Below are 72,089 nucleotides of genomic sequence, written 5' to 3' on the forward strand. Positions count from 1 at the left end.
GGGGGTGGGTGTAGCTCAGTGATACAGTGCATGCTTAGCATGCATGGGATCCTGGGTTCAAACCACAGCACCTTCACTAAAATAAATAAATTAACCTCCTCCCAAGAAAACCCAAAACAAAAGCATAAATTGGACATCACCCATCCCATCAAAACTCACTAAAAGGGTCACCATTCCATTAGGAGCCAAAGTCGTCCCAAAGTCTTCCAGGACCCGGCCTGCTCTGCCTCTCCGCCCACACTCTCCCCATCACTCTGGGGGCCTCTGGCTCCGGCTCTTCCTTCTTCCTCCGGATCTATTCTGCTTCAAGTTCATTACTCCGTGAGATCTGCCAGGATTGCCTTATTCCCTCCTGCCTGCCTCCCACCCCACCACCATCACCTGAGTTTGCTCATATCACTCTTATTTTTCCCCAAGCTCTTGCTACCCCCATCATGTTGCCTGTTTTCTCTGCTAAAACTCTGAGCCCCCAGTGATGGGGAGTCGTGTCTATTTTGTTGACTAATAAAGCCCAAGAGCCTTGGGAACGGGTATAGTTACTAGATTCCCATAAGTAGTAGGAGCTTATACAGATTTGCTGAATGAATGCAGAGGTCCTGGTCCAATTCGATGGAGCACTTCTGTGTCCTGCTCAAAGATTAACTCTCCTTTCCTCCTGAGAGAGGGTGACCACTTCCTTGGTGATCAAAGCAAGATCTATTTTCTTTATGCTGTTAACCTTAGGCGGGGAGACTGGGGGATCTTCATTTATATTTTAAAATTTGATTCACTCTGCAGTTTGTCTCCTGTCTATGTATCCTTTTGAGAAACCGTTTATGAGTGATCATTCTTCCATCAGATTGAACAGGATCCAGGGGGAAGCACCAAGCCTGTCCCATCGGCCATCCTGTGTGTCATGTCCTGTGACCCAGTGGATGCTCAGCATGTATGTGAACCAAAAGGAGTGAGTGAAGAGATGGGAACATCTCATTATTGTGGTGGCTGCACTCTGTCCGATGCCTTGAGATATGGGGAAGGGTTTACAACTGCGGAGGCGAGATGTCAGGTCCTCTGTGCTCTTCCTGAGTGCCCTGGCCTTACCCATTCCCCCAGCCCCCTCTGGGCAGCCAAGCCCAGGAGCTGGGCCACCGGCAAATGTGCTGATCAATAATCCACCTCACCCAAAGTCCGGGGGTAAGAGCGGCCAGCACAACTGGTTGTAGACTCTGAAGTCAGGTCCTTGGAGGAATTCCTCACTGAACAATGTTTTGGACCTTTTATTTTTCTCTATAGCCTCCAGCTGAAGAAACAGATTGCCTTAGGTACATGAAAGTGAGGACACCTACTATCCCCATGGAGCCCAGTTGGGCCTGGGAGTCTGCTGTTTGTACAGCCGGTGGGCTCGTGTTGCTTTGGGCATCCCTGTGCCTGAATTCCTGCAGTACACTCGGTGGTAAGAACGGGGGTGCCTGGCAGGGAGGGAAGCGGGTCGGGAGACTACACAGCTGGGGAGACGTTAACCTGGGGTGAGCGGGAGCCGGCTGATGCATGGAATCTCGGTGCAAGGAACTCTCCAAACTCAGAGAGGTTCCCACTCCCGCAGGGTCCCTTTGATCAGGGTGCTAGGCTGTCAGCACTGCAGGATCCCTGTGAGGATCACGGTGCCTTCAGGCAGTGGGAATTAAGGGGTCCAGTGGCAATTAAATTGACTGTGCACCCAAAGCCAACCCCTGTCTGTTTCAGCCTGTTTCCTAATCTGCAAAACTGGAATGATGTTAACCATCCCGCAGGTTTGTTGATGGGCTGGGACACACTAGACAGCCAGGAGCTGGAATTCCTCTGTGCCCTGATTGTTATCCTTCCTTCACACTATTTACTCTCACAAGTTCAGTCTCTCTGTCTCTCTCTCATTCACTTGTAACTTTCTCTACTGCTCTGATTTCATTTGATTCCCACCCTCCTCCCAATCCCCAGATGAGTGAAATTAATTTCTGTGTGTCAGTTCCAAATTCCTGGGAAAGATGCTCTGTCCTCTCTGGATTGGTTGTCCAACCCATCAGTTGCAGTCAGAGGAGTGAGTCCCTCTGTGACCAGAGGAGGGGCTCTGCCCAGCCCCCCAGCCACCACTGTGGGAGCACATAGCTCTCCGAGGAGGAGGTACTGGCTGTGACTTGGTGTCACTAAGTGTGAATTTATCTCTCCTCTTGCCCCACCTTCATCCTCCTAAACAAAGATGAAAATTATACACTCCCGAGATTTGTGTCATGGAACACTCAGGGTGGGGGCTAAGAGGGCTGGATTCCCTGCTGAATGTAAGGGGCTACAGTGATTCCCCAACGAGAGCTTGTAAAGGAAACAGCACCAGCCCCACTGGACACTTAGGGTGCTGAGTCTGCGTGACATTGAGCCAGGCTTCTGACCACAGCTCAGGGGACTGGTCCGACCGGTTAGTCTTTGAAACCAACCAGCTTTGGATTCCTCAATCCCTCCCTGAGGTTTTACCTGAACCACGAGCTTCTGTATCTCTGAAGACAGATGATGAGGACCCTTCACGTAAGGCATTTGCACAGCCCTGTGCGGGAATTTGTGCTGCACGGTCTGCCCGGCGAGCTGACCAAAGTTCGTATTTTACTGATCTTAGAAATAGTCTGGTTTCCTGATGCACTGTTTCACTGAACAAGCAACAGAAGCCACCTCTGGCTGATAAAAATCAAAAAGGGACTTAATGAAAAGATACTGGGAGGGTGCATGGAGTGGCCCAGACCAGAGCCGACCCTGGGGCCGTAGGAGATGTTGGGGAGCCCCAGGCACCAGGCTGCGCAGGGTGCTACCGGGCCCCCTGCTGCCCCAGCAGGGACCCCCCCTCCTCCTGACACTCCACCTCACTGCAGGTTCATGTCCCGGCAGGGCCAGGTCACACTGAAGCCACCAGCACACACCTCAATGGGGGAGTTGGCCCCTTCTCAGCTGAGGGCGTGCCTGGTGTAGGGAGAGGCCCAGTTAGAGGAAGACGGTTCCCCTACTGTTCCGAGTTAATGCGCAAGTCAGTGCCCATCACTCAGGAGAGCCGGGCTGGCCTGACCTCATTGTGGTGACTAGGCCGTCTGAGTTCACGTATTACTTTTTAGGTTGGAAGGCCCAAGAGGGAGAAAAAGTGGAGGTTCTAGTACTTATTTTATATTTCCCATGTACCAGGTGCGGTATGCAAGCCACTTCAGACAAGGCCCATAACAACCACATTAATAGGCCACGGAGAAAGTCGTGCATTCAGGCCTCTGCAGCCCCGAAACGCGTGTCCTCATCAGTTCCGTAGTTACCAGTGGAAGTTGTAGGGATTTATGGGACTGTGTGCTCCTGTGGGGCTGGGATGTGTGTGTTTAAATCCACATCTTCAGAAACTCGGCCAGAACCACAGCCACTGATTGTCTGCATGGAGGCAGAGGAGGGGAGGCTTCCAGCCTCTGGTCCAGCTCGTGTGGAGCTCAGAAATTGCTCCTTCTGTCCTGAAAACAACACCAGAGCTGAGGGAGCTGAAAACCCACTGCTGTTCTTAGACCCACAAGAAAACTGAGGGGGAAAGCTGCTCCCAACCCAGAGAGGCAGCCGGGCAGGCTTGGAGAGTCACAGCTCCCAGGGCAGAACCCGCTATTGTAAGAAACTAGGGGGCAGGCAGATTTAACAGGTCCCTGAGGCCAGCTGGAAACAGCGTGGGGAAGTCTGAGTGTGACAACTTCAGGGGGCCAGTCAGAGGGGCCCCCTGCTCTTTTTCATGCATTTTACTTCGAGGACAGTACCCTGTTCTCAGAGTGAAAATCATAGGAAAACTCCTCATGCTTCCTGCCAGGAAAGGATAAAATAACTCTAATGAAATACACCCAGAACATTCTCTTCCATTGTGGGGGGTTGTGTTTTTTTTTTAAATGAGAAATTATTTTACCAGAGCCTAACCAGCCTGGGGGAAGGGAAATCCCTTCTGTCTCACCCAAATTGGGGTGAAGGGAAAGAGACACACTTGTGGAGGTCACAGCTCAGGGCACAGGCTAAATGAGAACTAATCACAGGAGTATAGATGCCCTGCTCTGTTCCACTACCCCAACACCTTACCTCCATGTCAGTAGGGCCTCTGTGTAATAACAGGAATAAAATTAAAAGAAGTTAATGTCTCAGGAGTGTCTAGGGAAAACCCAAAGACAGCGGGCGGATGAAAACAAGGACACACAGGCAGCTTTAGCCTCTCACACCAAAGGCTGTAGCAAACTACACACAGCCCTTCCCAGTAGATAAACAGAAAACCTCACAGAAAAAACTATTTATTTTGGTTCTCTTACCCAGTGCATTCCATGGTGCATCCTCACCTAGAATTGAGTGGAAGCAAGTCCATTTCAGAAGGGACATAACTGAAGAGGAATGGCTTTCCAGACTCTGAAGGGCAGAGAAACACCAGCCTGGGTTAGAGAAAGGTGAGGGGTGGGGTAAGGGGTGGGCTGCCTTCCCCAAATAAGGAACCTTCCTGAGGCCAGCACAGTGGGAGGGAGGGCCATGGGGTGGAAGCAGATAGACTTCTTCCTGAGAACTGATGGGATGCCTCAAAGGGACCATTCAGGTGCCCATTCAGGTGTCTTGACGGTGGGAGCCAGTTGGTCTGCCTCAGAGCCCAGGACTGAGTTGGGTGCATAGCAGGCAGGTCTTACTTAGCCGGATCCATTTCACTTCTCCGAAGCCCTGTGTAAAACATGAAGCGTGAACGGCCTGGTGAGCACAGCTCTGCCCTCAAGACCGGTTTCTACTCCTCTCTTCCCAGAGAACAGCATCTCTGAGCCCGTCCTGGGTGACCTCACAGAGATCACCCTAGTGGCCCAGGCTAGTGACCGGGAACATGTACCTTCCTGCAGCCAACCCCAGACGTCCACTGATGCATCATATACTGGCAAATATGTGAGTTCATGTGCATTGGTCTAACAGCAGAGACTCTGCCACAGGCCCAAGAGGTGGTGTGTGGGACATACAGGGGTGCAGGACTGTAAGCAGTGCAAAGGTGTAAGTGGTGGCAGGGGTGCAGGGGCTGTGGAGGGTGAAGGCAGTTCAGGGGTTGTGGGGGTGCAGGCAGTGCAGGGAGTGTCAGGGGTGCAGAGGTACAGGGAGTGTAGGGGTGCAGGGAGGTGCTCAGGCAAGTGCACATCCTCGCAGTCAGCCTGACCACGGGAGGCTAGTGCAATGGTTTGGGGCGGCGGAAGCGGAGGCGGCGGCGGGTGGGAGGCTGCCCGGGCAAGCCGGTCGATTTCTTCTTTTCCCTGCAGCCTGGCCTGGGGGTGCTTTGGCCGCCGGAGATTCGCCAGATGTTGGACTCCAAGTAAGCTTGCTCCTGGGAGGTGGGGCGGTTAGGTCAGCAGGCGGCGGCAGCGGTAGGGGGGCGGAGCGGGGCTGCCCCTGGCGAACTGGTGGAATAGCTGCCTTCTCCCGGCTGCCGGGCCTGGGAGCAGCCTCTGCTGCCCCAGGTCGCCGGACACACCTGTCCCACTCAGCTTGCTGAGTGGGGAGTGGAGGCGGTGCCGTTAATGTGCGGGGACCACGGGGGTAGGGGGGCTGCCGCGGGGGAGCCGGTCAATTCTCTCCGCACTCCCCCGCGGCGGAGCCTGGGGGCGGCCTCCGCTGCCCTAGAGGCGGGACGCCGGTCTCCAGGTGAGCTTGGTCCTGGGAGGTGGGAGCAGCGGCGCCAGGGGGAGGGGGTCCTTTCCAGGGAGCTGCTCCATTACTTCTCTCCCCCGCGGCCTGGCCTGTGGGCGACCTCTGCCGCCGGAGATTTCCCTGAGTCCGACTCCAGGTAAGCTTGCTCCTGGGAGATGGGTGCGGTGCGGTCAGGGAGCTGGTAAGGTGGTGGCTGCGGGGATAGGGTGGCTGCCCCGGGGTAGCTTGTGTATTAGCTCCATGTCTGCACCGCATGGCCTGCAAACGGCCTCTTCTGCCCCAGGTCCCGGGACACCCCTGTCCCACTTAGCTAACTGGGGGCGGGAGGCAGGGTAGACATGGTGCAGGGGTGGCGGGGTTCGGGGGCCTGCAGCTGGGAAGCTGGCCCATTTGCTCCCATCTTCCCCGCGGCTTGTCCTGGGGGCGGTCTCTGTTGCCCTGGGTTACGGGACACGTGTATCCTAGTCGGCCTGACCCCGGGAGGCTGGCGTGGTACGTTGGGGGTGGTGGCAGCAGCGGTGGGTTTTCCCATGAAGCTGGTCCATTTGCTCCCATTTCCCCTCATGGTTTGCTCTGGGGGCGGTCACTGTTGCCCCAAGTTCACCGGACGTCCATCTCCAGGTCAGCCTGCTCCCTAGAGGCGGCCACCGAGAGGTCAGGGGGCAGGAGCGGTGGCTGATGCGGGGGGATGGGGATGCCTTGGGGAGTTGGTGGATTGGCTTCTGTCTCCCTGATGGCCTGGTGTGGGAGCCGTCTCTCCTGCCCTAGATCACCAGACACACCTGTCCCATTCAGCCTGCTGGGAAGGGTCGCCCTGGGCGGTGCCTTTAAGGTGCGAGGGTGGCAAAGGCGGAGGTAGAGGACCTGCAGCGCGGAGCTTGTCAATTTGCTCCCCTCTTCCCCGCGGCCAATCCTGGGGGTGTCCTCTGCTGCCCAAGAAGCTGGATGCCCGTCTCCAGGTCAGCTTGCTCCTGGGAGGCGGACGCGATGAGGTCGAGGGGCAGGGGCAGCCGGCCGTCGCAGCTTCCTAATGGGGCCACTTCTCCTTTCCCCTGACCTGGCCTGGGGACGGCCTCTCCCGCCCAAGATTCGTCTGACACACCACACCAGGTCAGGTTGCTCCTGGGAGGTGGGCGCGGTGTGATCAGGGGGTGGGGAGGAGAGGGGTGCTGCCTATTGTGAGCTGGAGGATAACCTCCCATCTCTCTGGAGGCCTGACATGGGGGCGGCCTCTGCCGCCCCTCGTTCCCAGGTCACACTTCTCAGGGTCATATTGCCCCGGGGATGAGTTAAGGTGCGGGGGTGGCGGGGTGATGTCGAAGGTATGGAGCCTGCCGCTTGGGAGCTGGTGGTTTAGCTCCCATCTTCCCAGCAGCTTGGCCTGGGGGTAGCCTCTGTTGCCCCAGGTTGCAAAGCACAGTTTCCCTGACAGCTTAGCCACCTGAGGTGGGCAGGATGTGCTGAGGGGGCAGAGGCAGCTGCCAAGGCAGTGACGGAGGGGGCTGTCCCAGGCCAGCTGGTCTATTTGTTCCCATCTCTACCTTTGCTGCCCTAGTTTCGCAGGACGTCCTTCTCCAGTATTTCCTTCTCCTGGGAGGTGGGCGAAGTGCATGCAGCCCAAGGTCTGGGCTCTCCCCTGGGGAGGGGCAGAACTCTATTGTTCTCATTTGTCTTTATTCTTCAGCGAAGGGGTTACTGGACCCAATTCTTAATTCTGAGAATGTGTAGCCTATGTTAAGGAAGAGCTGCTGGACAGTGTGGTTTCTAGGTGGGTTTTCACATCAGCTGATGCCCAAGGCAGGCAGGAAAGCTATTACTCAGAGCTCCTTAGTGTGGAGTTGGGGGGTGGCCCTGCTGTCCTCACCATACTTTTTAAAAATGTGTCACTCCCCTTTTTTTCCTAGGTGACATTTTAGGTTATTGGGTCACAGATTCCTGGCACAATCATCCCTGTTCTCAAACATCTTTTAAACTTGGATGAAGTGATAAGTAGGGGAAGAAGATGATTTGCTGAAAGGTAAGAATACTTAAATTTGCATTAAAGCTACATTCTGTCAATCTTTCTCAAATGATTTTTCTCGGATTCAAAATCCACGACCTAATGAATGTTGTACTCCTGTGTAAATCATTGATCTTCAGATCACATTTGTTAAATGGTCAATGAGATTTGTTAAGTAGATTATTCCTGAAAGGAAAAGCTCAGGCTTTTGAGAATTCCTTGTCTGATGTCACCCAGGCAGTCACAGTAGAAGACAGAACTGATATAAAAATCCCTCAGCTGCCTGAACTGCAAAGCTTCTGGGATTACTGATCCCTGAAATGCAGGTGACTCTTGATGATATTCTGGGGCTTGGTTTACATGATCAGATTCTTCCAGTCCTGTAAATGGGTTCCGTGGCCCCAGCCCCGGGAGAGCTGGTCATAAGGTCCATATCGTGAGGGGTGGGATGGGAAGGCAAGGTCTAAGAGCTGGAATCACTGAGATTCCACACTCGCTAAACACAGACTCCAGAGCCTAATTATTGTCAGGTTCTGTTCTGGATTTGAGAGTGTGTTCAGACATGATTCTTGCCCTTCAGGGGTCACTGCCTGGGTGGAAGTAACCTTTACACAAATCTGGGAAGGATGGCAATTAAGTAGATGGGCTGTTATGGTCCTCAGTATGCCCAGGCTCACTCTTCCAGGCACTCTTGGGACTAACGAGAGTCATGTTATTCACTCATTCACTGATTTATTACCCTTGAATTGATCATTTGTCCCATAGTAAGTGAAACAAGGGATCAGGAACATGAATTTTGTCCCCTCTCCCATCACTGATTGTATCTGTCAGTCGGGCGCCCTGTGTATGCATTGTGAAATGGTGGTATTTTTTGCCCAATGGGGCAGCACTGACAGTTCTGAGAATCAGGGGAGTCTCGTGGGTAGGACAGAACCGTGACACACAAGGCAACACGCCACCATGTGAGACAGCATTGTCGATGCTCAGGTGACCCGATGTAGACCGCGGTGCTAAACCTGAGCGTGTTCAGTGATCTTGGCTGCTCTAAAAATACAGACTACAGGTCCCAAACTCTGGAGACGCTGAGGGTCTGCACCTCAGAATTCTGCATTTTAAGAAGCACTTTAACTAATTCTGATGAAGATGATCTGAGTGTCCCAATGAGAAACACTGGGGTGCGATTCAGCAATACTGAGGATTCTCAGGGAACGATGTCTTTTCAGGTTGGTTCAAGGTCCCTCACTTGAGACTTTTGCCTTGGGTTTAATTGTATGTGTTCAGAAGTGATGTCTCTCATTTCCAGTGCTTGTCAGCATGCTCTGTGCAGGGACTTGCACTCAGTAGATGGCAAAAACTATGATTCTTCAGGTCACCGAGCTAGAGTGTGAGTGATCTTTTATTTTGGTTTTCTTTATAGCAATGCAGAGTCTCCCGAGAAGAGATTCAGTCTGAACAGCTTTGTGTCAGACTTTGGAAGACCGCTGGTGCCCAAGGTGTTCTCTGGCAGGGCAATGACGAATCTAGGTCCCTCTTTCACTGCTACATCAATCATGTGGGCCACTTGGACAAGGCCAAATTTGCTATCCCAACCATAGCCCTTGACAGAGATATTCAGCTCCAGGAAGCCATCAGATGCAGCAGGTGGCCAGAGGAGGAGGCGAACGGGCTCATAAAATGTGACATCCCCAACTTCATCAATACGGACCAGAACTCTTCCTTTGGGGAAGATGATCTCCTGATTTTGGAACCACCAATTGTTCTAGAAGATAAGCCAGTTGCTCAGACCTCACACATAGACTTGAATTGAGAAACGTGCTTTGTCAAGTGTCTTTCTGAAGATGTGAAGTTTGTCTTTGTATGGCAGGAATTCCCCTTTCACAAAATTGTATGTGTTTGTGTCTGAGAGAGAGAAATGGAGACAGACAGAAAGACGGAGACAGAAGAGCACCCCCTCAGAAGAGAGCTAGTTAAGGTGAGTTTTGTGCCTTTAAAAACATTTGGGGTTTTGGTGGGAACAAAGTATTTACATTGTCTCATTCTCCTAGTTGGAAACCTTGGCCCCATACTCAGTGTTAGCGGCCTTGAATGGGGATTGGCACGGTGCATTTCATCTGGCGCTGCCACATCCATGCTCTGCCTTTAGCACGTTGCTTTGCCTCTCAGGGCTGCCACCCTTTTAACTGTAAGGAGAGGAGTCTGGAGTAGGTGATCCATCCCAGCTCTGCTGTTTTGCAAATTTCTGATTTCGTATTCGGATGAGGCTGGGATACACCCAGAGCAGTATAAACCAGGCCCTACCTCCTGTCTCTTGCTGGGGCATCCCTTAGGCCTGTGCTTCTACCCAACCCTTTACTGAGCCCAGCTTTTGTCAGGAGCCCAAGAGCCTACCGAGATGGCAGGGGACGTCTCTCGTGGTCACGGTGGCCATCATTTCTATTGGTTGTGCTGAAACAGCTCTTCTGAGATCCTCCGGCCACCCTTGCTCCAACCTGAGGACAGCCCTACCGTTTCTTTCCTAGGAGGAGGATCAATCCATGGTGCATTTTATGACAATCCTGTCCCCAGGAATGCACGGAAGGTTATCAGCTGAGTGAGGTGAGGTGCCTCTGTTTCTCTGCGTCCCTGTATCTCTGTCTGCTCACAGTGCCCTGCCTCCGGCTACTGAGCAAGAAAAGTGCTATTCACCATGATGGGTGTTTTGCAGATGTGTAGGTGATGGTCGTGTAGCTCATGTGTGGGCTTTGAGCTGGGATGGTGAAGAGCTTATAAATACCTCATCAACATTTATTCGAGGTGGCCTGGTGCCACACAGACTTGATTAATGAAGGCATCAAGCCTACACACTGGTTTGGAAACAACTTGGTTTTGATCAGTCACACTGCATGCATGACTCGCTGCTAATCTCTGGGTGGTTTTTTCATTTTAGATTTATTCACCCAGTGTCTTGCTTAAGCTGAAAAATACTTTTATTTCACCAGAATATTCTCTGATTCTTTGTTTTCACTCATCCAGTTTTTTAATTCCTTTAAAAATGTTGTGTTTATAATGCCTCCTTATTTCTATCATCTCTAGGTTCCCAGTGGCCTGAGCCATGCAGCAGACTTTATGTAGGAACTGTACCACCAAAAGAAATCCCCTCGCCATAATGTCTTTTGAGGAAAATATTATTCTTTAAGACTCTAACACTAAATCGTAGAAGAAAGCATGGAACATTTCTTGTAGTTAATACATGTTCATGCAAAAAGAAATTTGATATTTTCATTGAAAAATGTTGACTTTAATAACTTTTACTAATGTGAATATTATTATTCATTATTTAATTAACCAAATAATACCACAGTTATTTATTATTAAGATTGAAAACTATTTACACAGTCTCTCAATTAGAAGACTGAAGTGTATTTAAAAGATGGAAAAATACCCATGATGACACCATCTTTTTTATTAACTAAATATCAAGAACTGTGCAGGGTTAAGATTTGACCCCCTGCAAGCTGCCAGGTTAGCATGAGGTAGTCTGTGGATGCTGCCAGAACACAGGACACTCCCCCAGGATCAGAGACAAAGGACTTCCTGCCGGCACAGCAGGCAGCCTGGGGTTCATGTTCATGTTGCTTCCTGAGCTCTTTTCCTATTGCTGTTGTAACTAAGGACCACAGACTCAGTGGCTTAAAGTAACACACATCCATTGTCTCACTGTTCTAGGGTGCAGAAATGCAAAGTCAATGTCAGTGGGCTAAAACCAACGTGTGGCCAAGGCTACGTTCCACACTGAGGCTCTTGGGAGGGATTCATCTTACTACCTTTCCAAGCTTGCAGAGGTGCTCACACTCCTTGGCCCAGAGTCCTGTGTCACTGTGACTTCTGCTGCCACATCACATCTCTGTCTCTGACCAATCTGCCTCTCTCCTCTAAGGACCTCCGTGATGACGTTTGCTTCCCACAGTGATCTGCCATCCCAAGGTCCTTGACAGTCACACCTGCAGAGTCCCTTTTGCCATGCACAGTGACATTCCTAGGTTCTAGGGATCAGACCGTGGACATATTGGGGGCCATTATTCTACCGAGTTCTTCCCTTTGGCCCCACTGATTCTTGTCCATCCCACATGAAAAATGCATCCACCTCATCCCAACACCCACCAGAGTCTCATTTACTACACCATCAACTCAAAGTCCAACATGTAGTCTAACTATTATCAGCTCAAAAGCCTAAGTATTTTCATCCTCAACACCTAAGTCAGGCATGATTGAGACCCTGGGTGTGATCTTCTCTGTTCAAATTCCTGCAATGGCTTCTCATTTTACTCAGTGAAGAAGCGAGTGTCCTTATGGTGACCTTACAGCTTTCCTCCCCCTCCCGAAGCTGAGCTCATCTCCGGTTTTCTCCCTGGCTCACTCCGCTCCAGCCACACTGGCCTCCCTGCTGTCCCTTGGGAATATCAGACATGCACCCACAGGCCTGTTGCCCTGGCCGGTCTCTGTCCAACTCATATGCTGAAGTCCTGAACCCCAGGACTACAGAACATGACCCCACTTGGAAATAGGGTTGTTGCAGATGTCATTGGTTAAGAAGAGGCCATTAAGTTGGGCCCTAATCCAGTATGACTTGTGTCCGGATAAATAGGGGCAATGTGGACAGAGAGACACGTGTACATGGGAGATGACGTGATGAGATGTGGAGAGAAGACGGTCGTCTCCAAGCCAAGGAGAGAGGCCTGGACCAGCCTCTCCCTCCCAGCCCTCAGGAGGAGCCTGCCCTGCTGACACCCTGCCTGCAGACTCCCCGCCCCCAGGGCTGTGAGACAGTGAGCCTCTGTGGTTCATGTCACCCAGTGTGCGGTGCTGTGTTAAGAGGGAGCTCAGCAACTAGCACCGCGTTCTCAAGGTCCTCAGTGAGCCCAGCTCTGGCCATCTCATTTTAACCTGGAAACTGCCTTCCCCTTGTCTCTGCCCCAGAAACCCCCTCTCCCTGATCATATTATTTCTATCACCTTCTAGAATACCATATATTTCACATGACTGTCAAGACTGTAGTTTATGTTCTTCTCCTCCTCAGTCCTACAGGGACAAGGATCCTTATTTGTTCACTGACGGACCTCAGGTGGCTTGACCTGTACCCGTGGCACAGCAGTCAATACAAATTGGCCGGATGGAAGGAGGGATCATTCCTTACATTCACAGGTGAGTGAACGAAGATTCCGGGGGACTGAGAGTTTCGCTCAGGCACAGAGCTGGTAAGTGTCAGGCCAAGGTGGGTTTCAGGTACCTATGAACCTGAGGGAGGCTTGAGTGATTCTCTTTCCATTGATTAGTATTTCTCAGGTGTCTCTTTTTCTGGCTCTAACTTTTGACTTCTTTCTGTTATTCTTCTAAGCTTTCAACCAGTTTTAAGTTTTAATTCTGCTTTGTCTCAGGTAAACAAATAAAATCTGTAAATCTTTCAACTCATTATATATTTCATCTAAATACATTGTGATTAGTGATGATGTTTTATTTCTGGCATCTTGTTTTGTGATTTCTATTTGCTTTGCTCTGCTTTTCTCCTGCCTGTTATATACCTTGCAGTCATGGTTAAGAGCATGGCGTCTAGAGACAGCCTATCCGGGCTTGGTTCCCTCCCTTGCTAACCATGTAACCAGTATATGTAATCCCTTTGAGACTCACTTTCTTCATGTACAAAAAGTGGTACTATCCGCCTCAAAGACTGTGAGCATTAAGTGATAAAATAGATGAAGAACTTAGAATAGTGACCGGCCTATTTTGGGTTCTTCATTTTGACTTCTTTATTTTTATTCTCTTTTTAAACAATTACTTTAGAGATTACTGTTGAATTTTAATGAACACCCTAGATATTGAAGATTAAAATGTTACTTAACCCATTCATTGAATTTTATATACCAAATGATATCTGTGTTTTATTTCCATAAGTTCTGTTTGGTTCTTTAAAAAATTGATCTGTTTTCTTTTTCATGATGTCCTGATTGTTCATTATGTTATATAAGATTCATTTTATCTTTTAATGATTCAGTCATACTTCTTTTATGCTCTCTCTTAGATTGTTTCATAATTTTAGGCTCTGGAATATTAATCATCTTGTGTTTTACGGTTAGATCTTTCTTCCCAGTGGCACTGATTTCCTTCTGTTTTTAGTTGTGTGTCTGTGTGTGTGTAGAGTTGTGGGAGCTTCTCTATAGTGAGTACATATTTTTTCCTATGATTGTCCCTTACATCTTGGTTTTTAAAGTTTCCCTAGAGAACAATTTTGTGTTGCTTATCCTAAGGCTCCAGGTGATATGATCAACCTTGAATTATTATATTTTTGGTTTGGGAATTCCGGAATCTTCAGTGGAGTATCAATTTGGATTCCACATTCATATAAAGCAGGGGCGTGGAGATTAGATTTTTTAAGGGAGACTTTGTTTTTCCCTAGAGTACCGGTTGTTACACCCCTTTCCTGTGTGCACATGTGGAGAACTTTGAGTCTCCCTTTCAGTGAAGAGGCAAGTCTTCCAATACGTCTTATGCAGAGGTTTCTATAAAGGAAGACTCTTCTACATCTGGTATGGACCCTGTTTCCTAAATGGACATTGTATCCCTATTTATGTGCAGATGAAAACCCCTTCCCTCCAGGGTGCGGTGGCATCAGCTCACAAGATTACCATTTTGGCGTTAAGTGTCCTCTTTGTATTGTAACCTGGGAACTTCTCTTTCCATAGTTAGCTCTGTGTTACTTTTGTTGTATTTTATCCGGCATTACTGAAAGTTTTACTTAAAAGGGATCCTAATTAGCTCTGTTTACCTGTTTCCAGAGCTGAAAGCTTCAGTTCTAGAGTATCTGTTTGATTTTTCTTAAAAATACATTCCAGTATATTTCTCTGGTGAAAGTCTTGACCCTGTTATATATTCTCCCATCATTTCCTTATTTTCTTGAATGTGTTAAAAGTATTTTATAGCCTTTATTTTTAACTCTGATGCCTACATCACCTGGGGTTTGCATCCTTTGTCTAATATTTCTTATTCTCATTTTATCCATCATATAGTCTTGACATGTTGCATGTCTAGAAATTCTTTATTACATGGAAGACATTGCAAATGAAAAATCCATATCTTATCTTCCGTAAGAGGTTTTCTACCTTCCCGTTAGGCAGACAGGGTGAGGGACTGATCATCTCACTCCAATCAGGCCCTGAGTTGTGTCAGGACAGAAGTGCCGTTTTTCTTAAGACAGCTTTGAGGTATACTTGGCAAAATAATTTTCACACATTTAAAGTGTACAACTTAATACATTTTGACATGTGTATCCCCAAGAAACCATGACCACATTCAAGAGAGTGAACATACCCATCACCCACAAAACTCTTCTCCTGCATTTTGTTGTCCCTCCCTCCCTCCCCATCTATTCCTCTGGAAACCATTGATCTGCTTTCTATCACAACATACTGGTTTGCATTTTCAAGATCGTTGTATGAATGGATTCATGCAGTATCTACTCTATGTTGTCTGACTTCTTTCATTCAGTGTAATTATTTTCAGAGTCATCTGTGTTCCTGTATTAATAGCTTATTTTTCTTATAGCAGAGTATTGCTTAGTGCTGAGTTTTTCCTGAATAGCTTATTGTGAGCAGTGTTTGGATAGAACATCCTTTGTTTCTTCATTTACTTCTTGATGGATGCATGGGTTGTTTACAACTTGAGCTATTATAAATAATATTGAAGTGAATATTTAGTTACAAGTCTTTGTATGGACATATGCTTTTATTTTCTAAAGCATCAGATGAGGAATATCTGGCTTATATGGCAGATTGGTGTTTACCATTTTTAAAGAAACTGTTAAACAGTTTTCCAAAATGGTTGTGCTATTGTAAATTCCTCGTGGTGTGTATCAGTTCTGGTTGCTCTATTTCCTTGCCAGCACTTTGTAAGGTCGGTCTTTCTAATCGTATACATTCTAGTAGGTATGTGTACTACTATCTCACTGTGGTTTTTAAAAGCATTTCTCTAATGACTAATGGCATCTTTAATCAGCATCTTTTCATATGCTTATTATCCATCTGGATATCTTTACTGAAGTGTGTTTTCTGGCCTCATTCATTCATTCAGGTGTTTGCATTATTATTGAGTTTTGAAAACTTTTTATTCTGGATCAGACACAAAGAAAGACCTTTACCAGATATATGATTTGCAAATAGCTTCTGTCTATGGCTTGTCTTTTCATTTGCTTTGCAGTGTTTAGAAGAGCTTTGAAGAGTCTTCATTTTTGTAAAGTTCACTCTATCAGTTACTTTTTTTAAAATAGATTATACTTTTGGTGTCATAGCAAAGAAATATTTGCCAAACCCAAGATCATAAAGCTTAAGCCTATGCTTTTTCTCCTAGCTGTTTTATAGTTTTACATTTCCTATTAAGATCTATGATCCACTTAGAGTTAATTTTTGTATATTTTGTGAAGTGTGGATCAAAGTTCATTTTTTTTTTTTTGCATATCACTATCTAACAATTCCAGCACTACTTGTAGAAAAGATCCTTTTCTCCACTGCAACCTTTTGAGAATCAATTGTCTATATAAGTGTTCGTTTAGTACTGAACTTTCTATTCTGCTCCATTATTCTACTTCCCTGTTTTACACCAACACCATACTTTCTGATTACTGTAGCTTTATAAAAAAAGTCTGAAAATCAGATAGTGTAAGTCTTCCAAATTTGTTTTTCTTGTTCAAAGTTGTTTTGGATATTTGGGATCCTTTGCATTTTCATGTGAATTTTAGAATCAGTTTTTAAATTCCTTACATCCTCTTCTGCCAAAATTCCACCCATGTCTTTGGCCATCTCCAAAGCCACATTTTCTGAAGAGGTCTCTCTAGATCCTAGGTGAAAGTAATTCCTCTTTCATCTGTGCTCCATTCACATTTCTTAATATTTGATTACATTTATTCATATTTGGCTTTATGCACTTGTCTGATCTTTCCTGCCATATAGTAAACCTCTCAAGATTAGGAATCTTGACTTGGTTCCCTCTGTCTGCTGAGAAAACTAGTTCTATGCTTTGCAGGAGTGAGCCCTGCAGTAAGAGGTATCTGCAGCACACGTCTATCTCATTGTTTGCATATTGTCAAGGAATCCTGCAGATTTGGAATTGTTTATTGATTGTTGTCTCCAAGACGGCTAGGTCTTTTTTATTTCTATTACTACTGCTGCAGTTTCAAAGAACAATGGGCTAATTATTTTCCAAATATGAAAACATACTGTAATTGAGTTGTGATGCAAATTATGTGCTGCTGTGTCTTAAAAACCTGCTTAGTGTTCACAGGCCCCTTCACTCATGGAACTTTTGGGAGAATGACATATCCTTAGAGATAACACTGCTGACTTTGGCGACTTGAGCAGCAGTATCTGAACTCACTCCTGCTGTTTTTCCAGTGTCCCCTCTAGCCGTCCTCCAGCCCTCCATGCCCGAACCTGCAGTTCTGCCCTCGAAATGCCTATTACTTCTCAGGAAGACTTCCCTATGAAACATAATCATATCCTTCTTGTGGGGACATTCAGTCCAGTGACCTGACAGCAGGGGAAAATGTTTAGTCTGCTCTTGGTAGAGCCTAAACTCTTCCATACTTATTAGAAGCAAATCCAATGAGGAAACTGTGTTGGCATCTAACAAATCAGCATAAATGTCTGATGAGGAAGATCAGCTTCCCCATCCCACTCAGGCGTCATGTTGGTGTGACACTCACCATGGCTAACATTTTCTCCTGTGTGCAATGTAAGTTTCAAGACATTATGAATGGCTTTTTGTTTTTCTTCATTGGTCTTTCCACATTTACTGTGTCTGGTGAGATTATAGGAATCCTGCTTATTTTCAGCCCAGCACTTACCCTTTTTAAAGGATCACGTGTTTAAAAGGCTAGTGGACAATTTGTTAGAAGATAGAAATCCTTAGATTTTGGTCCTAGAGTTGAATCTTGGTTAGGGGTGAATGAAAATTCCCATTAAAATTTTAAGTTCAGTGTTACAAAGTTTTAAAAATAGTTAAATATTAGCCAATTCCATTAAACACTTTAGCAGTTATTTACTTTTAATCCTGCTTCTGGGGCAATTTTGCAATGATTCCCTCCCTTTGTTGATTCCCTCTTTGTCAGAATCCTTGAGAGGCCCCTGTCATCACTGTCAGTATCATCATCATCATCATGATGGAACTGATTCCTCTGGAAAGTTCTAGGAAAATAAACAGATGTGTGGGGTTATGTGTAGGTCAATGTGTGCATATACAATAAGAACAGTTATCAGACATTAGATGCAAGATATCCATTTTATTTAGAGAAGAATGTGGTCATGAAATCCTGATGTGGTGAATGAAGGAGCAGTGGGAACAGGATAGTCAGTGGAAAGGAGGAGGAAGTGAGCGAAGCGGGGAGCATAGATCCTTGGTTAGCCGATCATCAAATTGGTGTGAATGAGGGGAGTGTGGTGGCAGAATCATGTTCCTCCCCTGCCACAGGTTAGCCAACAGTGACATGTTTCTGTACATGGCAAAAGGGATGACAGATATATTAGGAGAAATATTTTAGAGGATTTCGGTATTCTAAATTCTCTATTAGCCTTTTAAACCCATGATACATTATTAAAGTTTAGTGGAGGGCCACAAATAAAAAGGATTCATATAATCTCACCACACATACTGAAGGTAGAAAGACTAAGGAAGAAAAACAAAAAGTCATTCATAAGTGCCTTGAACCTTAAATTGCTCATGGGATGAAATGTCACACAAGGTGAGTGTCACAGCCACATACATAATGCCTGAATGGGAGGGGAGAAGGGGATCCTGAGATGAGACAATAGGGTGAGTAGCCTGGATTGTCCAGGTGGGCCCAATGTAATCACAGGGGTCTTTAAAATTGAGGACGTAGCCCAGCTGAGTTTAAAATCAGAGGGAGGTGTAGCCATGGAGCAGTGTTCAGAAAGGCTGCTGGCCATGAAAATGGAGGAAGTCGTGGGACACAAGCTAAGGAAGGTGGGTGACCTCTGGAAACTGGAAAAAAAAAACAAAAACGAGGAAACATTCTCTTCTAGATCCTCTAGAAGGAAGGAACTCTGCTGGCAACTTGAATTTAGCTCAATGAGAACTGTGTTGGATCTCTGACCTCCACAGCCATAAGCTGATAAATCTGTGCTGGTTTAAGCTGTTAAGCTTATGGAAGTTTGTTACAGTGGTAATAGAAAAATATCATAGTGAGCGGTAGTGTAAGGGATTAAAGTTCTAGGCTGGGGTGTGGAGAGGATTCTGACATTTACACCTAAAAAACAACCAGGTGCAGTGGAAAGGTGTTTTAAGGAAGACCTACCTGGCAGGGCTGTTAATAGGACTGTTTGGTGTGAGGAGAGCATTGGAGTAGAGGAATCAAATAAATCTCTACCAGAAAAATAAGGAATAAAATATAACAGTGCTTCAGTGTTAGTGGATGCAGGAATGGAAATGGGCAGAGAGATATAAACATTACTTTGAAATTAGCTACAGGTTTGATGATTGCATGTTGGGGAGAGTTAGCCAATGTGTGGACTGAATGTTTGCATCCCCTCAAAATCCGTATGTCAAAACCCCATCTCCCAGGGTGATGGTATTGGGAGGCGGGGCCTTTGGGAAGTGATTACTAGGATAAAATAAGGTCATGAGAGTAGAGCCCTCATGAATGGGATTAGTGCCCTTATAAAGGGCCCCAGATTGCTTGCTTCTCTCTGGCCCATGAAGATAGTGGGAAGACAGCCATCTTCGAGTCATGAAGGCTATCATCTCCCAGATGCATTGACCTCAGCCTCCAAAACTTAAGGAACATGCTGGTTGTTTAAGCCACCTGGCCCATGGTAATTTGTTACAGCATCCCAGACTGACGAAGACAGTGGAGAATGCCTCTGAGTTTGACACTGATTGCCTGGAGAATGCTGAAACCCAGGGAAGTGGGCAGCACAGACGTTTACTCATTTAATCCTGGCAACACGGTACGAGATAGAGTCGACATATTCCTCGCTATTTAAAAGGGAAGGAAAAAGAGGCACAAATAACAACAACAACAACAACAACAACAACAACAACAACAACAACAACAATTTTTCCAAGATTCACACAGAACCCCTGGAGGCAGAGTGAGAATTTATACTCAGGCAGGCTGACCAGAGAGCCCCTGCTCATAACTACTAAGTCAGATCACCTTGCTTATGTGGATCAATTTTTTTCAAGTGTGATATGAGGGTACTGTGTCCAGTAACTTATAATTTCAAAATAACTCACTGTAAGGGAAACATTAGTCGCAGGCATTGCAAACCACAGTAAGCTACACATACAAAAATAACTCGTTAGGGCAAGATAACCAATAATGTTTTTAAATATTATACTTTCTGTACCTTTGCAATAAAATGTGTATTTATAATTCTGTCTGCCTACAGAATAACTTCATAATCCTGAATGTGGCTGGTGGCTCCCATGGTGGACAGCACGGGCCTAGAAAATTTAAGTGACTTGTCCAGCCTCGCCCAGGAAGCTAGTGGTGGGATCAGAGATATAGGTTGTGACTTTTCCTTCCTATCCAACAAGTCCCTCATGGAGGCTTAGAAGCTTCTCCTTTGGTGCCCAGCTGTCTATTCGTACTTATGACATCTTGTCAGGTGTCCCAGCCTGCTCCTGAACATAAGCCAGTAACAACATCTGCTCTTTTCTGGCCAGGTAATACATTCTAGCAGCTTCCATTGACTTCTTGGCATCAGTTCTTACCTGGAAGGGTAGTGGCTAGAGATGCAAATGTGTCCACATGACAGGGTTTTCGTAAACATAGCAGGAGTTGTCAAGAGAAGAAAACGTCAGGAAGACGAGTGGAAGCAGGTCATTTAATATACCAAATGGGTACTTTCAATGAATGTTTGTGTTTCCAAGTCCAGACTTGCTCTGCTCGTGCATTACAGGCCAATAAATCGGGAGACCAGGTTTTGGGGGCAAGAAACAGCGACTTTAATTTGGAAACCCAGCTGAGAAGATGGAAGTCTAATGTCCTGGAAAACCATTCCCCAAAGTCAGAATTCAGGCTCTTTTTATATTAAAAAGGGGAAGCAGGAATGCTTGGTTGCTGCAAACTTGGTTTATGAATTCTTTGCTGTTAGAGCCTTTTGTTCTTGCAGCTCTTAGCCTGGGTCAGATCCGTGTAAACCTCCAACAAACAAATGTTATTTTCTATTCTGTAACATGTTACCTTATATGAATGGAAAAGTGTTAATATCCTTTAAAGTCAGAGCCTTGAGAATAGGGTCTCCTGTATATTTCAGGATCTAGGCAACATTGTTTTACAAAAGGTGCAGAACAAACAAGACTAAACCTAGGAAACAGGGCACAGGGTTAAACTCAAAAGAACAGATATAACATGGAGTCAGATTTGTTCTTTCCTATTTCAGTAGTGCCATGGAGAAGGCACTTTGGGCAGCTTGTTGTAGGGTCCTGGAGGCTTTCTCTCTCAGCCTCTGGGCGCCTCTATTGCAAACCCTTCATAGCTGTTTGGCCTGCTGGAAAACCACTCCGACTGTTTTGCCCGTAAGATGCGTTCTGTTTATAACTCATCTCTACTCCTTGGAAAACAACTCAATAAAAACTCAGTTGGTTTTCCACCAGCCATGGGCAGGGGTGAGGAATAGCACTTTATTATTTTATAAAAAAAAAAATAAAAGAAATCTTAAAACAGCACTGGGCACATAGGAGAGAGTCAATAAATGCTTCCTGGCTAAAATCAAAATTGATGGCTCAGTGATTCCATGGCTGCTGTATTTGCTGAGCTTGCTACTCCTTTGCTCCATTACACATTTTTTTTAACTGAAAAAGAAATACATGCATGTGGTTAAAAAAATTCAAACAGAGCACAAAAATACACAAGTGAAAGAAGTTTTCCCTCATCCTCTCTTCTTTCAGCCCTCCCTGGAGATGCCACTGTTTATTATCCTTTGTTTGCTTTTCCAGATAGGCTATGCACATTCCCACCTATGTATGTAAATTCCTTTAAACTTTTACTTATTTTTAACTTAAAGGGGTTTAAATCCTCAAGTGGCTTCTGCCTGGGTAATAGAACAGAACAAATCTGACTCCATACTAGATCTTTTCCTTTGAATTTAACCCTGTGCTCTGTCTCCTAGGCTTCATCTTGCTTGTGAAACAGTGTTGCCTAGAGCCTGAAATATACAGAAGAGCCTAATCTGAAGGCTCTGACCTTTAAGGATATTTAACACTTTTCCATCCATATAAAGATAACAAGTTGCAGAAAAGAAAATAACGTTTGTTTTGCTGGAGGTTTACAGAGATTTGACTCAGGCAGATAGCTGCAAGAACAAAGGATTCTAACAAAAAAGAATTCCTACACCAAGAAGTATGCTACAACAAAGCACGTAGGAAAGGAGCCTGAATTCTGACTTGGGGAGATGGTTTTCCAGGACATTTGTTTGCCATCAAGGTCTACAGAAACTTGCTATTCCATGCCCCAACACCTGGTCTCTGAAATTATTGGCCTGTCCTGCAATGAGGAGAATGAATTTGGACTCGGTAACACTCCTATCTACCTAGCAAGCTGGGCACTGGATCTGAGGACAGCTCTCCCACACCCAGGGACCTACTGTGAGCCCTTGATGGTTCCACTAGGGTGGGGTGTGGTTTATTCAGGAGGGATGGGCACTATGCACCAACACTCAGGCAGTCTGCTCTGTCTGGGGCTCTGATCTTGTACCTCCCGCTCCCCACCAGCCCAACACCTGGAACAGTGGAGCTAAGACAGAGATCGTGCCTGCCTGTTTCCCAGCGTGTAAAAGGGGAATATGAACTCTTCCCAAGGTAGTTCTGAGCGACAACACCTTCGGGTGCTTGGTTCCCAGAGCAACAGGGAACCCAGCTCCGCGTGGGATCAACGGGTGTGATCCCGTAGGGGTTCTGCAGAGGCCTCGGCTGGAGGGCTGGACCAGGGAGGGAAAATTTGAGTTGCGGGCCTTGAAGTGTTAGTGAAGGGTACAGAGGCAGGACTGAATTCTGTTTCAGGATGCCACCAGAGGTAAACCTTTTTCTCTACATCTCTGCTACTCCCCTCCCCTGTCCAGATCCCTCCCTTCTCTCTGCACTTCCTGTCCATCTGTCTCCCTCCACTTTTCTCCTCCTCCCCTCCTCCTCCCATCTTCTCCCTCCCTCACTTCCGCAGCTTCTCTCACAGAAACCTGAGGATCGCTGGCCCTCCTGGGCATGCGCAGTCAGTGCCAGGTGGACCGCGGTTTGGAAGCTCCATCTCCGAGCCGGGGATCTGCCCCAAAATCTTCTCAGCTATGTCGCCCGGTAAGCCTTTAGCTCCTGCCCCGGGGCCGGGGCCTCCGGCTGTGGAAGTGCAAGGTTGGGGGCTCACGGGAAAGGTTCAGGCGGCTGCGGGAGGGCGGTCCACGTGTCACAGCCCGCGAGGGCATGATTCAGCATGTGTTCAGCTATATTGCTCGGGCCAGGCCCCTCTGCCCGCGCCACCTGCCCCGGCGCCCCGGCCACAGCTGCTCAGGGCCAGGTGTGCACCTGCCGCCTCTCGCCCCAGCTGGTCTCCCCTCAGTCTGCGGCTGGAGTCCTCTTCCGCTCTCCCGCCCGCGAGTCCTCTCTTCCCGGGCTTCCTCTCCTCAGCCGCCGGCCCGTCCCCGTCCCAGGGCGGGCTGTGTCCCGGGACGGCGGTGTCTGCGGACCCGGACGGGGCAGCTGGGACTGGGGCTGGCCTCCGAGAGGAGCTGCAGCCCGCGTCCCCAATCCCCCGCTTTCCCTGCCCCGTGACCCCTGGGCTGCCCTCCTCTCCCTTTCCCGCTCCCTCAGGACCAGCTTGGTGGCGTGGGCGCTGCTCCCCCGGCTGAGAGCCTCCGGCCGGCCGTAAAGCCCAGCTTGTCCTGGTGAAGTCTGCAAAAGGGAGCGTCAGTGCTGAGGGAGCTTCTGTCACCTCCCTCAGTGTTTCTGCCTCAGGTAAGTTCCTTGAACACTTTCAGGTGTCATGATGGCGGTGCTTGATGATGTCACGTGGTTTTATACTGAGAGGGATTACAGTGTTGAAAGCAGGACTTGGTTCAGTTAAAAATGAGCTGAAGGCATGAGTATGTGACATCCTCCAGGCTTCCCTCTCCCAGGCTGAAACGTGTGACCGTTGATTTTAGAAAGATAGTTACAGTCCCTAACTAGCCCAGCCCAGCTTGGGTGTGTTAACAGGAACAGCACCACCAGAGGCGTTGGAGACCTAGGGACATTGCAGTCCTAAAGAGCTCCTGGCACACAGTTTGGTTTGTTTTGGTTTTTTCTTTTTCTTAAATTGTGCGGCAGACTAGTTGTATAGAGGGGAAAATAATTGTCAAGAGATTATTTTTCATATAACAGCTTTATTGTGATATTGTTCACACACCGTGAAGTCCATCCATTTAAATGGTACAATTCAGCAGCTTTTAGCATATTCACAGTGCTGCAACCATTATTATTCCAGAACGTTTTCGTCACTTCAGAAAGAACAGTGGAAATCAATGACCTATTCACCCTTACCCAGTGGTGGTTCTAAAGAAGTTTCTTGGCTGTTCCTGACCATAAATTAACTTGCTATATTCCATGAAATATCTGGTAGTAATTCTAATCAGAATTGCATTGAATCTGTCTATCAAAACAGGAAGAATTAATGTCTTTACGGCATAAACTTCTTCTAACCATGAATATATCTGAGACCCTACATTTTCATCTGTCCAGAGCCTGGCCCATGGGAAGTCCTCACTAATTTTGGGGCTTGTGAATGATGAGATTCTATACATTGTTAGTTGCAAATGTAGCCTTTCACAGAAGAGAAAAGTAACCTCAGTGAAGCCAAGTGACTCTCTGATAGTCAGAAAGGGTGACAGTCAGTGCTGGAGTGATACAGTGGACTTGCTGCTTGCAGCCAGAATTTTCCACCACCTACAGCTACGGGGATTACAGTGTTCTTTTATTTTTTTAAAGACTTGCTTTTATTTTTCTAATAATTTTTTATTGAAGTGTAGTTAACTTACAATGTTAGTTTCAGGTGTACAGCAGAGATTCAGTTATAAACATATTCATATGTATATACATACGTTTTAGATTGTTTTTAGTACAACTCATTACAAGAACTTGAATATAGTTCCCTGTGCTATATAGCAGGTCCTTGTCATTTATTTTATATTTATTAATGTGTATCTGTTAATCCCCCTTTTCCTGCCTGCTAACCACAGTTGGCTTTCTATGCCCATGAGTCCATTTCTAGCAGCACCATTTTTCCTAGTTAATATATGCTGCTTGGCTGCTTTCAGTTTCAGTAATTCCATCTTATCTGTGGGCGTTTTTCTTCTGGTGGACCTGTATGTGGTTTGCACACGTGGTAATAGAGATCTGTATTTTGGAGAACTCCAGGCCTCGTGTAGTCCCTGGTAGAGAGCGCCCACTGAGCTGATGCTTGAACTGGGAAAAAAGCATAGTAAATGTTGGTATTTCCACTATAGTTGAGACTTCCAGGTTTCTATAACCTCTCTAGCCAACCTTAATGTTGGCTGCACCCATACTGGGTAATTTGGTGGTACTCCATGGTATGGTGATGTAGAGACAGGGCTTTGTATGCTCCTTCTCTATCCTTTTTCTAACACTCATTCTCCTGGGCCTCCCAGATCCTCCCACAACAGTGCCCAGGGCTGGCTTGGTGCTGCACTCAGGCAATATTTGTTAATAAGGCCCTTTCCTCATCTCTTCTGAGCCTCCGTTTCCTTCTCTGCACAATGAGACCGTAGACTAGATAAGTCCTTTTCAGTTTCTTTTAAAGCCATGTTTCCTTTGAGAAACAGAAAATGCAAATCTCTCCTCTCATTCCAACCCTTTAGATTTTGATATGTCCTCCAAAGAGTGACATAGTTCTTTGTGGAAAGCTGATGTGATTGTGATTCCAGGTGGCACAGGAAAGACTCTTCAGAGATTTATTGCAGGGAAAGGGCAGGAAAGGAGCAGTATGTCACACTTTCTGGTGTGAGCAATGGAGCAGGGGATTGGGTTTAAATACGGTGTCTGATGTGGCCTCTCTCTAATCTTGCACAATGTGATAAACCTCTCTCCCTCAGTTTTTTCATGTATGAAGTTGGGGTGATAGTATTTTAGGGTTTTTGTGAAACATTATACACATAATCCATTTGTTTCTCGGTAGAAACAAGAGCTGCTAGGGAGTCAGTGATTTCTTTAAAAAAAAAAAAAATCTTGTCCATAGCACTCTGTCTGTGTGTATTTTGAAGTTCCTGGAAGGTGAGTGTTGAAACTAAAGTCCATCATGGGACAGGTGGCCCATAGTCCTCTGTGCCCCAGATTGCCCCCTCCTCCCCAGTCCTCTTCCTCTCAGTCCAGAATGACGTTCCCTAGTAGATTTATACAGAGTTCTTGTGGAAATAGCTTTTCATTTTATTGTTTCACCAAGAAGGGCTGCCATCATGATCTCTGTGGTCAGGTTTTGCTGACCTGAAGGCTATGCAATTGGGGGTTTCTATTTAATAAAAAGAAAAAAAATTACAAATACAAACTTAGACCTAGGGTGGTGACAGGGGCTCTTGGAAGTGGGGGCCATTAGCTTTGTTAGCTTCAGGTGCAGTGGCCTTTGGCCACGAGGACCCATCCTCGTGCTCTGAAATTGGAGGGACCAGTGGGTTCAGTGGGAAATTTGAGTGTATCTCATGGTCTAGGGATTGTCCTATTTGTGCTGTGTGTTCCTTATTTGAGACAGTGAGCTCATTTAACCTCAATAGCCTCTTTAAAAATTAGACTTTTAATTTTGTGATGTAACTTAGATTCCCATGTAGTTGTAAGAGATAATATGGAGAGGGCCTATGGACAATTTGCCCAATTTTCCTTAACGGTTCAATCTTGCAAATTTCGGGTACAATTCATTACTGACTCACTAACCCTTTGAGGTTTATGTTATTGCCCTCATTTCTATTCATGATTAAACTGGGGCTTAGAGAATCACACAGGCCTGCCCAGGTCACACACATGGTTAGTGTAGAGTCGGGTGAAAGTGGGCTTGGGATTTCCAGGCAGTACCATTATGATGGTCTGTGGCAGGGAGCAGCATTCACTTTGCTTGTTTATTCATTCAACAAACATTTATTGAATAAACTCTGTGTGTCAGATGCTTTAATAGGGTTATCAGATTCTTCAGCAGTACTGAAAATCAGGTAATGTTTTCTGTTTTTTAATCTGAGAAAATTAGCTCTGAGAGGTTATAACCCCCCGAAAGGTAATATAGCTGATAAAGGAGGGATAGTAAATTTCTACAGTCCCCCCTTTTTATGCAGGTTGTAACCTAGGCATTTAACATTTGCAAACTTCAGTAATCCAGATAATTTCTTCTAAGGCAATGATTTTTTTTAATTGAAGTATAGTCAAGTTTACAATGTTGTGTCAATTTCAAGCTGTTTTTTGAATTTTGAATTAAAAAATATTTTTTGAGGAGGGTAATTAGGTTTTTTTATTTGTTTCATTTTTTAAAATGAGGTACTGGGGATTAAACACAGGACTTCATACTTGATAAGCACGTGCTCTACCACTGAACTGTACCCTCCTCCCCAAGGCAAGTTTTCTTATTCATTATTCTGCAGCTTAGGAGTTCAAATAAATTGGATAGAAATCCAGATATTTTGATCCCACTGTGGTTCTTTTCTTTATATTCTGCTTAAAGGGGTGTGGAAAGCAGTTCCTTTGTTCATTTCTTTATTCAGCAGTTTTGAGCACTGTCTTTGCATTAGGGTTTGGCTAGGTGCTTGGAACAGAAAACAAGAAATGACCCTGCTCTGCAGGGGCAGAAAGCCTAGACCAAAAGCTGGGTAATGTGATCCGACCTACAGTAGCCATGTGCAGGCACTGAGGACAAACTGTACCCCCGTCTTTGCTTGGGCTTCCCTTGCCTTCTGGCTGATACACACCAGCTCACCGCAATCCAGAGGGGCCCACAGCCCACAGCAGAGTAAGTATATCGATCTCCTCTCCCCTCTCGGCAGGGGCTGCAACATGAGCACCCCTGATTATGTGCAGTGCGCTGAGAACGACCAGATTCTCCCCGTGGTGGTCCAAGCCATTGGGATCATCTCAGAGGAGAATTTCTTTTGCATCTATAAGCGAATCACCTTGGTGAGCCAGATCAGCCTCTGTGGCTCCCATTGGGCACTCTGTATCCACTACTACAGGCACCACTATGCACCCGAGAATGGGTGGGGAATCTTCCAGACCCACAGCAAGGTAGTGGGCCTTGTCACCATTGCCGACTGCCTCTCGGCCAAGGCCTTCGAGAAGCTCCACGTGCAGAGGAGCTGCATGGCACATCGTTAATGACTCTCAGTTCTTTGTGCTGCATAGGTAGGTAGCCGAGCAGAAGCGCACCGACGTGGCCTTCAATCTACGAGGACTGCAGGCTGGTGGAGAAGACGATCGAGGACTTCACTGTCTCTCTCTTCATCATGCTCAAGTCCAAGTGGCTGGATAGGGCCCCCAACAAGTCTGGGGATAAGATCCCCCTCCTCTGCACCTTGTTTGAGAAGGAGGACTTCATGGGATTGGACACAGACAGCAGGTAAGTCTACTTGGAGGCCCGGCCACCCTCGATGTGTGCCAGATTGCTTCCCTATATCCAGGAAGGGATCATCAAGGAAGAGGGCTGTCTTGTAGCCAAGAGTGGATAGAGGTGCAGCCCGCTGGTTTACAGACATTTAAAAGTGAATCCGCCTTTGTTTCAGAGAGATCCTTTTAGGGATATTGTGGACACTTACTCCAGCTTTTCAGCCAGGACCCCTGGTGGGACCCCTGGAGTTGCTGTCCAATAGAGTAGCCACAGCCTCTGATGCTAGGAGAGCTGGGGAGGAGGCTGGTCTGAGCTGACATGTGCTGTAGGTCAAATGAACATCAGATGCTGAGACATCTAATAAAAGGAATGTAATCTACCTTGTTCCTTTCTATATTGATTACATGTCAAATTGATAGTATTCTACGTACAGTAGAATAAGTAAGATCTGTTCTTAAAATCACTTTCTAGTATTTGTTTTTTGTTTGTTTCTTTGTTTACTTTTTAAATGTGGCAACTGGGAAACTTTCTTTACATGGATCTCATTTCATTTCTCTTGGGCAGCCTGTCCTGCGACAGTCTCATCCCTTTGCTTAGATAAGAGATTCTGAATCCCGAGATGCAGAACGAGGCTCTGGTTGAGCTGGGGGTGGACCCGGTGTCTCCTGACTCCTAGGCCCAGTACCTGCACTGCTCATGTCCTCTCTTCATGCCCGACAGCCACCATGCCAGGTTAGGTCATCAGAAACACCGCCAGGGATTTACGAATGAACTCCTTACACAGGAAAAGGCGTGTCACGGAGTATGGGACAGAGCAGGGAAAGGTTCATCCTCACTTTGTCCCTGTGATTAGGTCAAAGGCCTCACTTTGCCTCGAAAGTGCAGATGAGCTCTTATGGGCTGCCTACCCACCACCCCCACTTTCTGCTCTGTTTCCCCGTGTGTCCATTGTGCCGTCCCTCGGGCAGAAGAGGTTGAGATGCCTTTGCCGAGAGGTGGTCCCCCTTTGCTGGGGAAAGTGAGGGAAGTTGTGTACCCCCGGCCTACGGCCTCGGGCCTTGAGTCTGGAGAGCACTTATGGCGGTCTCACAGGTGACGGTCGGAGAACCTAGCACGTGCAGCCGGGTCCGCTGTGGAGGCGGTGATCTGTGATTCTTGAACTTGCCCAAGATCAGATCCTACTTTCTGGTTGTTGGTCAGTTGGAGGAGAAGGTGCCAGAGAATTGAAAAAAAGAATGTCCAGACCAGCCCTGTGAGTGAGAGGCACAGGGGACCTGAGTCCCACCTGCCTGGGGATGCCTGGGGAACTCTGCATGAATTTTCAGTTCCTCCCCGGATATTCCTCTATGGCTTAAGGAACGGGCAAGGCATGTCGTGGCAATGATCTGTACTTGTCCTCACAAGGCCCTGCGATCTACATGTCCGCACTCCCCTCCTGCTCCTTGGAGATGAGGTGGCAGGTTTAGGAGCCTGGGCACTGCTGAAGGCACAGCTGCCAGCACCGGGCTTCTCCCAGACTGGCTCCGTTCACCTCACCTGTCACCTCCTGCTGAGCCCCCAGGCATTAGTCCAGGTAGGTGCATCAGTGCAACGTAAGAAGGGACCAACTTCTCCCCCTGGACAGACTGTTCGGTGAGCAGTGGATGCCTGGAGCCATGCCCCAGCCCCATGGCCAGTGCTTCCTCTTATGTCATAGGAGGCACTGGTGACATTTTTGCTCAGCAACTGCTTTGTTCTGAGTCTGTAGACCCACCAGAGAATGCCAGCTTGTTTTTGCCTTTACAAGTCTGTCCTTGGGATTTGGCAGAGTAGTTGGATGTGTGCTTAGCCCATAGTGTTTGACACTGTCACCATTGTTTACCCAGAATCTCGTGTACCAGGCATGGTTCTCGGCATCAAAATACAGCAGCGCATTAAACCTCCCTCCTGGTGGGTCTGTCTGTTGTGGTACAAAAAGCACCCAGCCAGCATCTGAACGTCAGTGAGATAACGCGGCCAGTGAGCTCGGGTCAAGCACGTTCTTCTCCAGTCACTTTTACTCCATTGTTCCTTTTACTATTCTACAGTCATTAATTTATAAAACAACGCTTTAGTGCAGGAGCAGAGCCTAATCCTCTAATGCTACTCTTGGTGGGAGTGAGTAAAACTGTCCAGCCTGAAATGTGACCACAATTTGTAGCTCAAAAGCTGTCTAGACGCATGTAGGTGGAGTTTTGGTTTGGGGCTCTGACCACGTTGGTGTCCCCTGGCAGCGCTGCTCCACACAGGCCCCTGCCTTCCCGGGAGCAGGAGGTGAGGATGGGTCTCACTGTCCCTGCATCCCTGGCCTCACACACTCACGTAAATTCTTGTACAGGCTGTCAAATTCATTTTTGTTCTTGTGTGTTTCTAATTTTCGCTTGTTCCTCTTTTCCTTTTTCTTTATTCCTTTTTCTCTTGTACTGCCCTTTGAGTATGTTGTTGCATCTGAAAAGGTGGGCTGTGCACACCCTGCATTGGAAATAGCTGGATCGCCCTCCATGCTTTCTCCATCGCTTTAAAAACCAAAAACTTAACAGCTGCCTTGATCCATGTATTATCCTAGACAGCTTTTAATTTTCTAATTTTTTGGAATATTTGCTTTGTTAACACATCACCCACTGGTGTTTGATACCTGTTAAAATCCTTGCTTTGAGGAACCTGTTTAGTCCTCCTCATATTTGGTGACGAATGCGCACTTATTAAATTTGTTCGTTTGTTTTGAAGAAGTGAGATGGGAATTGATTTAGGCGGCTGCTGAAGGATTCTTTTCATGGAGTATTTAAACTTCTAAAGTCAAAGTCTGCAGCACCTTGCTCGATATCTGCTTTTACACAAAAGTGCTCAGCACGCGGTTCCTGGCTGTCGCTGTGTGACGTGCGTGATAGCCCTTCTTGGCCGGTGGTCACTGGTGAGGAAGTGGCATGCTCGGGGGTGAGCAGCTGCAGGGTACGCTGTTGGAGGAAGCAGTCACTTTTTTTTTTTGCATTCAAATTCCCCTATGTCATTTACTTTACTTTGCCTTCATAAAGGGGCAGTATCGGGTCCAAAATCCATGCCACTCTTTTGTTCCCTGTACGAGGCTGGTTTTTCTGAGTATCAGGACAACATGGCCTTCTCCGAAGAGGCTGGCTTACCTGGATCTGGTGGACACAGTGACCTCTAAAGGGGACCGTATGTTACACTCTGCTTCATCCAGTGGGCATTCAGAACTGGGTCTGTGGTTTGCCTCAGCAGCCGTGGAGGCCTCCCTGCACTGGCCTTTACTTTTAACCCACGTTGGCAGTAAATGGCTGATTCAGTGTCTCTTGCAGCTGACGTCCACCACTGACGGCCATGTCGTTACTTTTCGGTAGTGAGACCCCAATACCCTAGTCAGCCTTGAAGGAAGATGCTTTGGCCGACCAAACCTTGCATTCTCACCCCTACCATGGTTCATCTCACCCAGGGGAAGGGTTTGGCCACCACCATAATGCTGACCTTGAGGCTTTGTTTCTCCTTTCATGCTCTGGTCCAAATGTCGACACTGCGTTTTTCACTGACTTGGTCTTGCTTGAGACAGGCCAGAATTTATGAAAGAGTCCACCACATTCTGGGTGGGGAACAGAACAGAAATAAATGTCGCAAATAGAAGGAGTCTAGGCTGTCCGGGTTGGCAAATGCAGGCTGGGATCTGTGATGGCTGGGCTGTGCCCTGGACACAGGCCTTTCCCGTGGCTCCTGAGAGCCCAGGGGTCGGAGTGAGAACAGCCTTGCCTGGGTTCCTCCATTCTCTTCTGCTCACTGGCAGGTGTGTCTGCTAATTAGGAGCTCCCCCAGACCTCGGGTCCTTCAAAGCTCAGACCATGGACGAACCTTGAGTCCCTTCTCCTGGGCCTCCTGTGTGAGAATACAGTGCCTTCTGAGGTGACCAGCGGCAGGAGATGCCTCCTCCTCCAGGGAGCACCATTTGGAGGACTGTGACTCACTGCACCATGCTGTGAGCTTATGGGGTGACGGCCATGGTCCCTGCAGAACCAGACTTGAGATGGGCTTAGCAATGGAAATAACAGGACTGATTCCAGGGCAGGGCTGGTGGGAGGGAACAGGGGATATTGAATGTGACCTCAAACACCTAGGTGGGTGATGGTTCTGTTAGTTAAATGGGGAGCCTGGGAGGTACCTGCCAGGAATTGAATTCCAGAGTAAATGGTGGACATGAGGCATTTTTAAGATGCCATTTGTCATCCAAGTTAGGACTTCAAAGAGGCACTCGGGTCTATGAGCCTGGGGCTCAGGTGAAGGTGCCGGACTAGAGACACACGTTGGGATTTGTCCTTCTTAGCTGGAGTTCACAGCCTTACATGTGGGTTAGCTCTTCTCAAGAGGTGCAGACTGAGGCTGAGGGAGGGCAGGGCTGTGCCTCGGTTGGAGGAAAGCCCAGATAATGCAGCTTTGGTGTGTCAGTCAGTGGCATTTGGGATTTTCAGAGCAATGCCATTTATCCTTAAAGGGCCGGGTGGTGGGCAGGGCCAGCCAGGATGAAATATAAAGGGAGGGTCGTGGCCACGTGTGCGTCTTGGGAAGATGCAGAGGCTTCAGGGTCCGGGAGGGGAGACTCCTCAGAAGCTGGAGTTGGATTGGGGAGTGGGGAGAAGGTAGTCACACTTACCTGTGACGGTGGGAAAGAGTCCTAGGGAGTCCCGACCCTACCGGACTCTCTTTCCCATGAACAGAAGGCAATTAGACAGAGGATCTGAGATGAAAAGGGATGGGTGCTGTGAGGGGAGCCAACCTGGAGAATGGTGCTTGGACAGTTCTGGAATAGTCTTCCTGCAAAATAGAGTTAAAAAAACACAGACTCTAAAGAATATTGACAGTAACTGAGGAGGAGGCAGTTTTTCTGGCCTCCTAAGAGTAAGTCATGTATACGGGGATACACAGAAGAATCGGGCAGTCTCTTGCGGGGGCTTGATCCTTACCAGAGGCAACAGTGCAAGTTTAAAGGGGGAGAAGGGCAGCGGAGGTAAACTAGCCAGGCCTTGTGTCAGGTACCAGTTGGCCGCCCTAATTGCGTGTTCCATTCACATCCATCCCTCCCATGTGGGCGGTGGCAGCCCCCTTTTGCGGATTGACAAGACTTCTCAGAGGGGTTAAGGTATCGGTCCATTTAGCGGCTAGTAAATGCTGTAGCAGGATTCAAGCTGGGCCTTGTCAGACTTAAAGGGCATGTTTTATCTACTAATTCCGGTACCTCCCTGTTGTACCTGGAATGGTGAAGTGGGTCAGTTTTGGAGCCTTTCAGAAAAAGTGTGATTTAAGTGCCTCAGGACTGTTTCACAAAGCTCAGTGTTCTTTGATTGTTCGGAAACAAAGCAGTGCTTTATGCCCCACCGATGTAAGGTCTTACTCCTTTGACGATGACGTGGTTGCAAATGACATACAGGTGCAAAACCAGACTTAGCAGCTTCTGAAGGGAAACTCTCCAGTTCTTCCTTGATCCGCTGTCTTCTGCGGGATGTAACTCTGCTGCAGCGTAAGCCTGAGTTTTCCGTATGGATTGAGGGTTTGATAACCAATGTTAACATAAAACGATCAGATGGAGAAAATCGACGTTGGCAATTTATTTTTGGGTATCATTAGACAAGATGCACTATCGGTTAATGGCCCATATAACGTATGAAATTGAGTACAGAACATTGCATTTCTTACTTTCTACTTAGAACTGTGTTCCATTGTAAGGTTGTCTGCTTTGAAAATTCAGCTCAGCCACTAGGGCGCCTGTCAGTGTGTTGGTGTGATTGCATTTACACAGTGCATGTAATCTGGGCTTCCTCAACCCCAAACACTCCAGTGCAGAATCATGGGCTGTAGCAATCACTTAGTTATACAAATACTTCTGAAACTATGATTCCAAAAAAAAAAAAAAAAAAAAAAAGGAGAGAGAGATTGCCTTTATCATAGTTCCTTTGGAATTAAACTGCAAACTGTTGTTGAGCAGTTCTGGCTTGCTTTATATATGAATATATACATTTCTTTGCATGTAACTTGGTTTTTGGACTAGAACACCAAGCTCTTGTTTTCCATGAGCCACAAAAATCGTAGCCAAATGACACACGTATGAAACATTTTATTCCTTTTTTCTGAGAAAGGATACTTAAATTTTGAACTTAGTCTCTGATTTTGGTTTTAGCTCTTCCCTACCCTCTTGTCATCTCACTCCTATTTCCCACGTGGCCTCCAAGATGTCATGGTCTCAAAGGAGTGGGTGGACAAACACCATTTGGTCACCATGCAGTGCTGCTCTAGATGAAGCCCAGCCCAGAACTAAAGGACATTATCAGAGAGGACTTCCTGGAAGAAATGGGCTCTACATACAGTTCTGAGGACAGAGTAAGAGTCAGCCAGGAGAAGGAGTCAAGAAGGTGGCTCAGGTGGCAGGTGAAGCCCGGGCAGAGACATGGAGGCTTGTGGGGTGGGGACCCGGGGAAAGTGCCCTCTGTGGTCCAGGGTGAATGGTGCCCTTACTGGGGAGGACAATGGAGAGGACCTGGGAGGAGGGCTTTGGAGGAGCTTGGGTTTTACTAAAACTGACCAAGGAGGCAGTGAAGGGTGTCAGCAGTAAGTGACTCTCAGGAAAGGTACTTCTGGTTTTGCTTCTGATATTCTACAGAAAGAAGGGCAGGGATGGGCGAGAGCAGGTAAGTCTCTCCCTTTGAGACCCATCCCGTCATTCATTTATTCATAACATGCGCAGTTCTGAGTGTCTAGGGGAGAGTGAGCCCACATTAATAAGCAAAATTTATTAGCTTCTTGGGAGCTTAGAAGTGTCAGAAGTTGACTTAGCCTAGAATGTTCTAGGAACAGAGGAACAAAGTGCCGAGGTTGGAGGGAGGGAAGGCTTCCTTGAGAAATAGTCAAGATGAGCCTGGAGGCAAGTGGAAAGTAGGAGCAATTCAGGGGTCCCCTGAGGTCACTGGGGACCATGGTGCTGAGGTGAGGCTTGGCGAGCAGGGTCAGGGTCAGGGGTGGGGCTAGAACTCTACCAGGGAGCCTCTGAAGTGTTTGAAGTGGGGGTTGATGTAATCAAATTTGTGCTTTGGGAAGGCTGCCCTGGCTATGTGTGTGTGTGTGTGTGTGTAACGGGGAAGAGGGGGAGGGTGCCACCAACTGGGGGGGGGCATTAGAAGACCATTCTCAGGCTGGGAGGCGACCAGTGGGAGAGGGACGTCGGGGTTGCTTGGGGAAGTCAGGGGCAGTATGGATGCCGGATTTCCTTTTGGGGAGGGTTTGTTAGCGGGGCCGCCCTAGCGGCACCTTGTGGCTGGAAGGAAACAGATGGAGGTCGCCAGGTGGACTTTCCACTTCTCTCCTTCCCTGCCTTGCCTGATGATCTTAGCTCAGCCAACATTTGGAACAGAAGAGGTAAGTTCTAGGGTAGCCCAGTACTTTGTTCCGCTCGTTCGAGTGAGATCTGATAGGACATAAGTTTGTGTTCAGATCTGCATGTTCACTTAGCTAGAAACGTCCCGTCTTTTGGATTTCCATAGGGGTTTTTATTCTTGATAAAGATTGCTTTCTTGGTGAGAGGAAATTTAATACAGCTGTTGTTTTTCTCAAAAAGAAATCATATCTTTTAAGAAATTTAGCATTCAAAAGAATCAGAATATTTAAAAATGATAAAGTAAGGTTTTGGTGTAGTTTCTTTGGTTTCTGAGTTAATGTGGAGTTAGAGCCTTTGCATTACTTAATAGCACATCCTTGTCAGTATTTAAAGAGCAGTTAGTGAGCGCCACAGGCCCCACCTCTCAAAGCATCGTTAAAGTTTGCTCTGAAATAGTGAAGTCATACAGTTCTTGTTTGCAGAAGCCAAACAGTTGGTTTATAATATGCAGCATAGCTCCCTTTATAAAATAAACATAGGATCAACATTAAGAAAGTGGAAGATAATTGATTTTTTTTAAAGCTGAAACAAAAACTTTCTTGTTCTAATGTTGCAACTGGAAATTTTGAAAAGAAAAATCCTTCTGTAATATCATCTACTTGGAATACATATATACCTTTCACGTTTGAAAAGTAATTGCGCAGTGGTTTTTGAAGTCAGGAGAATTCCACATCAGATACTGGCAGTGATGGTTGCTGGTTTTCAATGGAAGAGCCCAAATTTGCCTTCTTAGCTTTTTTTCTTTTTTTTTTTTTTGTAGTGAGCGGGTTGAGTAGTTCTTTGCCAGCATGATTTTGGGGCAATTTGGGGGCAGATGTCATGCACCAGCAGTGAGATATTTCCATGCATTTTACTTTCTTGACATCAACAGGGTACATGTTGGGTTTATACCTGCAGGCTGGGATGCTGAAGTACTCCCTGATCCATCACCGTTATGTCCTGGAGCTGCTCCGGTCAGTGAATGATTTTCTGTGGCTTGGATGTAAGGTGGTCTGATGCAGATGATCAGATGTGTAGTTAAAGTGCTATTACTTGAAATAAGAGAAACCAAGTAACATGGCTCTAAAAATACAGGATGAGGGATGAGAATTACCTGAGCTGCTTGCAGTAGAGAGTCTTCTCAGATGACACCCTCACCGTGATTCCTGCCAATATCAGCCCCAGCCATGCACGGTAATCCTGCCGAAGCAAGCATGCACTTTGCTCAGAAACGCAGTGAATTTCCTTGTGCCTCCATTGGTTGGGTTTTTTTTTAAGGTACATCTTGCCCTTTGTTTAAATGCCATCCCTGTTTTTCACATTTTTCACTCATTGTTCTGGACCTCGTACATACATAGCTGCTGAATGGATGAAAAGAACGTAGTATCTCCATGTAGTGGAATATTATTCAGACGTAAGAGTGACAAAAAAAGAAAAAATAAAAATAAAAGGGCAGATGAAAAAGGGCTCCTGTTCTGGGAAGTCCACCCTGTCTGCTCAACCCGACCTTTTATCTTTGAAAACCAATCCATTATATTCCACTATACTCTTTTTGACAGTACTTACCACCTTCTAATAAACTTTAACATTTTCAAAAAAAAAAAAAAGAGGGAGATGCTGATACCACTTCAACATCTACGAGCCTTGATAACAGCATGTTAAGTGAAAGGAACCAGACACAAACGGCCACATATTGTTGATTTCAGTGATCTGAAATGCCCAGAAAAGGCACATGCAGAGGCAGAGAGCAGGTGATGGTTGAAAGGGGCTGGGTGGAGGGGTGTTAGGGAGTGACTGCTAGTGACAGGGGTGCTCTTCTCGGGTGATGAAGTGTTCTGGAGATAGATGGTGGTGAGGGCTGCACAACCGTGAGTGTGCAGAAGACTGCTGAGCGCTGTCTCTGGGAGTGCCTGTTGTTGGGGCGGCTTTATTTTGACCTCATTCTACAATGTGAAGAGTCATCTTCTGCTGTGGCCTTTCTACTCCTGTGAGTGGTGAGGGTCAGACACTTTGCAGAGTCATGTTTCTTTTTTCACCCTTGCTAAGTGTAGGCAAAAAAGGTTTAAGCCTGAGAAAGTGCTCCATCTGCAGAAATGTCTTTTAGTTTTGCATGGTGTAAAAATCTTGAGAGCATTTAATCGTTGAGGACAGTCTGTTGGGGGAAAGAGCCCGTGAAGCCTGGGTGAGACCTGGAAGAGCCGTGCTTCCCTTCCAGACACGGGTGGGGACTTCACCCCCGTTCAGGCAGTGAAGGGCCCAGACCCGAGAGCGGAGTTGACACTCGTGAATATTTACGTGTATCCGCTGCTTCATCTTGGATATTAATTTCAAGCTGAGTCAGTTTGTGGCGGCAGCCTCATCCTACATCAGGAATTTATAGTATCTGCTCTTTGAGGTGAAGACCAGACAGACTTGATTATTTAAGTCTCTCTTGAATTGATATCTTAGATTCCCTTGTCAAAAGCAAAACAGCAGAAATACAGACGTCCTTTAATGCCGATGTGACCTGGAACGGGTTTAGTCTCAGTGCCTCAGTAGCCTTGTCTGCGGGTGGAGAACATGATAACAATGCTTCCCTCAGAGGGGCTGGGGAGGGGGGAGTGAGAAGCACAAATGTAGGACTTACACGTGATGCTCATGAATGACCGAATTTAGTGCTCTCAGCCTGGTGAGGCCTCAGGGGCAGAGATGTCAGAACAGAGCAGTCCTAGCCGGAACTCGATCCGTGTTGGCAGCTGTTACGATCACTATCACCACTGTGGGTTATCAGGTAGTTTTAAGACTTGGTAATATGAATTCTTGAATAATGTTAAAAGACTAGACATCTCAGACCCAGTTTACATAGTTCTCAAGAATTCCTCTGAGAAATGGATGTTTTTTTCCCCATCTTAAATCTGAGTTGAGTCTCTAAAAAAATTCTGTATTCCTCCATCATTTTGCTTTAATTCTCCATTTCTTAAAAAAATTTTTTAAATGAAGTTACTGGGGACTGAACTGAGGGCCTCGTGCATGCTAAGCACAAACTCTCCCAAATGAGGTATAATCTCCTCCCTTTTTTTTTTAAACTTTAGTTTCTTAATATTCAGAGTTTAGAGGCCTCTAATTCTTTTTCTGAAGACTTGTCCATGAACCTGTAAATCTATAATTAATGGACAAAACTTGTTTTATTAAAAAAATCAATAGAATATTCTGCAATCCATCCAAAAGGAAATGCTCATTGACATAAAATGTTTCTCCTTTATGGTGATTTCTCCTTTTTGGTCTAGCTTAATTTATTAACAGCCATCCTCATCATCATAATGACCAAACTCTCTGTGATTGGACACTTACCTAAGGCTAAAATGCTTTCCTCATGTTTTACTTCATAGCAGGTGTTTGAGGGTAGGTATCAGTGTCTCCTTTTTTGCAGCTGAGTGATTGAGAGATGGGCCAGCTTGTCCCAAATCACACGCAGCTGGTGGTGTCTAGCTCGGTGCTGGAATCCAGGCTGCACAGGATGCAATCTCAATTGCTCCTCTAATCAGCCTCCCATTGAGTGGTTTCCCGAACTCCTCTGAGTCCATAAATGACCGATTTTAGCGATCTCAGCCTGATGAGGTCTTCAAAGGAGAGACACCAGTGAGAATGTGAGACAGACTGGCATAAATTAAAATTGTACATTTTCACAAATGTTTTATTCTCAGGTAATGACTTAAAAAGGTAATTATTTTTTATTTTAGTGCTTTGTAAGCACTAAAAACAAAACATTTAAAATAATTATTGTGCAAAAGAGAAGTGGGCTTTGAAAATCCAACCGGTGCTAATGATGTTACAGTTTTTCTCTAGGAGAGCTTATTGACTGAAAAATTTACACAGACTGAATTGTTTTTATGTAGCCTTAGTATGGAAGAAAAGATTGTCTGTGAGTATTGTAAGTAAAATCCTTACTCTTTTCTTTCCTGATGATGAATATGTTAGTTGTTTTCATGGCTGAAATACATTTCGTTATTTGTGAAATTTGAGTAATATCGTTTACCTTGTCTGACTGTGAGAGTTAGACTCCTTGTATACAAAGCACCGTAGAGGTGCTTAATAAAAACGTGCTGTCACAATGACTGATACTTTAGAAGTATCAACTCTGAATACTAAAAAGTGTAGCTTATTTCCGATGCATATTCAGTATGTATATATATGATATATATGAATATGGCTTAAAATAACGAGGATTCAGTTTTTTTTTCCTTAGTGCAGTATGAAGTTTTAATGAAATCTGTATCATTCTTGTGAGACAGGGAATACATAAATTGCCTTAAGCAGACGACCTAGAAAATTATTTACACAGAATGTGTAGTGTTAAAGCTCAAAATTAATGTTGCCGTGTAAACATCCACTCAGACTTTTAAATTCGTGGGATTGTGACCAGAAACATTAAGCTTAGAAAAATCCGCATTGATCACTTTCAGGGAATAAGCTTCTCTCATTTGTGATTAAAGAAACTTTTGATATTTTTTCTGCACTCTTAACAGGTTTTAAAATATCAACATTTTGATTAGACATGTCACATTTTTAATAGAGAATAAAGCTCAGGCTGTTTTAATATGTAAATAAATGTTTTTTTATTTCAACAAACTTGTATGATTTCCTGGCCCTTTGAGAAGTATTTTGCAAGATATTTTGATTACCTGCTGTTGGAAAATTACAGACGTGACTTTTCTGAATATAGGCCTAGTACAGATCTGTTGGTTTTTGCTACAGTGCAAGACATGAGGCCTAGGAGAGCTTTGCTGAGGATTGCCAGGAGGACATATCCAAGGTCTCAGTCTCCCCTCCTATAAAATGAAGTGGCTGGACTGGATTCTTTCCTCTTCTAAGATGAGTTTCCATGAGCCTGTGTCTTTTGTTTATATTCAGGAGTATTAGCAATATCAGATTAAATACTGACTACCCCTCCCTTCCCCCAAAGCAAAGTGCAGTATGTGGTACACAAGCTTTTAGTTACCTGATTCTCTTTTCTGATCTTACAGGCAATTTTTGTGTTGCATGTTTCCTGGGAACCTGGAAGGTATTTTTAGCCGTAGGTGGCGCTGTTGCACCGTCTTAGAGTCTTAATTTTCCTGTTTATAAAAGAAGGTTTAAAAAACATGATTTTATTTTGATTTCTTCGCTTAATGCTTCAGAATAGCACAATGTCCATTGTGTCTGTCTACCTGGAAAAATTATTCTGCTTATAACTTAGTTTTATTCTGTCATATCGCTGTGAACATTTCAGACTTGCTGTGCAAACAATGGCAAAATCGGACTTTTCTTCCAGTGTTAGAAATCAGTGGGCCGGGATTTTATAAAAGAGCAAGAAGGGGCCTCTGGAGCAACTTAAAGCTAAAAAGTGTGTTGAGTTCCCTGAGAATTGACCCCGCCGATGTGTGTTAATTGGTGGGAGATGACTTGGTACATATACAAAGGGGTGTAGTTTTTTGACTTGGATTTGTGTGTACGTGCTGCCACTGAACCACGTGAGCCTGAGTCAGTTCGTTCTGAGTTTTTCCCTCGTCTGTGAGATTGGGACGCTCATATCTGCTTTGTAGAATTGTGTGAATTAGAAGTTATGTGAAGTGTTTACCACAGTGGGTATGTCAGGAGGGCTCATAAACTTTAGCTGCTGTTTTCTGTGAAGCATTCATTTGATGGTCTTTGGCAATTACTAAGAAACAGGAAAATAAGAAAAGCTGGTTTTATGACGAAAGATATTTGAGGAGGTTCCATAGTTCCTATACCCATAATTTAGCATCAGCAGAGTCAGAACTGTTACACAGTCGCCCTGAAACAATGTTAAGCCTCAGAATTTTTTGTTACTTCATATATGTTGGGGCCTAAGGGGATCCAATAATATACATATGTTGTCTCCAGCACCAACTGAGAGATGACACAAAAGAGTAGACAGGCGATAAATGTCTTATTTTTTACTGATGAAGCCAAGTTCTCCATGAACTTCAGGGCTGTGGGTAAATGAGTGTCGTGATACAGTGTCCCAGAAGTAGAGACTTACCCTGTCCCAGGTATCTCTGGGCCACAGCGAGCCTTCCCTTGAGAGGATCTGCCCCATCATGCACAGGGATGTCCTGCCATGGAGCGGAGCATCCAAGGTGCTTCCCAAGGGTGGCCAACCCTGGAGGGAAAGGAAGGGTTTCACATGCCCTGCTTGTCTCCCTGGAATCACACCTCACTCTGTTAGTGTGAGGAGGGCTAGCTGTGTGGAAAGGGGTCAGGGGTGTGAAGGGAGATGCACTCTCCATGGCCCAGAGGAGTGGGGAGGAGGTATCACCTCCCTCAGTTTAAAGACGTGGTGGGATGGAACAGAACGGTGCACCCCAAGATTTTATAAAAGGAGAAATAAGGGTTTTCTTTGGGACTTAGACTAGCCAGGAAACACAGAAGATGATTAGAAGGGAGACTTGTAAACCACTGTAATATTAATTTGACATTTGTTGAGCACCAAAAAAGTGCTACATTCTTTTCTGAGCGTTTTACAGAAATGTATCCTTCAATCTTCTCAACAAGCGAGTAAGAAAAGTTTGATTTTTATCCCAGCTTTACAGTGTGGAAATTGAGGCACACAGAGGGTAAGTTGGCCAAGGTCACAGAGCTAGTAAGTGGTAGAGCTGGTATTTAAACCCTGGCTGTCTGGTTTTGAGGCTCACAGAGACGGGCTTTGGGTGTTTAGATGTATCTGCATCCCTGGACTTCTGTACATCTGTGCATCAGTTAGCCCAGAAAGGACAGAGAAAAGAGTCACACAGTTGCTCACATTCGTGTCTCGGCCACTGTCCACGAAGAGTGCACCGTGATTAGCGTTGTTTTCCTGGCAGTAGATCTGTTGGTATAACAGAAATTCAGTCCATTGAATTAATCTAGAAATCCTTACTGCTCTGCTTCTGTCCACGCTTGCCATGTGACTGCCTGCCCGTGATTGGGCCATGGAGGAGAACATGTACTCATGGTTGAACTCTGATATTGCAGTCTGATTCATATTTTCACGTCTTCTGTTACATTAATAAGTTAAATTTCTGGTTTTCTTGCATCAGTGTCTCATGAGTTTGGTTAATGTGAAACCAGTCCATGGGAGCCCAGGGGTAAAGACAGTATAATTTCTTAGCACGTTGTGGCACTTCTAGCAGTGCACACCTGACTGGAGGATGTTCGCGTTCCTCAATGATTTCTCCCAACTGCAGGGTCCTCTCCCATCCCTGGATGTGACGCTGGGAGCTCTCTGAGTAGGCCAGTCAGAGGCCATGTCCACCAATCAGAAAATGATGAAGTACCTGGAAGTGGGTTTAATAGAAGAAAAGGGCTTCCAGGTAGTCCGAAGGGCTGTTCGAGTAATTTAGTGAAAAGCTGTCCACTGTCTGTGGTTGAGCTGCTTCTTTGCTGTTGAAAAGTCTGGATTAGATGAAGGGATTTTAAAAAGCAGAAAGGAATGATTTCAGGTGGTATATCCACACCGGGGAGAATTGATGGATGACCGCCTGTGTGAGGCATAGACAGAGTCTTACAAACTTAATAAAACAGCTTTAAAAGCTCTGCCATCTGAGTGCACTTCATAAGGGGTCCAGATCATCACTGGTCTTGCTGAGAGGGCAAGTAACTGATGATGGCAGAAAGGACACGGAGGCATCTAAAAGGTCTCAGTCACGTTCCCTTTTTAAAGAATGAGGCACAGTGTAATATATTTGAGCTGGTATTCCACTGAAAAATTTTTAGTGTTTTCTGGGACTCCCCAGTTCCCCAAGGTTCCATGCAGCTGGGTGTCCCCTCAGTACAGCTCTGTCAGCTCTTGCCCTGGGCTGACGTGTTGTCACGGGGAGCAGGACGGTCAGCGTCCCCGGCTCCTCCGAGCTTCGTCTCCTCATCCTCAGTGCCGGGTTTCTCATCTGTGTCTATTTAGTAGGGTTGCTGAGAATCACACGTGATGGTTGTCAAGGGTGATTTGTGGTTGTCTCTGTGATTGGCATAAAGTCAATATTTGATAGAAACACTTGTTTTTTTTATTCCAATTGTGGCTCCTAGATTGAAGTGGTTTTTATTTGAATCTTTTTATAACTTTACTCATTTTTAAATAAGCACTTATTTTTATTTATTTTTTTGGAGGTACTGGTGACTGAAGCCAGGATATTTTGCATGCTAAGCAGGTGGCCTACAACTGAGTAACACCCACCCTCCTTGTCTGCACTTAAAAATAAATATTGCAATACACAAAAGAACTCTTAACACCATCATGGGACATAGTCTCTGTATAGGCATTTGAACATGTATACTATATCAAGAAGAATAAATGTTGTTGGGACAAACCTTTCTGAATCTGTTAATGTGCTTAAAAACGATCATAGCTAGTGATAAACACGAGACTTGGATCCAGTACTTCTTAGGGTCTGTTTTGCCATCATGGGAAATTACATTCTACAGAGAAGGCTAATTGGGTCTCTTTGATAATTGGATGGTTTAGCAGATGATCAAGGCTTTCAAAAGCTGACAGTTTTGTATTTTAAACTAACTACAAATTTATCTTCTAGAAGTTGGAAGTCCTAAGCTTGTGAAGTGCCCAGTAATCCAGGGGGAATATGTCTGTGTCCCTGTGAACGATTGTGTGTGTTATTTCAGGAATGTAGAAAGAAGTTCCATATAGACTTCTGATATATTACTCCTCTAGTTTAAGCTGTAGGCATGTATTTACACAAATAAATTGATATTCTTTTGTCATTTGGCATATTGGTGGGAATAAGTTGTTCTCATACTTGTTTCAGAAGGGTTGGGGAGCATGAGCTTAGAAAACGGGAGGAGAAAGAGGCAGGGAGGCACTTCACACACTGCAGGATGTGAGAAACAGTAGCTTTTGTTTTCTCTTTTATTCTAAAGCAAACTGGCACTGAATCGTAACATACTATTACTCAGAATTTCTTTTCTAATCAGATACAAGTGCCTCAGATTTTTCAAGGCAACATGAATGATGAAATGTGTTTTAGCATTTATCTTTAAAAGTAGTTTTATTTTTCAAGGAAAAGGGTATAGTTTTTCTTTCTTCCAGCGGTACATGAAGTTCTCATTGATCCAGGTACATGATCTATGTGCTTAGTTTCTTTGGGTTTTTTGTTTTTTTTTTTAAGTGCTTGTTTCATTGTGGTGTGAATGAATGTTTAAAATTTCTGGATTTTAATCTTTACAACATGCTGATTTATCAGAACTGTTAAAAAACTGATTGTTCTTTGGTCCTTGTTTGGTGGGGCACCCTATTGATTACTGTTGTCTGATAAAGAGAAAAATTCTTCCTCTAGCCTGCAGATCATTAAGTGAATGGTTTTCAGTGTGCCTTTAAATTTCCTTGAATGCATTGAACATGATTGTCCAGTGAATTTTGAATTGACTCATAATAATGACTTTGCTTTGTTTCTGTGGCTTTTGCTCCTCTCCACAAGAGTTTGAATTCTCTGTTGCATTTTGTATACGTGTTCTTAACAGTGGAAGAAATTTTGAATATTTTACAGAGGTGGGTTTTCCTAACCCCTCTGAATGCCTTCTGTAATTGATACAACAAAAATCTGTTATTGCACTGCTTCATTATTTCATACACTAGTTTTTGGCTTAATCAGAAACAATGACAGAGTGATAATAAAAATAGGAAAACCTTGCTTCCTTTGAATAATAGAAGTCAGGTGGTCAGGCCCACCCATGCTTTACTCTCATGCCATTGTGTATCATGATTCGGAGATGGAGTTACTTCAGGTTTATAGATTTTTGTTTAAACATTTGTGCTGAATTCTTTCTCCAGGCTGATGTATCCTGTTGGGTATGTTGAAAGTGTAGAAGGGAAACAAATGCTTTTATTTTTTTGGTTTCCGGAGGCCTGAGTTGCTGATGATAAAGAGTTGAGGGTGAGCTGAGGAAAAAATTGACACTCCCTATACTCCCAGCTGAAACTGATGAACAATGAAATCAATTAAGTGTATCGGTATTTGACCAATAGAATTCAGCGAGACCAAACTGGCTAGTTATGCCCAAAGAAAGTACTGAATTCACGTGCAGAATTAGTTGCTTTTCCAAGAAGAAGCAGCTTAGAGCAATCAGAAAAATCAGTCCTATGATGAGATATAAAATGAATATAATACCTTTTATTTCTGAAACTTTTCTACGTTAAGTTGTGTAGAGCTAAAATTAAGTTTCAAGCACCAGGAGTTAAGAGTGTGGGTGGTTCTGTAGGATCGTTATTCAGGGATCTGCCTAGACCCTGCTAGAGAGGCTGAAGCTGGCAGGAAAAGGCCCAGAGCCAGGATTTGTCACCCAAGGGTGTCCTCCATAATGGTTCCATGTGGGAGGCCATGATTGGATTAACAAATTGAAACAGAACCCAGCCGCCTGTCAACTTTAAGGAGAAAAAAATAAGCTTAGTAACTGCTTTGCAAGCAAGCGCCTGTGCATCCTCACTCCTGTCTTCTTGCCTTAAAATGCAGAGAAAATGTTTTGCTTGCATAGTTGAGATTTTAGATAGCACTCTGTTCATTGCAAACCAAGGACCCAGGCCCTCAGCTATAAACGCTGGGCTTGTGTGCAGTTAGATAGTCTGTTATCCCCAAAACAAGGACTTAGCTGTTCTGGTGGTCTGCTTTGTAATTCACATATCAAAGAATGTATCTTATTCCCCTCAACCCATGACTTCCCTAAAGATACAGTAAGACTTTGTACTCATGGTGGATTCTACAATCTCTTTCTCATCCCTTCTTTCCCCAAGTTTCTGCTTAGTATCACACAACTGTTAATGACTTTTTCCTTTGATTATACACAATAAATATGGGAGCATTTGATAGGCTCGTGGAGTTGGCTCCCTACTCCCTATCGATTTCTGGGTTTTTTCCACAGAGTCTTGAGTAATCATTTACTGTAGCTAAGACTTCTGCAAGCAAGAAACCACAGTTCCAGGTGAGAAGGATGCAGATTTATCTCTCCTACCCGAGGGAGAGAGAGTAGAGAATTGAGATCTGCTCCTTCATGGTCCCTTCCTGCCCCAGGGCAACTCCAGTTCACCTGCAGCCTTCTGGCCTCTGCTCACAGGGCCTCTGTCCCAGGACTGACTGCAGCCTTTTCTTCCCTGGTCAACATTTCCTGTGCCTTTTAGAAGTTGGTCTCTTCTCTGCAATACAACCCTGGCAGATATGATGGTGGTCAGTGTGCTGGTGGGCAGTCACTTGGGGACTGCCAGGAACCATGCTGATTCTCCTGAGTCTCTCATTCTGGGTTACAGAACTGTCGAGCACCAGAGAAAGCCCATTCACGTGAGGCCAGCACAGCATTGCGTCACTTTCATTTTATTTTTGAAATTTCAGTGGAGAAATTATTTGTAGCTAACTGTTCCAGAATTTCGGCCACCTGCTTTCCTCACCACCATTTCCTTGTTGGCTCTGGTGCTTGTTTTAAGAACCAGGTTTCTTCTCTGGTCATTTTTAGCAGCTGGGCTTGCCGAATCCTTGATCTTCATTTGAAGCAGTATGCTTCTTCGTGATGTCAGACTGATTTTCCTATTTCTGAATATTTCGTGTACACTCAGCAAGTGTTTCAAATGAAATGCTCTTGTCCAATTTCAGTTTACCCACATTTGAAGATCTCCTGCTTTCATGCTGAGGGCAGTTTCTTCTTCCTGTGATAAAAGTTAGCAATTTGCATCTACTATTTGAAAGTACTGGCCCTAGGTGCTTTTGTCCTTAACAGTTTTAATACAATTCACCCATTAAAATGTACAGCGGTTTTTACTCTATGCCATAATTGTGCATTGCAGTCAATCTTAGAACATTTTCATCCCACAACAGGAAGCCCCGTACGCACAAGCAGTCATTCCCATCTTCCCCATCCTCCCCCAGCCCCAGGCAGCCATTGTTCTCTCTCTGTGGATTTGCCTGTGTTGGACATTTCATGTAAAACGAGTCATTTCATGTAAAAGGAACCGTCTATTATGACTGACTTCTTTCACACTGAGTAATCTTTTAAATGTTTGTCCATGTTGTTGCCTGGGTCAGTACTCTATGCTTTGCTATTGCTGAATAATATTCCACTGCATGGCTGGGCCCCACTGTTTACCCATTCATTAGGTGATAGTCATTTGTGTTGTTTCTGCTTTTTGGCTGTGATGAGTAATGGCGCCGTGAATATTCCTGTAGGAGTTTTTATGTGGACATTGGTTTTCAGTTCTCTTACGTGTGTGCCCAGAGAGCAGAAAGGCTGGGTCATTCATAAACCAAATGTTCAAATATCTGAGGACCTGCCAGGCTGTTTTCCAAAGTGGCCACACAGCGTTACATCCTCACCAGCAAGGGCTGCGAGTTCCGCTTCCTCTGTGTCCTCATTAGAGCTTGTTACACTTTTTGTTATTATAACCTATTGTAGTGAGTGTGAAGCCGTTTCTCCTAGTGGTTTTGACTTGATTTCCATTACAGCTAATAATATTGAACATCGTTTGATTGTGCTTATTGGCCATTTGTATATTTTCTTTGAAAAATACATTTCCAGATCCTTTATTCACTTTTTAATTGAGTTCCCTTTTTATTGTTGAGTTATAGGAGTTATTTTTTTTTTAATTTGAAGATAAAAATTCCTAATCAGATAAATGATTTGAAAAAATTTTCTCCTGTTGCTTTTTCACTTTCTGGATGGTGTCCTTTGAAGAAAAGATTTACATTTTGATGAATTCAAATTTATCATTGTTTCCTTTGTTCCTTGTGTTTTGGGGTAATATTTATAATCTGAGGTATTTTATTTAAACATTTATATATAAAATAACTTAATTCTTAGGACCGTTCTAGGAGACGGGTTCTGTTGTTGTCCTCAGTCTATGGATAGGAGACTGAGATGCAGAAAATTTCACTGACATATCAGTGTCAAAGCTACCAAGTGCTGAGGGAGTTCAGACACTCATGTTTGTCCCAAGCATCTGTGCTCTTCACCACCATGCTCCACTCCTTCCTGGAATTGTTATGGAAAATGTCTTTCCTTTTTTGATTTCTTGTTAGTTTGTTTTCTCATTGGGGACCTCAACTCCTCATTTTCCTTGCAGAGATCAGTGTAGGTTTATTTTAGGTCTCATGTAGGCAGAAGCATTGCTATCAGTTTACTTCTTTATTACTCACTTTCCAGTGATGATTGTTGCTAGTTGAACTAATCAAGTCATGCTTAACTCTTTCCTGCTCATGACACTAAAAAGAGAGTCATTACTTACAGAATGCTCAAAGAAGAAAGTACTTGAGTGATTTTATTTTTCTAACAAATCAAACCAATCAAATAAAAACCCCTATGTTGGAATAGATTATAAGCCCTCCAGAATAGGGTCACTGTCATCCTTGTGTTTCATTTGTTTAGTCACAGTGTCTGGATAGTGCCTTGTTGTCCAGCAGTTTTGTTAGGATACGGTGCTCGTGAATCATTGTAAGGACAGAATTTTGACAACAGACTGTGTTGTTCATTTCACGAGGGAAAAGATCATATAGAAATACTGCTCAGATCTATTTTAAAATTAAGCTTGGAATTTTGAGAAGAGTTCAAGAAAGCATATAAAGATCTTTTTCACTAATTTTAGATCATACACACATTATGTTTACATAGCAGAGTAACTTATCAACAAGATTTGACAAGAGTAGTGTATTATTGATTATTTGTTTTAGTTGAAATATTCTACCTGGGATAAAGTAATCAGTGCCCATAAATGAACATATATATATGTATTTCTATGCAACATGGGAGCAGACTTCATATATTTCTGTATAATATATATGACTGTGTGTTTTAATCTGTCTGTCAGTGTTTTTAGTTTTTCAGCAATGTTGTAGCCTTAGAATTCTTCTAAGAAAATCACCCCCTATTCTAGTGCAGTTTGTACTGTGTATCCTGTCTTATGCATGGGATTCCACTCTTCCCTCAGTGAGGAATTTCCTCTCCTACTGAGGTAGTAGCAGAGTTAAAGGAACTGTGATTTCTAGGACTTTGCTCTCCATGTGTTTGCAGTTGGCTGTCAATCACGATTTTCCCTTTCTTGAGTTTTCATTCTTCAATTAGAATTTTTGAAAATAACTATTAATATGTTGCATCAGTCTCCCTAGAAACTTGATGTGTTTGTACTTTTCAGTTTTCAATTTATGAAAAATATAAATGCACTCTTGTTTTAAGTAGTCCTTTTTCACTAGATATTTGTTTACCTCTTTATAGTTAAAATATTACTTTCCCAATGAATGAATCTGTGTGCATGTTTTAAAAGATACCTTACTTTTTATTTTTCTTATTGTAACAGTTATATTCATTGTAGAGAATTTAGAAAATAAGGATAAACACAATAATAACTTAAAAATGGCCTCTAGCCTCACCTAGAGATACAGTTGTAAGGTTTGAAATTGAGAATTACAAGTCCTCTCACGTTGTTCTTTTTCAAGCACATTTTGGTTACTGAGACCCTCGAATTCCCATATGAATTGTAGCAGCAGCTAGTCAGTTTATGCAGTGGAACCCACTGGGATTGTGATCAAAACCACGTTGCATGTATGGATTGCTCTGGGGAGCACTGCCATTCCAAGAGCGCTGTCTTCTGATCCAGGAATGTGCGTGCTTTGTCTGTCCAGGAATTTAGGTCTTCTTTAATTTTTTTCAAAAATGCTTTGAGTTTAGAGAGAATTATTTTACTTTTTTTTCTTTGCCTTTATACTGAGGACAAGTGTGCCAGTTCCGGGATCAGAAGTGTATTTGAGCCCCGCCACTTGCTGCCACCATGGACGCTGCACTCTTGCTTTGCCCTGTGTAAAATCTTGCACAAAATAGGACCTCAGTAACTCTCTTTTGAATGAATGATAATATGATTGTTGAATGATGCTTGAGAGTCCTTGTAATGATGTATTTTTCCCAGCCTTTCCCCTATTCATAATGAAGCCCTTTCCCTTCCTTTCCTCCAGCCTGGTTTTCAGCCTGCCTGTGGCATTGATTTTCCCTGTCTGTAGACTCTTCTTTTCACTGGTTCACGATAATCTTACATGTGCCCTTTGGAAACTTGCTAAATGACAAGAAAGAGCAAATCCATTGCATGCTAGTATTTTTAGAGTGTGTTATTCTTTTATCGATTGAAATTAAATCAGGCTTACCCCCTGAGCCCTCCCATGAGCTTTTTCTGCCTTCCTACAGGTGATACTGCTCTGGTTGCTGCATGTCCCTGCCCCCAGCCTTGGTTTTGGAGTTGAGTAAGTCACCATCAGTGGAGTACTCTCTTTAAAATTTGAAGACATTTGCTCCTTCTCCCTTGTTGGGGAATTGGATGAGATGAGGTACCAGATAAAGAATGGAGCCCCACCTCATTCTGACCCCTGCTCTTTCCGTTCCTTTCTCCAGGGGAAAAGAGTACAATTCAACAGTATAAAGATTGATTGTGAGCTAATGAGATAGACAAGACAACCGAACATTTATTAAATATACTTTCATGCCAGAAAAAAATGTATTATACACACAAAAAGCACACAGAGCACGTTAGTACCGTGCTTACAAATGTGGGTCCGAGTTCGAGTCCTGCTCTGGAGTGACCAGTCCTGTGAGATGGAGAAATGTTAGGTCAGCTTAGCCTCTCCCGGACTTGTTTCCTGTCCTGCAAAGACGGACTCGCTAGGCGTCCCACCCCCATAGAGGTGCTGTGGGGTGTAAATGACGTGCATGGGCAGACCAAGCACAGCTTCTCGTTCCTCGTAAGTGCAGGATAGAATGGATTTGCGGAGACGGCGTTATGGCCGCACCGTTTAGACTCTCAGTGCTCCAAAGGGAAGACTTGTGGTTTGGAGATGGGATTCTCACTTCGGTAAATACCCAATGTTTGTGTTATTAGGCTCTTCTGATTTGAATCTATTCTTTGGAAAGTACATATTGTAGATATATTTTTTCAAGCATGCGTGCTTTTTTTCTTTTATTATTTACAGTTCTTCTCTCTCATCTCTTGGTGTGACTTTTCATGGAATCCAGGAAACAGCCCTAAGCCACCTGCCTCTTCACACTTCTCCGTGGTGGTTTTCTTCCCTGACTAGAAGAGGGTTTTGCATAGGAAATTTTCTTTGTTCCCCTTTTCTTGCAGTCTCTCTCTCTGTCTGCCCATCTCTCACCTGTCCATCTGTCCATTTATCTACCCACTCATTCTTCTGACATGTTCCAAGAAGCACTTCAGGCAGCTTACAGAAGAATAGATACCAAATAAACAGGTGAGAAAATGGGGCCAAGTTCAGACAGTGAGGCTAGGAAGCGAGCTTGTGTGATGTTTGCAGGCGTGAGACCCACGACTCTGCCCTGTGACTTATCAGATCGACAACAAGAGTGTGCCTGAGGCTCCCAGCAGACACAGGGAAATAGGGTTTGTGGGAGATGCTCACTGGCTGTGAAATAAATAAGTGGATGTGAAGAAGCCCAGCCTTTCCAGCTACTAAGACTTAGGAGGATATTTTGAGTGTCTTCCAAAATCAGAGTATTTCATCTTTTATATTGTCAGAGTTCTACATATTGTTGGTTACATTCTATACCTGGAAATTTCTCCAAAACTCCTTCCTACATGAGTCCCATGGCTCAGGAATGGGGTGGTCCTGCTCATTGACAGTGTTTGGACAGAAACAGAAAATGACAGCCTCAAAGGAGCCTAGGATTTGTCAGTTATGTTTTGTCAGTGCTGTAGATTTCAGAGAATGTTTTCACAGTTTCTCTCCATCTGAGGCGGCAGTGTGCTCTCTTAGCAGCATCAGGAGCTCAGGGCCACGGGATGGTGAGTGCTGACTGCACTGCCGTCAAGGCATCTAAGGTAGTCACTGCAGGCGTGGTGCTTTTACATACGGCATTTCATGTTCTTTAATAGAAGGTTTCAACAGGGAGTTAATTGAGTTAATTAACATTTAATAAATATGATAATTTTTTGAAAAGACAGTTATAAGCAGAATATAAGCTGTGAAGATTTTAAGAACGGTTTCATTACTGAAATTTCAGTAGGGAAGATTCAGTTTACCTTATTTATGCCTCTCTTTTAAAGTAACAAAGAAACAAGACAGAAAAAGCAGAGGATGATTTCTTTTCTTCCTCTCGGCTTGCAGGTGCCCTCACCTCCAGTGACATCCATCCAGACACCAGCACTGACACTGGCCGTGCTCAGAACTGCCTCAGCCCTGAAGACACAACTGACAAATAGAAGGGGGCCACGCCCTGTTACAGCAGGTGCTCTCACTTAGTGGGTCCTTATGTAACTGTGCGGTGTTAATCAGGATCGCCCGTTCTACATTACATGACTCTGCTGCGGTGTCTCCTAGTTACTTGTTTCTGTATGTACTCGTGTATTTTCTCCAATGTGTAGTACTACACATCTTAAAATTCTTTTTTCAGATGAAAAATAATGTGTATTTAATATAATAAGTCTGAAAAAAGGGGCAAAAGAGGCTATCCTTATCCCACTACTCAGAGATAATAATTAACACTTTAACATCTATTTTCTGTTCTTTTCATCAGTGTGTATCAACTCTCTCATAAAAACCAGTGAGCACTCTGTGCCTGTTTACTGTGTGGAGACCTCCATTTTCCATTTGGCTTTTTATATGTTTTTCTACAATATTCTAATTCCCCTGGCATGATTTTTAATGACCAGTATAGCATTCTGTCTTGTGGAGGCATTGTCCATTTTACTTCGGACTTAAATAAACTTTTAAATTCCAAGTATATTTAACTGAAATACTGAAAAGAGAACTGTGGTGGTACTGAAAGGCCCCTATATCCCTTCCCCTTTTTTCCTGAGGGCAAAACTGTTGACAATGTGGTGTATATATTTCATGACATTTATGCCTATGTATATACACATACATACATAGATACATACACGAATCTGAGAAATCTATGTATATGTGTGTGTATATATGCTTTATTGAAAAATAAGGCCATAATACATGTTTTATGCAGCTTGCTTTATTCACTCAGGGGTATAACATAGACGTCCTCCAACTCCATACTCACCCGGTCCTTTCAGATAGAGTGGAGGGGTCCCCTGATGTGCAGGTGTGTTATCTTGTGCAAGGACACCTTTGGTGGGAGAGTGCTGTGATCAAGGCCCTGAACCATGCCGAAACGCCGGCCCCATCAGAGCCCACAGCTCGCCGTGATTTACCGCTTCATTGTATTGATGGTGGACACTTAAGTTTTCTCCATTTTCCACTGTCAGAAAAGATGTTTGACTGGCATCCTTCTTCTGTAAATATTCCTGTGATCTCATATGAGTATTCCTTTAGTTAAGGCTTCTGGAAATTTAGTCCCTGGATGTGACATTTACATTTATCACAGGCTCTTTTCAAGTGACTCTAGAAATTCCATCTCCAGTGGGGAATGAAAAGATGTAGAATTACTTATGTAACCATTTCTCTATAGCAGGATTTGATTTCACTTCAGCTTTTCATCCCACCATTGTAAACAGTGCTGTGAAAATATCCTGATGAGTACATCTTTTTGAACTGATTTTTTTCTAAACGAAACGATTCCTAGAAGGGGAGTTCAGTCTGTGTGTACACACGTTTTTCAGAGTTTACATATCCATTGACATGTCGTCCTCCAAACACGTTGCTCACAGTTTGTTCTCTCACAGATGGACACTAGCTAGAACAACTTTTAAAAATATTTGCCAATATGATGAGCAAAAGTGCTTTTTCATTGTTTTAGTTTGCATTTGATGACCAATGAGGTATTCAGCATTTTTCACTTATTAGCCATCTGACTTTTAAAAAGTGAATGATCCCTTTTGTCCTTCGCACACAGTTAAGTGAGGGAGCTTCTTGTTGCTTTGTGACAGCTCTTTGTATGTTATGAACATTAACCCCTTGACTTCATCAATATGTATCACGCAGTTTTTACTTGTCATTTCTTGCCTTTCATTTTATTCAGTAGGTTTACTTTTGTTGTGGCCCAAAATATACTTAAGATAGTAAATGTCTTCTTTTTGGGTTTTATTTTTGGTATTATTTTAGAAATACTTTCTTATAATGGTACAAATCTCTTCTGTAGGTTTTTTAATCTCTAAGATGGAGATGATAATAGTACTTGTTATAGTGAGGAGAAGTTGAATTAATATGAGCAAAGAGTTGTATTTGCTGTTATTAGTACTTTTCAATATTTACATCACTATCTGTAATTTTTCTTGTGGTCATTATGACAGGAATAGAATTTGTTCTTTCCAGGTGATTCTCTGATTTTCCCAGGACAATTACTGAATTCATACTTTGCTCTTTGATTTGAAATCCCACATGCACAAAATACTTATGTACACTAAAGTCTCTTTTTGAGCTCATGGTTTATTTCTGTCAATCTTACTTTATTACTCTAGCACCATAACTTACATATTGTAAAAATTTATTTAATATCTGACAGTGTGATTTTTTTTTGATTCTTTTCTTCCATCCCAATTTTTCTTGGCTAGTATTATGACTTTATTATTCCTGAAGAATTCTAAAATACTTTGTTCAAGTTAAAGAATAAAAACAGATAAGGGTTTTCATAGGATTTTTTAGTAAGTTTTGAATTATCTTTAACAGAGCATTCATTTTACAAAGCTGCTTTCCTCCATGCAATATGTTGATGTCTCTACATTCACATCTCTTACTTTACCCCTCAGTATAGTCCTGTATTTTTCCCCATGTACAACATGGGCATTATTTTTGAGTTTAGCCCAGATTATTGTTTATGTTTTACTTAATTTTGTAAGTGAGAATTTTTTGCAATTATATTTTTTAACTCTTCAAACTGACACCTAGGAAGGCAGATTCGGATTGTCAATACTCACTTTGTAACTTGTCATTTAAAATTGTAAGTATTAAATACTTGTTCCAGAATCCTTTCTTTTCTGTTTTTCAAAATTTGTTTCCAAGATTATCAAAGTGGTCGTAGCTAAGTAGTATATTTGGGGAGACTGATGGAGAGAGGTAGTGTGGCTCATGTACAAACTGTGAGCATTTTCATGGCTGCCTTTAGGCTGGAGAGGCCTCCGAAGAACCCAGGTTAGACCAGGGATGGCTTTTTATGCACTTGAAAGCCAGCATTCCTGCCTTTGTGGAGAAGCCTGTTGGGCGTGACAGGTAGATGATCAAGGTCCGATGGAGGCCATTGGCTGCACAGAGCGCTGTGACTGTGAGAACTGGCGACCATTAACATGGGAAATGCTTGGCGCCAGGAACACTGCAGGGGAGCTGGGGAGCCTGTGTGTTAAGGATTTTCCAGTCCTGGGAGTGAGAAGAGCAGACTCTGCATTCAGATCTGAGTTTGAATTCATCCTCTCTTGTTTAATGGTCCTCTGACTTTTGTCAAGTTATATATCCGCTTTGAACTCCTGTTTTCTTGTGTCTCAAAATAGGAGAATTACGGCCTGCTGCTAGAGTGTTTGATCAGGGTAAATGATTTGTGTCTATAAGATGCCACGTACTGTCACAAGTTCAGTGAGAAATGGGCTGTTGCCTCTTCTGCAACTCAGTGTTCGACAAGACACCTGGGGAAAGCCAGTCCCTAATTTGTGTGTGATGCAAGTAGGAACAAAATTAATGTCTTGCCTTTCGCTAGCAGTATTCTTACTCCTTTGCTTCATTTACTTCTTTCCTCCTTTCATTTCCCCTTTCCCCTCCTCCACCAAAAGAACCTGAGAATGTCTCAGAACACTAGATTCAAATTACTTTAAAGGTTGTCTCATCCTCATGAAATGACAGTAACATAAAAAAATCTGTACACATCCCAGAATTCATTGTATTTGATTTACGCACACACGCGCGCGCGCACACACACACACACACACACACACACACACACACAAAATCAGGCTACCTCCCACTTACAGAGGAAGAAGAACCACTTATTCTGAGTTTTCATTCACTGTCCGTGAGAGCAAAGTGTCTTACGCAGACTTTCACCTGGCTTCATGCATGGTGTTTTTAGTTGGATTTCTGCTTTGTGGCCATAGAATTATTCTCCTAACAGAAGAGAGGAAGTGGAGACATAGACATTCTGCTCAGATATTGGTGTCATCATATTTGAGTTGGGAAGGACTTAAGACAGCATAGAGTCGTATCTGTTTATGGGTGAGAATCCATGATAGTGTAACTTGGACAAGAACCTGGATCTTCTGCCATCGTGCCCACGAGGGTGAAGAGGCAACTTGGTGGCGGATGGCAGTGATCCTTCTTGCTTGAGTTCCAGGGTCTTGCTAGTTTTCATTGCTCACCTGCCTTTAGTTAAGGTCCATGTGGCCTCTCATGGGAAGGTCACGCTGTTCTGATAAATAAAGTTACTAATCAGCAAAAAGCTCTGGACCCACTCATATTTCCCAGAGATTTTTCTGCTGACCTGCTGACACTTTATGTAAATGAGACCTAAGAAACTACTGGATATAAAATCCTTTGTGTTATCCTCGAGTTCCATAGGAATGGGGTGCTGTCTCAGGCTGTCTAAGGCTAGATCTGAATAAAGATAGGGTGATAGGCTTTGCTGCTGGACCCTCCACAATCAAATGTGTTTTCCACCTTAGTGTTTAGAATCAGGCAGATGAGCTCAAATCTTGCCTTTACCAGTTATTAGCTTAGTGACCTTGGGGAAGAAACTGTACTTAATTGTGTTCAATTTTCTTTGTTTGTAAATAAGTTCAGTATTTATTTTAAGGTTTTTGATTTAGAGTTGAATGAGTTAATTTCCTCATTTATACCTAAAATATATATCGCGTGGCTCTATGATGGTGCCTTGGTTGTTGATTACTAAGGCACTCGGCAGGGAGAAAGGGGGTGGGGGACCCCTGGATTCTAGAGCTTATTATATTCCAGGATATGCTTGTAAAAGACTGGATGTGCAGTGGATTTTTAGTAAATATCCATTCCTTTCCTAATCCGCATTGATTGTGTATATATCTTTATATTAATATATGAACAAATTTATAATGCAATTTAAATATTTCTGTAGAATTTAAAATATGTAGTTGTAACAAAAATACGTGAAATAAAATGATTTCACTTTTATTTTCTTTTCAATAAGCAAAACAAAATAAAATAGAAAAGAAAAAAAAAGGTTTGAAGGAGTAGAAATAACTTTCTTTCCGTAGTATCAATTCCCTAACAAAGGTTTTTTGGTTGTGTTGTTAAACAGCACATAAAATTGATAGGTTGTGACATATTGGAAATGAGGAAACAGTGGAGACATACTACCTCCAATGAAGTCATTTAGTTACCACGTCAAAACTAGTTCTGCTTCCTGAATGACAGGCCAGTAAATCGGGAGATGAGGTGTTAGAGCAAGGAATACTGACTTTATTTGAAAAGCTGGCAGACCCAGAAAATGGCATACTGATATCCTGGAGAACCCTCTTCCCCAAGTCAGAATTCAGTCTCCTTTTTTACTAAAAAGGGGCGGGGATGTTGTTGGTTGTTGCAAACTTCTTGCTGTACGAATTGATTTCCTTGGAATCCTTTGTTCTTGCAGCTGTCCATGTGGGTCAAATCATGGTGCCCCTGTAAAACCTCCAAAAATAAACAAAGTTTATTCTGTTTTACTACTTGCCATCTATATATAAGTGCAGAAGAGCTAACATCCTTAAAGATCAGAGCCCGGAGAATAGTCTCTCCTGGATATTTCAGGCTAAAGGCAACTTTCTTTTACAAAAGCTCCAGAGCTAACAAGTCTGAACCTAGAAAACAGGGCAGAGGTTTAAAGCCAAAGGAACACATCTAATATGGAGTCAAATTTGTTCTTTTCTATTACAATTTCTTTTTCCACCTCATAAATAATTTTATTAAGAAACATGGGCAATTTTTTTTTATTTTTGCTTCTTAATAACGGATAAGTGGTCCAAATACATTTTTGTGAACAGGGATGCTGTGCGTGCCTTGGGGTCACAGCAAATTCTTGTTGGGGGTGGTCGACCCTGCAACATGCCTGCTGCCCCATGACCCTTGGTGAGAGTCCCCCTAACCAGGGGCTATCTTCAGGAACCAGCATATGGGCATTGACCTCTGAAGACCTCTTTTTCAGGTGCAGGAAATTTTTTCAGATTCTGTGATTGAAAACTCACTCCAGCTGGGGAAAATTAGGGAATAAATGAAGAGGAAAGGGGCTTGGAGTAGAGTAGAAGAGAAGGACAGAAGATCATGGAGCCTGGAGGCTTGGCAGCGAGGCCTCCGGAGAGAGAGAAGCAGGGGTGGGGATGGGCCCTGTTCCAGAACCAGCTCCTGCACATGTCCCCGCGCCCAAGACACACAGCCTTTAATGACCCAGGACTCTCTGCTGTCTGGGCGTCACCCTAGGCAGAACCTTGAGAACAAAATTAAGGGGTGGGCAGTACTCACATAGGGGGTCACAGAGGACTTTGTTCAAGTCCACAGTGCCTTTTCTGGTCATGTGTTTTCAGTTGTCCTTTATCTTAGGATCTGAGGAACAGGAGCAAGGAACTCAGGGAGAGATCCAGGAAGACATCTGAGTGTGTTAGGGAGGACATTCACAGCGAAACGGGGAGCGAGGACACCTGCAGCAAAGTAAAATGACTTTACAACTATTGCATCAGAGCTGCAGGTATGAGAGAGCCTAAGCCTGTTTCAGAGTGCAGGGGACAAGTGGAAAGGAATGGTAAAATTTCCACTGACAATTGAAATTTTGTTAAACAGCCTGCTACTCTTAATTGTATCACTTGAATGTAGGCAGGTGTATGTCTGTGAGCATTTATAGGTTCACACAACCCCACCAGCCCCTCTTGACCCCATCAGGGATGGGCTTTCTCAAGCACAGTGCACCTCCTGCTTGGGTGGGCCATGCTGCATGTCCTCACCTTGGGCCGGGCTGCTGCAGGGCACTGAGTCCCCAGGCACGGGCTGTGAGACACGACAGGAACATCTCTGCTCATAACTGAGAGCATCCGTTTCCCCCTGCAGTGTAAGAATGCCGGTGACTCAGTTAGAAGCATGCTTCAAAGCTGTCCGTGTCTTTGCCATCCAGAAGCGGAGCCTGGGAGCTTCCGAATTTCTCCAGAATGCGGTTTACATTCACATTCGATAGGTGAGTGCATGTCCACTTACAATTGGAGGAATTACTGCAGTTTTTCTGAAACTTACCACTATTCCATCTGATTTTTCTGTGCTAGGATTCAGTATAGCCTGCTAAAAACTCTGGAGTCAGATCTTGAAACCCTGATGAAGAGGACTATTTATCTTATTTCTTTATATGATAGTATTTTACTTTCAAAATTCAGAGTTTTTGGTTTTTTGAGGAAATTTGGGGGGGGGTTGGAGAATCAACTTTTCTCTTACCATCTATGTGACCTGTTGCTATATGCCTCTCACCTGTCTTCTGTCACTTGTGAGGCAGTTCCATTTGTGACCCTGTCTGGTTTGTTCATGTTATAAAACATAAAGTCTGTAAAAGTACAGTCCCTTTTACTCTGAAGACATTCCACAAGTACTACTTAAATCTGAGTGTGGTTTTTAGAAGAGAGAATCATTAGAACATGTACTTGCAGGTTGCTAGTGCAAAATCCCCAAATCAATACTCTAGCTCAACATCTAAGATCTTTCTAATCTACCTTGGATTTATATGGATAAGTGAAGCAGTTTGCTAAGAACACAAGACCAGGTTTAGAATACAGGCTGGTGTAGCTCAGCAGGTCCTTCCATGCTGATGCTCTGCCAGAGGGCGGGGCCGAGGAGAGAGGGCGTGTCCTGCCCTCCCTGAGCTGACAGTTTCATGGCAAAGACCTTCATCAGGTGAAGAACTGGGAGTTTCTTCTAAGAACAGTGGGATTGAAAAGAGTCCTATAAGCGCGGGACTGACAGAATCCCATTTGACTCAAGTAGGGGAGAGCGGTTGTGGGGCCACTTGGGAGACTCGTGAGTCCAGGAGTGCAGTGTTGGTGGCTTCCACTTGAGCGGTGAGATGGTCAGTGGGTAAAAGCGAACAGATTGAAGACATGTTTAGATGGTAAAAAGAAAGGATGAATGCTGTCTGTGAAGGTAGGATGGAGTAAGGCCCAGCTTTCTGGGTGGATTAATCAGGTAAATGATGGTCCTGCTGTGCTTTTAGGAGGGAAACTTGCAGAGGAATTTCGGGGGGAAAACTGATGAGTTCAGTTGTGGGTAAAGTGAAAGGCTGCTCGATGTGTGGTCTGGGAACTCAGGTGAGAGCCAGTAGTGAGTAGAGGAAGGGGAGAGAGTTTTTCAAATCATTTTGTCTTGTGAACATACAAACAAGAATGAGTAATGACACACAAAACCTCTAAATTCTGGATTTAAAACCCAATAACATTTTGTTATATTGAGTGCAGAGGTTCTTAAATTTTTAATAGAAATTAAACAAATAGAAACAAAATAGTGGAGTTAATCAACATCTTAGAGTTGATGTGTGTCCTTGTATGTATTTTGATACCTCATCTCTTTATAAGCATAATCTACAAAAGCTTGTTTAGCATAAGATTTAAAAAAAGGGACGGGGCACACAATGTTGTGGGTTGAGGCTGATCACCTTGGGCAAATTTTGTAGTCTCTCTGTGCCTTAGTAGCATCTTCTGTGACTGCCCCCGGGCCCCTCATCACAGCTGATTTCCTAAACTAGATTTTGGGAGGGAGGCTGCTGAAGGGATTAAGAAGTGGCAAATGCTAGAGATACTGAAGAGAGACAATAAAACAGATTAAAGCCTATAAACTTTGTACAAATACCCTCAAAATTGAAAGAATCCCGCAGTGTTTTGAGCCACTTAGCGTAAGGGAAACAAAATCACGTGGACCCAATTCTCTTGAGCATGTGAGTATTGTGGGTGGGAGGATGTCATCAGAAAAGTGTTGAGAAGAGGCCTTTTGGTTTCCCTTGACATTTCCAGTAAGGATGGGGCAGAGGAGCGAAAACCCCCTCTTCACAGTGGAAGCTGCTGTTTTGTGCGAAACTGACCAAAGGTTGGAGACCAGTCATCAGCGGTGCTGGCAAATGAAGAGACTTCAAGATTGGGTGGGGCACTTGCTGTGACTTCCAGGTGACCTGCTGACTGGGGGCTGTGAGGAGGGCAGTAGGTTTGCAGGGTGACCCGGGCATAATCCCTGGCTCTGAGGCTGCTGGTCTGATTAGCAGACCTGGGCACCCGCAGTCCTAATGGGGCAGCTCATGATGTAGCCTGGGACACCTGCCATTCTGAGGGCGAGAAGAGGGCTCCTCTGAGGGGGTGTCCCTGCGGAGAGTGGAAACATCCTCCTGCAGGGGAGAAAGTGCCTCTGAGCACGGGGCCGGAAACACAGGCAAGACCAGCCTGAGCACGGAGGGTTTGGGAACCCGGAAGTCATACAGTGGCCTGAGCAGCCTTGTTCCTGAGAGACTGGAGGGACAAGATGCTGAAAAGTCAGGCAATGGTCCGACCCTGTGGTGGGTTATGAGTGACAAGAAAGGACTGGTCAGGCAGGCACGAGAGAACCCTGTGGCCATCCCAGCTGGGGCACCACGCCGGAGGGAGGAGCAGTTATAGACTTTGCCACTTATTAGCTGTGTGACTTTGAGCAATATCACTCCACCTCTCTCTACATATATCTTGATGTGTAAAGTGACAGAGTGACAGGCTCGTGTCATCAGAAGGCTTAGTTTAGCTCTGATCCTCTGTGTCCTGTCCTGTCAGTGCTACCCTGCAAGTTTCTGCAGCGGCTGCTCTTACCCTGAGATGGGAGGGCGCAGAGGGACATTGTAGAGCCTGAGGGCAGGAAGAGGTTGCTTTAAAAGCAGACTTATAGCCGCCTGCATTTGCAGACCTTCAGGCAGTTTGGTTGAAGTTAGTGGAGAGAACTTTGGAGGCCTTAGTATCCTCATAAATCTTGTTTTCCCTTGGGGACTGGATTTAACTTTGCAGATCCATGTTGAAGATTTGAGCTTCTGGCAAAGCTGTTTTCAGAGATGGGTATATACATAACATATGGTATAAAATAAAATGCTTTTATTTAATGTGTGGGACTTTGCAGGTCTTGGGAACAGCTAAGTTGGCCTGGTCTCCACGGATGACAGTAGGGGTCAGCAGAGCGTGCGGGAGGGCAGGCTGACCGCCTTGCTTCTGCAGGGGGTTCTCCATAGCAAGACACTCTGTTGAGTTGACTCTTCTCTAAGTTTGGTCTGAGCAGACAGCAAAGTAATGAGTTCTGGTGGGATTGTATAATGACAGGAAGAAAGAGGAACCCGTGGTTTTCGGGACTAGAACACGCTTTTGGTTCCTGATCCAGTGTGTTCCATTACATAATTGATAAGTTGTGTCTATTCTGGGACTTGATTGAAAGAAACATTCAGCCTTAAATTTAAGAGTTATGTATTATTTGGAGGGAGGACTCGAGCCGGGATGACAGCCTTTCAGATCACTCTGAGGGACTGCTCCCAAGAGGTAGGGAAGGAGCTGGGATATATAGGAGCTTTACAACAAAGACCAGGTAGTTGGAACAATAAAAGATTGTTATCTAAGAAAGCCAGGTATCTCAAGTTCAAGAATTTAGTGTTTTTCTATGTATGGGAGGATGCGAACATTTTGGTCATTGAATTCAATTCTTTAACGAGCACCTGGCTATCTAGGGCCAGTATCCTGTTGTTTCTTACTGTGAGTCCGCTCAGAGGGCACCACTGTGAGTGGCTGAGAGGCTAGGCTGCAGGCTTGTACTCGCTGAGGAGTGGCAGCAGCTGCTGATGACTTGGTTTCAGCATTCTTTGTTTACTGACATGGATGCAGTATTTTCATTCACATTGTAGTATTTTCATTCACAGTGCTCCCCCTTGGTCCTAAATTCGACCAATATTTTGAGAGACATTTCATGACCAATTTTGTCCCATTGTGCTAGGATGGCTCATTCCTAGTTAAGTTGAAGAATATTCTGAGCTGCCATTCAAGGTGTTAGATTTTTTATCAGGACCTGTTGATACTAAAATTTCTCTGGATCGCCTGTCTTACTAGTCTATTATGATCGAGGAAATGTTTGCCCTTCGTTGCTCATTCCCATACCTAGAATCACACTATTACAATTATTTTATACAGGGTTATAAATTTTATCTATTTCTTCAAGATGTTTAGCCATCATCAATCTTTTAGGCCTAGTTACACATTGGGAAATGTAACAGACAACAATTTTATTATATAGACAGGATATAAGTAATAAAGCTAGTAAAGTTAATAAAGTCACGAATGAGAATTTAATAGTCGAGAAGTTATATTTTTGGGTTAAAATTTTGCTTGTGTTCCTGATTGAGTTTGAGTCATCTTATGAGAAATTTCATATTTATGGTCAGGGTCAGAGCAGGTATTAATTAGCCTGGTGAGGTCTCCCACCTTGTAAGATCAACAGTGGCCTAAACAGAACTATAATTTCCTTTTTAGAATAACGTTTCTGAGGGCTATCTAGTTAGAGCCTTGGAGTAGGGAAACCCACCAAGGTAACACAGAAGTACTAGACATAGGTAATTTACCATAAACTTAACAGTTGGAGTAGTTCATAATCAAAGGTAGGAGAAATTATCAAAGTAATTGGCATACAGGCCTGGTTCGGTGTTTTGGGTCAGCTGTCTTACCTCAGATGTCGTCGTCTTCTCATCCTGGCCTGGGTAGATTTTTCTTCATTTGGGCATTGTTTTAAGGTGACCAGTGCTCTATAGGCCAGTGCACTGCAGGGGCTGTTTCTGATAGGAAATGAATCCAAAAGTCCATTTCCTTCAGCTTTGGTATGTACGGTCTAGTTAAGAGTACCTGATAAAGGATCCTTCCATTCAGGTAGTAGACAGTTCTTTAAGTCATGCCTGTTCCAGTATGTATAATCCCCTGGCTGCAGGTCATGGGGCATTGGAACTTTACCCAAGGATAGATTACTGAACTTCAGAAACAAACCTAGAGTATTCTTTTCATAATTCAATTAACCTTTACAGCAATGTGACATAACAGCAAGGAATGATCTGGGAAATGTCTTAGTAAATATAGACCTCAATTAACAAAACTAGAATTTAATATCCACTAAAATATAATCTTTTTTCTCTCTAAAGTTACCCTCATTTTTCTCAAATATAGTCAAATCAAGAGTAATTTGTTTACAAGTTAAGTCTGATTATTTGATCATATAGGCTTTTTTAAATTGGCTGTGTTGGAACTTTTAATTAGGAGTCTCAGGGTAGAATGTTAATAAGGTTTTCTAAGGCCAGGAAAGCCACATCAAGGTCTTGTCATGGTTTTCTGCCTTACACATTTAGGTAAATTCTTTTCCTTTTAAAATCCTTAAAATACCTTGAGATTCCTATATCTGTTAGGAGATGATCTTCCTCATTTGTCTGATTGAGCCATTGGGGACCTAAGAGATTTTAGTCTCTTGAGGGATCAGATAGAGAGAAAAGATAACTGTTCCAAGTCTGCTTACATAGGTATAATTTATCAAATTTCTGTGAATCATAACTAGTTAAGGAGAAGAGTTTCTTTATGTCAGGGAAACAGGTTAAAAGCCAGTAGTATGTCAGACAAAATCAAAAATTATAACCATATTCACCAGTTTACTCAGTCCCATGTAACTAATTTTTTAATCAGTTTTCATTAGACATTTAAAATTTCTTACCGAGTTTAGTTCAGTGTTATAGTTTGAAATTTATTAGAAACGAGTAAATCTCCTTGAAGAGAAAGCATTTTGCAAAATCATCAGAAGAAAGCAATTAACTGTCTATAAATGACAAAAATTTAAAAGCATGTTTAGACACCGTTACACTATAATCGATGAAGAAACCTGGTCACTATAACCAGAAATATGACTGGTAACATTTTAGATATGTCAGATTTTAGTGAGTCCATATAATTTCTAGAGTATCTATATTAATAATATTTTCTCATACAATATAACCTTAGAAGATTTATTATTCATTTGATAATACCATGTATTTAACATGCCAAATAAATTTACTAGTTTAAAATCTCTCTTTGGGATGTTTCAGGGGCCCTCTGTAGCATCCCAAACTTAACTGGAGATTAAAAGAACTTTAATTAGAAATTGATATTTGGGGAGTTTGTTAAAAGATTTCAAAACACTTGGTCACGTAAACATATAGATCACTGTGAAGTAGTACTTATTCATTAAGAAAATACGTCAAAGGTAAAGGCAGAACAGATCAGGTAAGTGGTATAAGAAGCTTTATAATTTGTTACTGAAGGTGGATTAACATTTCAAGACAATTTTGTCCTCTTAACAGAGAGTAAACCAAATCTACTCTTGTACCAGTTTATGTCTAAGATTCATTTACTTTGCCCAAGTTGATTCTAAATTTAGCCAATTCTGACAAAGTACAAATCCCTTTCTTCAGGGTTCCTCTTCCACAAGCCTTCCACAGCTTTCTATACTCATATTAGTTTGTTCCTTATTTTCTATTCCATTCAGAAGTAACCAGCTTCAGGACAAAGTCACTATTTTTCATTAACAAAATATAATTCCATTCTTATATCTTCCTTTACACATTTATCTTACTTTCCTAGGATACTGAGATCATTCCCTTAATAATAAAGACTATTTCAAGGTGGCACCAACCATTTATTAATACTTCTAAACACCTTTATTTTCTCTGTAAGAGGAAGTTAAATGTTAAATAATTCATATTTCAATCTTATTTTATCTGAAAATGGCATAGCTATTTAATAAAATCCTATCATTTAACTTAATGTAGCACAACTCTAGAATTTAAAGATATCAAACATTTAGAGATTATCTTAAATATACATTTTAAAAATATATTTTAAAAATTTACCCAAAGCTCTCATCTCATTTGCATTTAATTTATTTAAATTTTACCACACCACATTACTATTATATTTTTTAACAAATCTGCACCAGATATAACAGGATCTTATTTGACTTTCATTAAACCTAGGTTCAGTAAAAGTACTATACTTAATATTGGTGACGTTAAAGATGTCTATATTAATTAGAACATACTTAAACTAAACAATATCAAATATTATCTTAATATTGAATATTTTCCAGTTCACATGAAGCTGAAGGTCAATTTGGTCAGTTTTTATTTTAAAACTACTTAATTTGTAAGCTCTTATTTTTTACGCCAATTAAGCAGAGCTCTTTGACATTGAGTTTTATTTTTTCAGCTGTAGAATTATCTCACATCTACAATGTGTACGCAGGCTTATAAACAGACAAAAGTTAGAGATTTCATAGCTTCACTACAAAACTTACTTATGAGATAAGTATAATAATAGTTGTAGTGAACTGAATTTGCTTGCTCAAATCACTAAGTCTTACCATTTATGAAACAGACATTTAAGATTTCTTGACAAAGACTTAAGGACCCATCAGGGTTCTGAGTTGTAAAATGCCACAAATTTCTTTGGCCCTGAGTTTTATCTCGTTGAGCTAATTAGGCTCAGTCCTAGGTCACTGTTTGCTGTATTTACATTTCTGATCTGCAAGACAAAGACACACGCTTCCAGTTCCCCAGAGAATTTCTCTGTCATGCAGGCCCAATTGTATCTCCTTAATTTGCTTCTTTGTATCAGTGAGAAGAGCTGTAAACAAAGAATTCCATGTTTAAAATTTTAAGGTTTATTTATCTTGCCTTTGAAAGCTTGCATAAGGCATTTAGTAAGGTCTCTTTTCCTTGAGTTATAAGTTAAACCCAGGGTAAACCTCTTATTATATTTTTTATTAGCTACTGAATATTAGTTTTTAGTTTTACGTTATATTGGACAGCTCATGTAACTCTATTGGTTTCCTTTACTGTGTTCAATTAGTATTTTCTGAGGGATAGATACGTGCCCAGCCTTGTAATACCAAGAAAAGGAAGCGTTTTTCCATTGAAACATATCTATCCCAAAAGATAATTAAGGAAGATGTTTATACAAAGCCCATTTAATATACCAATTTTACAAACTTTTATCTCAATTTTATTAAATCTTTTACCTTTAATTTTTATATTTATTATGTTTAATCAATAATTCTTATTTCTAGAAGGAGTGCCAAAAGCCTTTTTTTTTTTTCCGTGCATTGTATCTAATTTTATAGAAAAGTCTCTGGGATCCCAAAGTTTGAGCCAAAGAGCTTAGGCCCTTCTCAATTTTAATTTCATTAATTGGTCTGTTGTCCCAATCATTGATCAAGTATTTCAGTCTATATATGTTTATATATATATATATATATATATATATATATATATATATATATTAGCCCTATAAATACATATATTTAAAACTGTGGTAAATAAAACGGACTTGTTTGAACTTTAATGTTGGAGGTAGTAGGTGATATCTTTGGCTCTTTTTTTTTTTAACTTTACGTAGTGTAGTATCAAAACCTTGCATGTAAATGCAAAAATCTCCATTTTATTTATCTCATTCAAAATAACCATATAAAAATATTTATCCATTTGGGATAAGCCCCTTATCTTTTTTTTTCCTACATATTTACAATTCTTTTTCCAGTTATTCAACCTAATTAACATTAATTATTCTAAGTTTTTATTAGCATGTCTAAAACCATTGATTGGAAAGTAAAAACACAAATGTAGCTTTTGAAACCAGTTTTTTTTTTTAACTGAGTTATTAAGTTAAACATTAGATATATTTTTCGACCTTTAAACTTGATTTTATTAGTTACCAATAAAACAGATGTTTATACAGAGAGCTCTTTCAACTTTCACCAATTTAAAAGTTTTTCCAAATTAAAGGATCCAACATATGGCCATCAATTTATATATATTCATTTATATAAAATAAAATATATATATATTTTTTAAACCAATAAGATGAAGAGGATTTTCCACATGAGAGTGGGTGTGTTGCCTAAATAAAATTCAAAAGTTTACTCTCCAAAAGCTAAAGGCCTTTGTGTTACATGCTGATGAAACAAAGGTTAAGATGGCAAAATATCTGAAAATTGGTACAATCAAAGGATTGTTGAGAATCCCAATTTATTTGCGTGGCCACCATATGTACACAATATTTCTACCATTTGTATGGCAGATTCCAAGGTTTCCTTTAAAAAAAAATGAAACACATATATATATACGTACACAAAAATAAAATACCCAGAGAAAGATAAAAAGATTTCATTTCAAGGACATAGGAAAAAACATCCAAGATACCCCTAAAGGGGATTTTGTTTTATAAGTTCAGAATTCCTAAAAATGTTTTTAACAGTCCTGGTTAGTTACTTTCAGGGTGAGGTTTTTTTTTTTTTTTTTTTTTTTTGCAATTAATGTTGTAAGATTTGTACGTATATAAACCTGGCTGTGGTATAAGACGGAGGCTGGCAATCTGTCATTTCTTTATCTTTTCTTTTCTTTTCTTTTCTTTTTTTTTTTTCTTTTTTTGAAAGTTCTATTCCCCATTCTAAGGTCGGGTTCTCAAAATAAAATTGCTAGTAAGTTTTCCCACAGGGACAACTATATGGCATGAAGTATTTGCCTCTACCAATCCTGCAAGTTTCTCTGTCACTGGAGAAAGCTGTTACCAGCCAGGAGGAGGGTCCCAATTTTGGAGTTGAAAGGTTCCTCATAAGAGTTTTACTTTTATCCTGAAAAATTCAGTAGAGGTAACCAAATTGAGGAAAACATTAGACCAGCCTCTTACCTAACCACTCAGTCCTGAACCCAGTGTCTTTCAACTTGGACCAACTCGGGACGTCTCCACTGGGTGAGTACTTTCCTGGTATGTTTCCACCAGCCCAACTTTGGACGTCTCCTCAAGTTGGGTGTTTCCTGTTATCTTTCAACCAGGCCCCACCCAGCATGTCTCCACTGGGTGGGTAATTTTCCCCCCAGTATCTTTCAACTGGAGGGCCAGGTACCTGGATACACTGCCAAATAAAACTCAGGATCATCAACCAATATGGGAGATCCTAGAACCAGAAGAGACTCACTCAAATTCATCTGGACTCCCCGAGGAGGCAGACGGGCACAAAGGGCCACTGCTGGTACCAAGGCTCCAGTTCCTCGGAGAGTTCAGCTGGAGAGAAGTCTGCTCTGGGTCCTTTCATGGTTTCCAAAACTTTTGACTGAAATACATGTGCAGCCTAAAAGTTAAGAGTTATGATTTATTTGGCAGGAGGACTTGACCTGGGATGACAGCCTCTCAGATCTCTCTGAGGGACTGCTCAGAAGAGGTTCGGGAGGAACTAGGATATATAGGAGCTTTACAACAAAGACCGGGAAGTTGGAACAATAAAAGATTGCTTGTTATCTAAAGAAAGCCAGGTATGTCAAGTTCAAGAATTTAGTGCTTTTCTATGTATGGGAGGAAGCAAACATTTGGACTCACTGAATTCCTTCTTTAGACAAACACCTAGCTATCTAGGGCTAATATCCTGTCCTTTCTTATTCTGAGTCTGCTCAGAGGGCACCGTTGTGAGTGGCTGCAGAGGCTGGGCTGCAGGCCTGTACTTGCTGGGGTGTGTTGGCAGCCGCTGATGACTTGGTTTCAGCATTCTTTGTTTACTTACATGGTTGCAGTATTTTCATTCACATTGTAATAATTTCTTTCACAGACTGACTATGGATAATCTGCAACCTTGGAAAGCAACCGAGAGGGAATTACTGCAGGTACCTTCTGCTTTAATAAGCTGCGTGCAAACATAAACATGGAGGAAGGATACAAAATGATTTGGTGGTGTAGGGAAGGCTTTCTGCACATTACAGGAGAAGGCAAGGCAGATTTCCTCTCCTTTGTGGACAGGGACGTGATTCCACCTTTCTTTTCTGTAGTGGTTTCTGAGAACAATTTATGGTAATTAACCAACATTGACAAAAGTTGGAACACAATGCATTTAAGAGCTGGCCAGCTGGAAATTGTGTATTGGACAGGTGGATTTCATAGGCAAGTGGTCAGGTGGATGGGAGAGAGATGGAGCCCACGTCTGGGCCCAGATTCAGGTTTAAATCGCCATTTCTTCACCATAGGGCCTTGGAATAGAATGTAACCTCTCTTAACCTGTTGGTGATTCTGTGAAATGTGCATGATAATACTCTTTTGTTCCTGGGATTGTTGTAAGTTGTAAAGAGTATTAGAGCACACATGAAGCACTTAACACACTGGCACTTAGCAGTGTTCCCTGTGTGCGGCCGCCCCGCTTCGCGTGTGTCAGAGCCGTAAAGACAGCATGTGTCTGTTGAGGGCGCACTGGTGGCCCCTTGAATACGTTGTGAATTTGGTGATTTCTATTAATCCTTGTAACTCTGTGTGCCATGGGCAGTTATTTTCATGGACAGATGAGGAATCTCAGGGTAAAGAAGACTGTGTAATTTGCCCAAAGTCAGACCATAATTTTGGGTGCAGGTGCCTCGATTTGGCATGGGCCCCTGGGCCTTCTACCCTCTTCGTTAAGCACCAGAGCCAGATGTGGGGTCGACTGTCACCCAGCACAGAAAATCCAGCAGGTAGCAAGACACACCTGGCCCTGTGCTCCTTGAGCAAAACTCCGGAGGGGAGGCAGTTACAAAAGTGATAAACATAAAAACAGATGACTGCAAACTGTGATCAGCTCTGAGAAGGAAAGGAACAGGCCTCGCAGTGCAGCGCTGGGATCTTTCTAGTCGGGGCTGCTCTGGGGCGTTCATCTCAGATAAACAAGCTCTGCTGCTGCACCAAGGCAGGAAGGCAGGGTGCTTGTGACCAGGTAGACTGGGCCTCGTTGATCATTCTCATTCCCCATTAAGTGGCAGCTGTCACTGTCACTTACCTAGTAAACAGATGTTGGCCATAATCATCATGCATTTTGCTAGGTAGTTTTATTGGCCCCACCTTTGAGATGAGGTCATTGAAGCTGGGAAATTTGCTGCATGCCCGTGATCACCATGGAAATAACCCCTCTTGTCTTTCAACTTAGACTGGTGTGGCTCTCATGCCCCAGCCCTGTGAATGGCATCATGTAGCTTCTCCCAAGTGGCCCAAATGACTGACATTGATTTTCTTAATTCATAGGAAATGGTATGTGACAATAGGAGAAAAAGATAGTAAGAAATTTTTTGGAAAAATAGAAAAAAAACCATTTCTTCCCCAGCTGGGGAAGCGTACCCTGTGTCACTCACCCCACTCACTGCCTGGCACCTCCTCCCTTCTGACTCCGTGTTCAGAAGCCACTCTGAGCCTTTGAAGAACATTTTGCCTCATGACACTCTTGACTAGGACCTGCGACCTCTCTGTCCCTGGTTAACTCTCTCTTCAAAGCCATTTAAATTTTATGCAGGCTCATCTGCTCAGATGTAAGAATAGCCTCTTTAAAACGTCTTGATGCAGCTCCTTAATGAAGATCTTGAGAATGAAACCTAGCCAAAAGCAGGGAAGTATGCACATAGTGACCGTAAACTCAGCACTTTGTGAAGTTCAGAATCAGTTGGGTGGGAGACTCAGGAAAGACTTTTTTTAAGGTAGCAAGGGTAAAGTG

At 43.6% G+C, this 72,089-nt stretch overlaps 3 long non-coding RNA genes across 3 annotated transcripts; all 3 read left to right on the top strand.

The window, feature by feature from the left end:
* The first annotated feature begins 1,319 nt into the window (after positions 1–1,319).
* Positions 1,320–4,927, top strand: LOC135320135 (uncharacterized). Its single transcript, XR_010379435.1, has 3 exons — positions 1,320–1,432; positions 4,312–4,439; positions 4,781–4,927. It is a non-coding gene; the product is annotated as an uncharacterized LOC135320135 (long non-coding RNA).
* A 2,664-nt stretch (positions 4,928–7,591) lies between these two features.
* LOC135322065 (uncharacterized) lies at positions 7,592–12,808 on the top strand. The gene is made up of 3 exons (XR_010382372.1): positions 7,592–7,681; positions 9,081–9,635; positions 12,720–12,808. It is a non-coding gene; the product is annotated as an uncharacterized LOC135322065 (long non-coding RNA).
* Positions 12,809–28,159: 15,351 nt separating this feature from the next.
* Positions 28,160–53,026, top strand: LOC135322066 (uncharacterized). The gene is made up of 2 exons (XR_010382373.1): positions 28,160–28,274; positions 52,782–53,026. It is a non-coding gene; the product is annotated as an uncharacterized LOC135322066 (long non-coding RNA).
* The last annotated feature ends 19,063 nt before the right edge of the window (positions 53,027–72,089 follow it).

Source organism: Camelus dromedarius, chromosome 1 (genome assembly GCF_036321535.1).
Source record: "Camelus dromedarius isolate mCamDro1 chromosome 1, mCamDro1.pat, whole genome shotgun sequence".
Classification (NCBI taxonomy): Eukaryota; Metazoa; Chordata; class Mammalia; order Artiodactyla; family Camelidae; genus Camelus; species Camelus dromedarius.